Genomic DNA, 71,613 nt, shown 5'->3' with positions numbered 1-71,613 from the left:
GAATCCAAGGCCCAGGAGAACTTCTGCTTCAAAGAAAGTATACTATGGACTTATTACCTATAAATTATTTTATTGTACTTTAAATAATCACAGAAAAAGGACACAGAAATTTGTCTCCCTGTTCTTCAGAAACCTTTTCCAGCCATAAATCCATGGGGAGGAGTAAGCAATAGATAAAAACACTTTCTGGGAAAACATTATTAGGAAATTCCAGAAGGACAGGGAAGAAATCAGGAAGGACTGGACCAGGATTTTGCAACCTTGGTTCCATAGACTGAAAAATGACCTGCAGCCCCAACTGAACCGTCATCCATCCACAACTTCTAAAGGCAATCTCTCTCCTTAGACTGCCCACCAGCTGGCTTGAACCTAGTGGATGGAGCTCTCCCAGGATGACACCTTTGGCAGTTGAACTTCGCTGAAGATCATCTGGTCTTCCAATGGTGGTCCACACTCACTCTTGGATCAGGCAAACCGTAGGAGTGCCATGGGCGTATTCGGAGTGGCGAACACCCAGGCTGAAGCATGGGGCTCTGGGCTTGTGGAGGGTGACCTGTTCTACACCATAGTCCAGCGGGCCCGGTGTATGTTCCTTGCTGGATGGAATAAACCTTTGAGACATTGTATGGGATGGCTGATGTCGCAAGTAAATGTCTGGCTCTGGAATAGTGTAGGCGGCTGGGCCAGGCCCTGTTCTCAGCATATAATTTCGTCCAGGAGCGATGGAAGAGATTGACAGGCAGGGAGCTGCCCTTTTATTGGGCACCTTGGGGCCCAGGGTCGGAGGCAATGCGTATTTGTTGGGAGCTGGAGTTGGGTTGTTCAACCAATAGGGCGTTCGCGCACTGATGCTATACGCTGGAGCATTGGGTTCATCGATGGGGTGCAATTTCTCCACGTGATACTCATTCGGAGAAGGAGTGGTCACTATATCTAGGAAGCCAGAGAATATCATTACTAGCAATGAGTCTAACAAAATATCAGAGTTGGAAGGGACCTTGGAGGTCTTCTAGCCCAGCCCCCTACATAAGCTATGGAATGGAATGAAATGGGATGGGATGGAAGGGAATGGAATAGGAGAGAATAGAATAGAATAGAATAGGAGAGGAGAGGAGAGGAGAGGAGAGGAGAGGAGAGGAGAGGAGAGGAGAGGAGAGAAGAGAAGAGAAGAGAAGAGAAGAGAAGAGAAGAGAAGAGAAGAGAAGAGAAGAGAAGAGAAGAGAAGAGAAGAGAATTCTTTATTGGCCGAGTGTGATTGGACACACAAGGAATTTGTTTTGGTGCAAATACTCTCAGTGTACATAAAAGAAAAGATACATTCATCCAGAGTCAAGAAGCATCAGGTACAACACTTAATGATAGTCATAGGGTACAATTATAGAATAGAATAGAATAGAATAGAATAGAATAGAATAGAATAGAATAGAATAGAATAGAATAGAATAGAATAGAATAGAAATAAAGTTCTGTCATTTTAAATGTAGACTAATTGGCATGCATTAAAATGAAATTTCATTGCATTCAGCTCTCAAAAGATAACCATTATGCATAATTTTTCTTATATGTATCCATTTCATGTATTCATAACTATTTTTATACTTATACCTATTATCTTGTAAGCGACTGACAAATCAAATAAATAAATAACACCCACACACATACACAGCGCAGAGAAACATCACAGTCTAGTTCGAATGTATACATATACACGTCAGAGGAGAAAAAAAGAATCCTGCGAGTTTACAATGCAGAATTTACAATGCAGGATGTCTAGGGTCGAGGAGGGGGTTGGATTAGAAGACCTCCAAGGTTCCTCCCCACTCTGTTATTCTAAAATCCTGCAATCCCATTTAAAACAGCTAGCCTAGTCTAGTTTCCGTAAAACACTTTGCTGTTGGAGCTAATCAGGAGACACCATATCAAGGCCAAAGGAAGTGCATATGTGATTCTCCATCTTGAATATGGCTGGGCTGGGTGTTTCCAAGCTGTTTCAAAACTCTTGGTACCATATCAAGAATTTAAGTCCCTTTTCATCCCATTCATGGTTTCTATGATTGGCCACCAAAGCTGCTTCCCTTTGACTGGGAAAAGCTTCAGTTCATTCTCAGGAACCTTTTCATCCCCACAGCTCCACCCATCCGCCAATCATTCCAATGGAAGCACCTACAACGTGCCACTTACCTGCGCTCTTTCCTCGCTGTTGCATGACGAATGATACCGGCCTCCATATCCCTAAACGGGAAACGCTAGGATCCACGTAGTAACAAGGTCCAGGGCTTTCCAGAACCATGATTGCTTGCAAACGAAAGAAGAATGGTCTTATGAAACCAAGGCTGGCTTTCTGGATTACTTCAACGTGGTTCTAATGGCCCTCCATTTATCTAGCTACCAAAATGTTTGAGGTGGCAAGAAGGGCCACTTTCCAAACAATCTGGTCACCATCTTTCGGGGGGGTAATTAACTTCTCGCTGAGCTGCAGTCCTAACATTGCAGATTCAGGAAATGAATGAATCAAAATGGGCCTTTATGAATCATTCAGGAAAGGAAACCACTCAGTCCACTAAATTCCCAGCAGGTGGCCATCCAACCTTTTTATCAACTTCTGGAGAGGAGAATCGAGCATTTTTCCAGCCCTTTAAACAGTCTGCTGTAATAAACTCTCTGCTGGACTTTATTTTTGCAATGACTTTGGGAAAATAGCTGTTGCTAAGTCATCAAAAGATATGGAACACATCCATTCAATATTGTACTAGCTTAGTTTCTTACTCAGTTGCCAAGCCCAATTCAACATTTTGATAGAATGAATATGGACTGCCTTTCATATACGTGTATCTAAGTGAAGGATGAACCATCGTGTATATCAAGGGTCTTCAAACTTGGCAAGTTTAAGACTGGTGGGCTTCAACTCCCAGAATTCCTGAGCTAGGAGGAATTCTGAGAGTTGAAGTTCACCAGTCTTAAAGCTGTCATGTTTGAAGACCCCTGGTGCATATACATGATGGATCATCCTTCATTTAAGTCAGGGGTCTCCAAACCTGGCAACTTTAAGACTTGTGGACTTCAATTTCCAGAATTTCTCAGCCAGCTATGCTGGCTAAGGAATTCTGGAGTCGAAGTCTGGAAATCTTAATGTTGATTTAGATGAATTCAGAGGTTTTTCTCCAGGTTTTCAGCCAAACAAGACTTTCTTATGAATCTGGCCACTTCAATCATAACCTCATTATATTGAGAAGGTCTGAAGAAGCCCCTATAGAGTCCTCTACCATGTCCTTAAGACATTTTCTCTAAAATATTGAAAAGGGTCATTTAGAATGCTGAACTGTGTCATTGAGCTGATTTCGTTCAGGATTAGTTGAAGATTCTGTTGGAAATACATGTGATAGGAAGGTTTAACATTGTTTGTTTGCTTCTGGACTGGGTTTTTTAAACCCCCAAGGTCCTATTTTGATTTTTTTTTTCCTGTGAAGGTGAGAATAACAGAATTTAGTTGATGTCCTGGGTCGTTACTCCTGTTCAAATGGAGGCTTTTAAAAAAAGAAGCTTTAAGGGTCACAGATCTCCTGAGCTCTGTTTATTTTGGGCCTGAAAACATGGTAGGTCTCAGGAACACAAATTGCACAATACAGGTAAAGTTTGCTTGGTATGGTGATTAGAATACATGCATTCACAATTAGCATGAATCAATAAGAATCCTTTATAAGTTTCTTCAGGATCCAGAATCCTTTTCCCTGCTTACTTTTTGGGCTGGACTTTATACGCATGGTATAAGCTGGCTCAGCATACTTGGTGAAGTCGTGATTCTTAATACCAGTACAAGGATATCGGTTATACTTCCCAGGTCCTGGACCTAAAATGGGATCAAAACCATCAGCTGATAACGGGACTGACAAGCAGAGAACCAGAGAAAGCTTTCCTAGAAATGCAACAGGACAGGTGGAATCACACTCAAAGTCTTGGCAGAAAGCAACAGCACTTGATCTGGTCGTTCTCTTTTGGGAGCATCCGTCATCTAGTCATCCAAGTTATCTAGTGAACATCTCCCTTTTCTTGCAAACTCAATTTTAGCAAGATTAGTAGGCAACACATACCCCGTTGGGTCATCATTTCAGAGGTATTTCCTTATCTAAACAAAGAAACAGAATGACCAAAGGTGGGCAAAAAAAGCCAGTGACTTCCTGCTGGCTTCCCCATTGAGTGTCTTTGTGAGAATCTGACTAGGAGCATTGTAAATGCTTCCCTTCCCTTCCCCTTCCTTCCTTCCTTCCTTCCTCTCTATTTCTTTCCCTCTACCACTTCTCCCTTCCCTTCCAAGCAGGCAGGTAAGTGACGGCTGCTGGGTGGGGAAGGAAGTGAGCAATTGTATGACTGTTTGGGAAATTGTCCCAAAATGTTGAAAATGAAGATCGTGTGACCACAGCAGCAGCAGGCAGTGGCACTGAAACAGCTGCACCTTCCCCAAATTACATTTCATTAGGAGTCATGGGTCCCGGATTGTGGCTGCATTTTGTAAATTAGCCCATCTGAGGAACCATGGTTTTAAAAATTGTTGCCCTGGGATGCGCTGTTTTTCGATAAAGATGATAACTCCTTTCCTTTTCCTGTTCTAAGTTTTCAAGAAGTCTCACCCCATAATTCTGAGCTGGGCAGGTGAGGTGAATGGACTAGAATGGACTAGGATAGGATAGGATAGGATAGGATAGGATAGAATAGGATAGGATAGGATAGGATAGGATAGGATGAGAAATAATAGAATAGAGTAGAGTAGAGTAAAGTAGAGTAGAATAGAAAATGGAATGGAGTGGAATGGAGTGGAGTGGAATGGAAAGGAATAGAATAGAATAGAATAGAATAGAATAGAATAGAATAGAATAGAATAGAATAGAATAGAATAGAATAGAATAGAATAGAATAGAATAGAATAGAATAGAATAGAATAAGAAATAAAAGAAGAGAAGAGAATAAGAAAGAAGAGAAGAGAAGAGAAGAGAAGAGAAGAGAAGAGAAGAGAAGAGAAGAGAAGAGAAGACTTTATTGTCACTTTAAATGTACACTAATTGGCACACGTTAAAATGAAATTACATTGCATGCAGCTCTCAAAAGGTCTCCACATCTAATATAAACATCAATTTGACAAGAAGCTAAGACCCCTCTTTTCCTGATCATTGGGGACACTCTTGTATCTGGGCATCATTTCTTTTCCCCTGGCACCCAACTCACCTTTATATTTGGCACTGATTAAGCCATACGTTTTCTGACCCGCTGGTGCTCTGGCTGGATTTGGAGAGGCACCGGGCTTGATGAAGTAAGCAACTTTCTCGTCTGTTTTTTTCAATGCAGATGTTGCCATTGGAATAACCAGGCAACGCTCCCTGAGGAGGGAGGCAGTGAGTAAATGCACCTCTAATTTCCCTATGCATAAAATAAAATGGAAATGACTTGAGTACATGAAGATCTGGAACCCCAAGAGCTGAGATTAGGGCGGAAGGGGTCAACAAAGGCAAGATGGCACCCAGAATGGCCCTTGATTAAATCCTTGCCCAACCCAAAAGGGTAGGACTTCCCTAACCATCCTCTTGTCTCCCTCTCCCTCCGACTAATTGCTTTAGTTCATTACGAGATGCAAATCTTTCATTATAAACTACAGGCACAAGCTGGGCACCATGGTATCAGCTAGTAATTGTTTAGACTAGGCAAGTTCAAATGCACTGAAGATAAGTTCAGATAAATTGACGATAAATTTAGATAAGAAGGAAAAGGTTACATCGGTGTTGAATATAATTTCAAATATGCCACGAAACATAAGGCTGAAGGGAAGGGAAACGGGGAAGGGAAAGGGAAAAGGGAAGAAAGGGAAGGAAAGGAAAGGAAAGGGAAGAGAAGGAAAAATAAGGGGAGGGAGGGAGGGGGAGGGAGGGAGGGAGGGAGGGAGGGAGGGAGGAAGGAAGGAAGGAAGGAAGGAAGGAAGGAGGGAGGGAGGGAGGGAAGGAAGGAAGGAAGGAAGGAAAGTGAAAGGGAGTTTCAAAAAGTAGGTATTTGACTTCTCCCTTTTTTATTCTCCAACCAAACAGGAAGTGCAGATGACAACAACTTGTAAGAGATGAAGGAAGAAAAAGATGGAGGGGATCGAGGCGAAGCAAAAACATGACCAGATGAAAGCAGCCATCATGGCCATCCGAGAGACAGCTCTGACAGGAATCCAGAGGGATATTTCTCACTTGGGAACATCAAACATCCTCCTGCCTCGGGATCACAAGAGTCCAGAGAATTCAACAATGGGAATTGTTGCCGTCACATGAGTTGACAGATTCCCCAAACAGATGGATGCAAGCATTTTTTTTTAAAAAAACCCAGTCTTCTGGTTCTCTTTCTTTTCAGGAATGAGGGAGGGAGGGAGGGGAGGGAGGGAGAAAGGGATCGAGAGAAGAGGGAGAGGAGAAGGAAGGAAGGAAAGAAGGAAGAAAGGAAGGGAGAGAGGGAGAGGGAGAGGGAAGGAAGGATGGATGGATGGATGGAAGGAAGGAAGGAAGGAAGGAAGGAAGGAAGGAAGGAAGGAAGGAAGGAAGGAAGGAAGGAAGGAAGGAAGTAAGAGAGGGAGAGGGAGAGGGAGAGGGAGAGGGAGAGGGAGGGAAGGAAGGAAGGAAGGAAGGAAGGAAAGGAGAGAGGAAGAGGGAGAGGGAGAGGGAGAGGGGGGAAGGAAGGAAGGCAAGCAGGGAGGAAGGAAAGAAAGGAGAGGGAGAGGGAGAGGGGAAGGAAGGAAGGAAGGAAGAAAGGCAGGCAGGCAGGCAGGCAGGCAGGCAGGCAGGCAGGAAGGAAGGAAGGAAGGAAGGAAGGAAGGAAGGAAGGAAGGAAGGAAAGGAGAGAGGGAGAGGGAGAGGGAGAGGGAGGGAGAGGGGAAGGAAGGAAGGAAGGAAGGAAGGAAGGAAGGAAGGAAGGAAGGAAGGAAGGAAGGAAGGAAGGAAGGAAGGAAGGAAGGAAGGAAAAGAAAAGTCAGTGCCAAATATAAGAAGTGGACATTTCTTTTTATCTTAACAACTCAACAGAACCCCTTGCAAGCCATCTTGACCTACCCAACCTTGACAGATCTCCAAAAATCCAACCAGCTTGAAGCTGGCTAAGGCCGGGGAGGGAGATCCCTGGGAAACCCAACAGACCTTGAGGCTTAGGTTACAGAAGAAGCCAGATGGCTCTTGCCATAAATGGGGAATGAACCTGGGGTGGTTCTTAGGACAACCAATTAAAATCACCACTCTTTGCTTCAGTGGTGTACTCTGCCGCGGCAGCTTTTCGGCTTAGCTGGGAGGTGAAGCAGGCGATCGATTGAAAAGGAATCACTTCGAAAGCATCTTTCCAGCCCCTTCCCTGGGATCCACACACCCACCAGCTGCCTTGTGGAACATCAACAGTTCCTCCTCTCCCCATTGGCTGCCTGGTTGCTAAGGCAACAGTGATGCAGGCCAGAAGGCTAGCTTGTTTATTCTCATTTTGCTATGGTTCTGGCAGAATAAGGCCAAGACTGGCCAGCATCAGAGGCTCCTGGCTGGGCTTCCTCCTTGCAAGAACAGGAGCTCTGGAGACTTGGGGCAATCCTGGTTCTTGAATAACCCCAGTTATTATTTTAATTCCTTCCAAAAGAGGTTTTCCTCTCTCCTTAGTCTTCTTCTTGAAGTGCTTTAGATGTTCATCCAGATGTTGGGAGGTATGGCTTCTTCTGTTGAAATGAGAGAGGCGATGTTGAGCTCGGTTTCTACAATATTCCAAGAAGAACAGCCAGACAAGCAAGCCACACAAGAAAGTTTAAGGTCTCAGGTTCCAATCCAGGTCAGTCACCAAGGCCAGAGGTTTAATCTTCCAAGTTTTCAGGCTCTGAACTTCATCCTTGGAGATGTCTCTCAAACTGGACCCAGATTAGATCCTGCAACATTATCCTGGAACACATATATTTGTCTGCATTTGTGATGCTTAATACTGTTTACAGCAGATGGTGGAGATCACAAGGAATCAATCCTTGCCATGAGATATGTGACTATCAGGAATCTTGACTGGAGACTCTTATCGCACGTCCCATCAAAGCAAGAAATGGACATTCCAGCAAGCAAACATCCAACGGAAGCCCCAAGAATTTTTGCTTTGAAAGCATAGCAACCAGAAAACTGCACACCTTGAGAACATTTCCAACAGCGATGGTTTGGAGTGATGTAAACATCCACTGCAGCTTTGCAATGTTAGCTCTGCCTTACTGTAAAACAGGAAGGGCAAAGAAATTGAGAGAGAGAAAGAGAGAGGGAGGGTGGGAAAGAGAGAGACAGAGACAGAGAGAGGGGGAAGAGAGAAAGACAGACACGGAGAGAGAAAGACAGAGGGAGAGAGAGAGAGAGAGAGATAAAGAGAAAGACAGACAGAGAGAGAGGGAATGAGACGGAAAGAGAGAAAGAAATAAAGTTAGAAGAAGCCATTCTAGAAAAATGATGGTGTGGGGGCATGAAATTGTTTGTTTGTTTGTTCATCAAACCTATCTTGGTCTCTTCCTCACCCCCACTGAGCTACTATTCAACCATCCTGGATGCTGAAGCTCTACAGATGACCCACTGGGAGTATTTTTAAATGGCAGGTGTTCCATGCTGCCTTGTGGGACACTAGGGGCAAGATATAATTTGCTTATTGGCTCTTCAAAAGGCTCTTAAAACATAACATTCTGGGCAGAGTTTGCTTTAACCGGGGATGGCTTCAATTCATTTTTCATATTCATGGTTTTCACCTTGGTTTTATGGCCTTATCGTAAACTGCCTAGAAAAGTTGATAGCTGCGGTAGATAGGAAATTCATCTTTATCCCTGTCTCCAGAGGAGATTTGCAGAAGTGATCACGATTCTTCCCTTTTTTTATGACTTGGGTGGGCGATGCACCATCCAAAAATAACAACCATGACAGCCATCGCAGTTTGGTGGGAATTTTTGACATCTGACTCCTTTGCAAATTTACTCCTCGGGATTGAGACCGTTTCAGGGCCAAACCAATTCATTGATTCCTCCTTGATGATTAGTCTTTTGTGCAAAAGACATTATCCTGGCAATGATGTCATTTTAACCCACACAAGGAAAAAGGGTGGGTGGATGGACAACGTTTAATGGACAATAAATATTAAAATAATTTAATGGAGGATAAAGGATCAGGAGGATAAATCATAGGATGAACGGTTGAGAGAACTAGATATGCCTAGCCTATCGAAGAGGAGGATTAAGGGTAGCCATCTTCCAATACTTGAAGGTCAGTCAAAGGGAAGAGCGGGTCAACTTATTCTCCAAAGCACCTGAGGGCAGGACAAGAAGCATTCAGTGGAAGCTTGTTAAAGAGAGATTCAACCTAAAACTAAGGAGAAAACTTCCTGGTGGTGAAAACAGTCAGTCATTGGAGTAGCTTGCCTCCTGGAGTTTTGGGTGCTCTTATCACTGGAGGTTTTCAAGAAGAGACTGGACAACCATTTCACTGAGGATGGTATGAGGTTCCTACCATGAGCAGGAGGTTGGACTACAAGATGCCTGAGGTCCCATTCAGCCCTATGATTCTATGTTCTGTGTTTGGGGTGATTCTTCCAGAGTTCCTCTGCTACAAATCCAGGGAGCAGCTTTAGCTAAGTGCCTCCTACCTTCACCTCTTGAAGTAGGATTCAAAGGTCCTACCGTACAGACTCTGGTGGATATTTAATCTTCTGACCTTTTCTGAGTCAGTTTACTTGTGGGGATATTAGCTGCCCCGAACTCTTGGAGAAAAACAGAATCAAAACCTGTCAAAATAATAAGCTATGTAGTGTACATCTCTATCAGCTAAAAGCATGGTTTGCTAGCCTGTTTGGAAGTGCAGAAAAAATGGGGTGACTCACACCAGCATCTCCTTCGGGCACCAGGGTGTGGAGAAAGACACACAATCGATTCTGCATGGACTACATGGTTTTGGAGAGGAGGAGATCTTGGCAAGGGCTAATCAGTGGCCAAAGAAGTCCAGAGCAGTTGGCGACAAAGTTTCTTCCCTCCCAAACAGCGAGAAAAAAGATGATAGCATCTCTGAACTTCTCAAAGGAAGAATGCCAAAGAACTACAGTCTGTTGCAACCATAATAGGGATGTTTGGTTTATAGGCAGATGGCCAACATCCCATCCTTGGATGGAATACACTGAAGGATGTTGAAGGCATAGCTGTCTGCTGCACAGGAAGTCAAGCTCCCCTCGATGGCCTGGATCCCTCACGGTTGAATCTTCCCCCCACACATGGATCCAGATGTTGAGCTGGAAAGGAAGAAAACCAACAGCTGCAGAGAAACAAAATGTTTCTACAGAGAACGGTGTCAGCTGGATTTATTTACAGATGGCTGCAGCTCTCTTAGACCTTTCTGATATTGAAGGAACCAGAGGGAGGGAAGGGAACATTGTTATGATGTGAAGACCCCTATATAATTTATTAATTAAATCTGTTTGCTGCCCATCTCATCACGAGAGGACTCTGGTCCATCCCAATATTGTTGTTTTTACAGGAATCAGAAGTGGAGAGGAGAGGAGAGGAGAGGAGAGGAGAGGAGAGGAGAGGAGAGGAGAGGAGAGAAGAGAAGAGAAGAGAAGAGAAGAGAAGAGAAGAGAAGAGAAGAGAAGAGAAGAGAAGAGAAGAGAAGAGAAGAGAAGAGAAGAGAATTCTTTATTGGCCAACTGTGATTGGACAAGCAAGAAATTTGTCTTTGGTGCATACGCTCTCAGTGTACATTAAAAAAAAAAATACATTCATCAAGAATTAGAAGCAAATGTGAGTAGAAAGGCAACCCATATGTCAAAACCACCTGGAAAGAGGACTGCTTCACACAGGAGGCCCAGGATGGTCTGAGTATTCACAGAATACCATCATAAAATACATATTATTTTATTAATATGAATAGAAGAGGATCCTTTTAAGTTGGGGTTGAACTGTGGGGTCCTTGGTGCTCTCTGAGCTTGGCAGTTTTCTTGCAGATGTTTCAAAACCCAACTAGGTAACATCCTCAGTGCTAAAAGAGGCTTATGGAAAGGAGGGGGAGCCATTTTAGGAGGGTACCCGTGCATTAATGAGTGTTTAGGAGGAGTATGGAAAAAATGTCAAGTGGGCTGCCCTAACTGCCCAATCAAAGCCTTCCAAACTCAGCGTCCCCCACTCCAAACTTGCCAGCACCCCTGCCCCTCCCCCCCTTATTTTTCCACACTCCTATTTTGGCTCCTGTCCTGCTGTTGTCATGATGAAAATGACAACTGGTTCCACATATTCCCCCGGAGGCCTTTGAGAGCTTTCACCCTTGGCTTTCACAAAGAGACACTTCTTGTGTTTGACACAACCCCGGTCAAGTGTTTGGCCGATCATCTGATAGGAGGGATTAAATGGAAGTCCTCAAATGGAAACGGCTCAGGCAGGGTGTGATTGTGATGATATGATAGAGGGAGACGGGCTGCCCTTTATTGAAATGAGGTCTAGAAGATTATTGGTTGCAGCTCATTAAGGTCTCTTTACAAGGCGGGTGGAAACGGAGCAGATCTAAATGGTTGTTAGAATCAGGTTGTAGCTCAATAAGACAATATTGAAGATGTATTTTTGCTATTTGTATCCTTCCCTCCTTCCTCCCTCCATTTCTACCTCTCCTCTCCTCTCCTTTCCTTTCTTTCTCTCTCCTTGCCTTCCTTCCATCCTTCCTCCCTCCCTCCTTTGTTCCTTGCCCTTCTGCTCTTCCTCTCTCTCTTCCTTCCTCCCACCCTCCCTCGTTCCTTGCCCTTCTTCTCTTTCTCTCTCCCTTTCTTCCTTCCTTCCATCCTACCTCCCTTCTTCCCTTCCTCTTTCCCTCCTTCCTTGCCCTTTCTTCCTGACTCCCTCCCTCTCTCCAACTGTGGTAGAAGGAGCAACTATCCAGCCAAACTGGAAAGAATCATCCCAACAGACTTTGTTGGAAGTTAACTCCTGGTGCTGAACTGGGCAAAGGTTTCTCCACCAAGACTCACTTCCAACCGAACCCTGGGAAGATGCTACAATAGTCGGAGCATCGTGAGTTATGCCTGCTTTTCATTGTTCCCTGGTGCAGGGTTACAATCAGTAACACCAATAAATAAGGCTTGGAAATCTCACCTTTGTACAGGGCTGGAGATTATATATCCAACCTCTCGGAAATGCTGCTGTCTACAAGCATGAGCATTCCTGGGAAAGGGAAGGAAAAGGAATGGTGTAAGCAGAGTTAGCAGGAGCAATGATCTATATACATTGCATTGTTATGGTGTGTTGCCCGTCGCCGGCCTATAAATAGGACTGGCAGAGTGGGCAGGCCCCATATGAAGGAAATGTTTGTCCAGGCACTTGGCAGTGGGGTGAAAAGAGACCCTTTGGGTCTAGAGCATGAAATAGTTGTGTGGGAGAAGAGACGGTCCATTAATAAACTTTATTGACTTGGTCCTACTGCAGTTGCTTTACTCATTGGTTCCATTTTCTGTTGGCCATAATTGCTTTCGCCATAATTCATTGAATAAACCCTAGTTAGTGAGCTGCCACACAATGCAAAGCCATAAACCATGGCTTACAAACTGGCTGGGTTTACACAACACAGCAAGCCAATGCCAAGCAACCATTGCGTGATTTAGGACAATAGACCAATCCATTTGTTTAGACCGGTTCTCATAATGTTGCACACGTCATGGTGTCCTTACTCGCTTGTTGCCTCCATCACTGATATCTCCCAGAGGGGCCTTCATTTGTCAAAAACCCTACCCCATCTTCCTAGCTAAGATGTGAGGATGACCCCCCCCCCAACAGCCGTTTCCAGGCATGGGTGGACTCCAAAACCCATCATTTCTGACTATTGTCATATTTAGACTAGCGGCAGCTCAAGGCCAGGTGGAGTTTGGAGTTTGAATGTTACAAAGCCCATAAGTTCCTCATCCAACATAAAAGGATTTTATATTGTCCATTTCAAATTTAGTGGCTTTCGATCCATGCTGGAGATCTAAACTCCATACGGCGAGTAGATCTGTCATCTCCCATGTTCTAACTTCCTCACCACTGACAAGAAGAAATCTTCTAAGCCAGACAGTCCATGGAAGAGAAGAAACTATTGGTCAGCGCCAGGATATATAATTTGCACACAGAAATCTACCAACATAACTTCCTTATGGAAATCTCCACTTATTGGCAATTATGGAAAGGTTTCCATCTGATTCCAGAGATCCACTCTCAGAGATCTACTGACATTCCTGGCCTTTCTGGACCAATAACTTGCCTCCAGAAGTTGTGAATGCTCCAACATTGGAAGTTTTCAAGAAGAGATTGGACAACCATTGGTCTGACATGCTATAGAGTTTCCTGCCTGAGCAAGGGGTTGGACTAGAAGACCTCCAAGGTCCCTTCCAACTCTGTTATTCTATATTCTAAATATCTGTTAAGGTATTTAATTTAGTAGCTGGAGCAGTGGGTTGTGCGGTGAACCAAAACACACAGTGATACAGGTAGTCCTCGCCATACGACCACAATTGAGTCCAAGATTTCTGTCGTTAAGTGAGACACTTGTGAAGTGAGTGTTTTATGACTTTTCTTGCCACAGTTGTTAAGCAAGTCACTGCAGTCAACCAGTCAGCAATCTGGTTGTTAAGTGAATCTGGCTTCCCCACTGACTGCTAGTCAGAAGCTCACCAAAGGTGGATCACACCACCCCGGGACTCTGCGACCGTCATAAATATGAGTCAATTACCAAGCACCTGATCACGTGACGATGGAGATGCTGCAAAAGTGGTACCTATGGAAAACGGTCATTTTTCAGGGCCGTTATAACTTTGAACGATCACTAAACAAACCATAGTAAATTGCAGGCTACCTGTGGTTGATTGGTTGGAGAGGTTCTGGCTCCTGCCTGAGGTAATCTAGGCTGTGATTGGTTGCCGGGGGTAAAAGGGAGCATTACCTTGTTTCCCGCCTTTTTTTTCTCCGGTGTGCTCCATGATTTACCTCAGGAATGATGCTCCTGTGTTGATTTACCTTACGACGCTCCAGTTCGCCTGACTCTCTTGCGTACTGCAAATATGTTTATTTATGTACAACCGCAAGTTTGTATCAGCGTCTGTGGGTTAAAATTTGGACAATTTGCACAATTCCCTGACAGAGTCATATGTCTTCGTGCCACTAGCCTGCACAAGTTAGATACTTGGCCTCCTGCCTCCATTAAAGCTTATCAAGATAGGAGAAACATCTTATCAGTCCCGATTGGTGTATTGGGCAGATTAATGTATATAAGGATGGATACCGAAAAGATCTGGGATGTATCATATTTGTTTGAATATTTAACAAATTAGAGTTGGAGTTGGAAGGGACCTTGTAGGTCATCAAGTCCAACCCCACCCTGCACCATTTCTGACAGATGGCAGTCCAGGCTCTTCTTGAAAGCCTCCAGTGATGAAGCTCCCACAACTTCTGAAGGCAACTTCTGTTCCGTGGGTTGATTGTTCTCCCTGTCAGAAAATTTCTCCTTATTTCCAGGTTGAATCTCTCCTTGTTCAGTTTCCATCCATTATTCCTTGTCTGGCCTTCGGGTGCTTTGGAGAATAGCTTGACCCCCTTCCTCCTCTCTGGGGCAGCCCCTCAGATATTGGAAGACTGCTCTCCTGTCTCCCCTGGTCCTTCTCTTCCCTAGACCCAGTTCCTGCAACTGTTCATTGTATGTTTTCGCCTCCAGTCCCCTAATCATCTTTATTGCTCTTCTCTACACTTTTTATAGTGTGGTGACCAAAACTGGATGCAGTACTCTAGGTGCAGTCTTACTAAGGCTTTATAGAGTTGTATTAGTACCTCCCTCGATCTTGATTGTATCCCTCTGTTGATGCAGCTTAGGGTTGCAATGGAGGTGAAATTTGTCACCTTCTTCGCAATCATGAAATGCAGGGGAAAGGATGGAAACATCTGGCCTGCCATGCGGAGCTATGACAGGGAAATAGAAAGGAATCTGCTGGAAAATCCAATCAGGCCAAATCACTCAAGCTTGGCCAAAAACGATATTCCAGAATCTTAATTCAATTAAGCAATGAATTGACTAAAACCCAGAGGGAGAGGCTCATAAAAGTCTTCCAGAGCCAAGCAAGCGCTACATTTACGTAAGATCTTTATTAATGATCTAGGAAACAAGTATAAACAACCCATTAATTCCATTTCATAGTTCTTGCCCAAACAGGAGCCACCACAGTTGTTGATGCAAAAGAGAGAGAAAGAGAGAGAGAGAGAGATCAGGCTTTTAAGTAGGAGTGAGCCAATCTCCAAGCAGGTCCCCAGGCTGGATCAAAGGCCCTGATTGCCTGTTGTGAATTGTGGGTATTTGTGAAAGAAGCAATCCTTGTGAAAAGTGGGGCTCCAGCAGAAACCTTGCTAGATTGAAGGAAAGCCAGCTGTAGAAGCAGCCATTGTACAAGGCAAACCCACCCAGAAGTTTCACTCCGAGGCATGAAACCCAAAGCCAGGGGTGGGCAATTAATTTTCCTAAGTTTTCCATGCAAAACTGGAACTGTTGGGGTGGGTGGGAAGCCATCTATCTATCTATCTATCTATCTATCTATCTATCTATCTATCTATCTATCTATCTATCAGTGGTGAGATTCAATTTTTTTTACTACCGGTTCTGTGGGCGTGGCTTGGTGGGCGTGGCAGGGGAAGGATACTGTAAAATCTCCAGTCAGAGGTGGTATTTGCCAGTTTTCGAACTACTCCAAATTTCCGCTACTGGTTCTCCAGAACTGGTCAGAACCGTGCAGTTGCATGGCATGCATTTATTAGATTTGATTTCTAATTTCCAATTGACCTCATGCGGGCCAGACAAGGAACAGCCAATGGGCTGGATATGGCCTAAGAGCCCTAAAATGCCCAGTTCTTGTCAAGGTGGATTTAACAGAAAGATCTGATGATCAGCCACATACATCTGTGTTACAAATAGCCTTTGGAAATGAAGATTGCCATTTATGTGATGGGTGCTCCCCTACTAGAAGTTTTCTAGAAGAGACCGCACTGCTTATCAATGGGTAGAAGGAAGATATCTACCATATCTATCTCTTCCACAGGCTGAAGAGATATTCCCACACTCCCAAAGCGATGAAAGAGGAACTGGACAAACACACAACACAACTGGTCCGTGATTTTTCAAGAGCAAATCCACCAGATCCACATTACAAGTTGGCCTTCAGGTTTTTAAGTCCGGTTCTTCTCCTCCGCATCGTGAAACATCTTCCTGTCCCCCGTGAAAGCTGGAACGAGGTCAACCCGCTCCCTTGGAGGCCCAAAATGATCTGGGGAGAGAAAGAAAAGAGAAAGAAAGTATTATGTGCCTTTGAGGAGAAAAATGGGGAGGAATTGACGTTCCCTTTAAGAGGGGAAACTCGTCTGTAATATGAGAGGTGCCTGCTTTAGCCCAGCCTGCTTGTGACTGCTGAAGAAATTCAGATTGTCCCTCCCTGTCCCAGCAGCGAGTTTATTAAATATAGTAGTAGCTGAAAACTCAATTGAAAACAGACAGCCTCTGTTTCTAACGCCTGACTCACCCACTTCGTCCTTCCCAGGGTGAGAGGAATGATCTGAAGCCACTGGCCACCGTTGCAGGCAATATCATGGCATCTAGACTTCCTCCAGGGACCTGGGCTTGCTGGCCAATCTTCCAACTTCTGCTACATCTTCTTCCTATCTACGCCGATCCAGCATTGGGAGGTAAGTCATCCTTCCTCCTTACCTGATCGTTTCTTCTTCTGGGATGGTGTTCTTGCTTTTCAGGGGGACGGAAAAGCAATGAGGATGGAGCTCCAGCCAAAGAAAAGCACGAGCAGAATTCAACATGTCAAGCCAAGTCAGTACATTGGGAGGGTAGAAGGTTTGCATCCTTAAGGGACAGAGTGAGGCTGACACTTGTCTGGCAGCCTCACAAGGAAAAGGATGGGGGAAAGGAATGATCCAGAAATTTGAAGAGATATACAGATTTTGGGGTTGTTGTTTTTTTTAATCCTTCCAGCTATAACTTTTGGAATGTTCAAGCACGATGTTTGGTGATCTTTAGAAAAAGCATCTTCCAGATTGTACTTCAATTCCAATTTTCAAGTAGCAGAAAGAGCAGCCTTCTTCAAGGCAGTCTCTGTTGAGTAGATAAAATCAGAGATCGGCTGAAGCTGAGGGCTGCAAGAGCACCAGTCTGAGGTGGACATCTCAGCTACGTGAGATAACGGACTCAGATACCTTCGAGGCCCCAGTTGACAACAATGATAACTTGGGGGCATGCTAAGCTATGAAATGACTCTCATTGGTGGAAAGGTGAGAGGACTTGGCCTCACTTTCTTTTTATGGGAGATTAGAAATGAACATGGTCTGAAGGTCAAGGTTCTACCTGGCAAGTTATGGGATTTGAGATACCATCATTATCTTCTTCAGATCTTCTTACAGAGGGCACAGCAAAGTCCTCAGCCCCTTCTCCCTTCCTGAGATTGCTGTGAAGACATCGCTTCTTCAAGGGTAAAAGCCATGGAGATGTTGAGTGCCAATTACTGAATGCAAACAGTGTAGAATCTGAGCACACCATCTGCCTAGTTGCTTGAATCTAGCTGACTATTAGGTGATGAATAATGTTTCTTGATGTACAATGAATCCTAGGTCTAAAAATCTGAACTGCTGATTGTTCTACCGTGCAGAGTAGCTGCTTTTCCACCATGGAGCTAGTCAGCAGTTACTTGAAAAGAAGCATGACCTTAGATTTCATTATTATCAAGAGGAAACTGAAAATGTTATAGATCCAATAAAAGCCGTGAAGTTAAAAGGAAGCTGTATGTTAACAACAGACCTCGTGAAGCACCGATTCATCACTGCTGCCCATTTACAACACCATGTGCTTCTTGCCCTTATATAGCAGAAGTATTTTGTCCTTATTTTATTTATCTTTCCAATTGGAATATGCTAGGAGAAATAAATGCATCTATTTTTATTTCGCTGGGTTGGCCTAGGTTCCAAAAAACGACATGCCATACATGCATCCTTTATTTGTTCATGAGAAGGAAGCTTCTGGTGCCCTTTGCCGTCACAAACTCTTTGGTTGCCTAGAAGACAAATTAGCTTTAGCTGAACTCCTGTGTCGCAAAGGAAAGTCATCAAGTTGGCTAGAATGAAAGAAATGTTGATTTACATGATAGGTTGAGGTTTGTGGCACCTCAAAGTCTTGTTTTGGCATTAACCAACTAGTATCATGTACTAGTATCGACCAGAGTCAACAGGAAAGAAAGCGGGAGGCTGAAGTTGTGGGAAAGGGGTTGAACTTTTAGGAAGAGTAGGTTCCTTTTAGGAAAACCCTAAACATTTAGGAAAATCTGATTTAGGAGAATCAGACATTTGAATCAAAAAGGCTTAATCAGAGAGAAAAAAAATCTCATGGTTCTTAAAATTAGGAAGGGGTGATTGAATGAATGAAGAAGGAAACAAAGATGGATGTTGGTCAAAGGTGAACCACTAAAGGTCACTCTTTTAGGGTCCAAGACTGAGAAGAGGATTTGGTTTAATTACCGAAACCACAACTCACAATTCCAAAATTATGTAGCTAGAACTATGGTGTTTGCTTTAAAAAAAACCTTTTTATCAGATGTCTGCTAGTGATGAAAATGTCCACCTGATCCCCAACCTCCAGCCTCCCTCATCACTGACCACGTAGACTACATGGAAATCTCAATAGTGTAACATCTAGAAGTCTTTAAGTTCTCCATCCCTTGGCATAACCTTAGAAATAATTCCTCAATGGGTTTACTTTGTGCCTACTGTGCATGTTCCACCATTGATGGTCTCAGGGGTCTTCCATGACACTTAAATCAGGAGGCCACGAAAGATCGTGGTGGTTTAGAGTGAGAGAGGTTGAAGTCAAATACATTGGGGGAAGGCTACTTTACCCATTTTTCCAAAAATATCTTGTGTATGACTGCAGACTTTGGGCTCCCTGGAGCCTACTGAAATATTCCCCCGTTTATGGAGTGGTGCCACTTTGGCTGGAGCAACCAGGGAGTGCCCAGCCCACATCCTAGAAATAGAGAAAAATCCTGCCAATGAATCCGTCTTTTTTGAATCTGCCTGTTTTTTTAAAAAAAAAAGTGAAGTCAGGTGGTGCCATTTAGGTGGGGAACCGATCCTGAAGAATGAACAGTTACATTCATTCTGCAGGATAAACAAGCATGCAGAATGCCAACCAATTTCCAGAGGGTGTTGACCATAATTTATCCACTGGGTGGTTTCTATAACTTGGCCCTATAAATCTTTGGCAGTTCTTCCTCGTTTGCTCCACTGCCTTTTCTATTTCATCCTTATCCTTGCTGGATCAGCCTGCTAAATCATTAAGGAGAGAGACTTATCCTTTGGATCCAATGTAAGGCTGGATTCTTCTCATCATCCTAGAGGTCCCTCAGCTTCCCGCTGACTCTTGCTTGAATATTTTGTTGCAGTAGAATACAGAATAACAGAGTTGGAAAGGACCTTGGAGGTGTCCATGTCCAACCCACTACTCGGGCAGGAAACTCTACACCATTTCAGACAAGTGTTGTCCAATTTCTTCTTAAAAAGCTCCAGTGATGGAGCAACCATTAACTTTTGGAGGCAAGCCATTCCTCTGATTATTTGTTCTCACTGATTTCTCCCCAATTCTAGGTTGGAATTCTTAATTCTAGGTTGGACTCCTAGGTTAGAATTCTCCTTACTTCATATCTCCCACTTTGTTCCTTTATTTCCTCTTCCCCGTATATGAAGGAAGATCAGATCTACAAGATAGAGAACTCTTCAACCAGCCTTGGATTTGCTGAAAGCCAGATTATATTTTTCCCAACATCACACCCCTACAGTGGAAATTACTGAGTTTCTTTTGTCAGTACCTGTCATGAATATTTTTTTCCATTATTGTTCATGCTTGTTCTGGCATCATCCATTGATCATGCTTTCTGTAAAACGCACTGATTTGATTTTTTTTTTTTTAAATGATGGTGGTGAGATGGTATTTCAGTTTATAGCCACATGTTGAACTGCGCTTTGTAGCTAAGAGATGGAAAAAATTACTCCGAGACAGCAGAATTAGTTGGGTGTTTTTTTTCTGTGCCCTAGGAAAATTGATTTGATGACTATCAAGAATGGCTGCCTTATGAATTAATAGTCAATATTTGAGTCAGGTACTGCTGAGATATATTGGATTGGATAGATAAGCTAATCTTCAGTTCTTAGAGAAACATAGTGGGCCATAAATATTGCACTTAAATATTTGTATATTTAATGCCTTGAAAGATTTTGTCACTGGCTAATTGCTTAATTGATTGAGCTATTGAATTTGGTATTTTCTGGCATTTAAAAGAATAGAATTAAATTACATATACATGGATTCAGATAGCTTGTTTGCTCATCAGTTTAATGAGCCTGATTAACGGTAATTTATTTTCTCTTGAAAGCTAATGTGGAATTAATAGATTCATTATCGTGGAGAGATCATCAGAAGAACAAAAGAACTGTTTATGTATTTATTATCAGAAAATCAGTAGATCATTAATGTGAGAAACATTTTCAAGGTAATAACTGTATGATGATAAATATAATTCATTATATTACTTCAGATTAATCAGCCAAATAGCATTATGGAATATTTTACATTACTCTCTAATGTGTGCATTTCTGTACAATTCTTTGACCAATTGGGTTAGTCATTAATTCTACAGTCTTGCATATCTGTTCTGACACCATATTTCTTATACCATCTGCTGCCAAACCTTTGCATTGATACAACCCATCGCTGGTTCGGTTCCAAAGCTATACTAAAGGTGTGCAATTTCTCAATTTTTTCTTCTTCTTTTTCTGCAATCATCTCACCTTGGTCATATCACCCAAATTCTCTTCTCCTCAAAAGAAATCTTGAAAGCTGCTTCTTCATCCACCAAAGTGATTTTTTTCTCTCTCCACCAGCTAAGACTCATTTTCTTTTCCAGGTTTTTTTGGACCTAATCAACTTGAACCAGACATAACCCTTGATTATTTCATTGGCTTGATTGTAGCTCTGGCTGTGGAGTTTCATACAAGCACATGGTTCCCTTTCCCCACCACCCCACCACCCCAAAAAAACCTGGATCACCAGACTTGGGTCCAGCAAAACACCGGGGACATTGAGTCAATGTTCTTCCTGGCTTTTGAGAAGAAGACAGGGAGAGCTTCCAGCTGTCTCAAAGAAAGCATTCTTCTCAGGCCTTGCCGTTGCACACTATTAGCACATGGAATTGGATGTTCGGGTGTGACTAAAGCTGAAAGGAATGGTAAAATGTAATTATTTTTCTTTGATGCTGTTGTTTGCCATTCTTGACATTAGTTTGGATTTCCTGCTGCAGCCCATGAGTTTAGACAGACTTCATAGTACAATATCCGAATTCTCAAGATTCCTGATATTTTCTTGGTTCTTGGACCAGCAAGGAACTGATTGGCCCTTGCTGTCACTTGCCAATCTGAATTCCCCCAGATTAATTCCTCTTCATTCTACTAATTCAGTATCCACTGGCCAGTCCCACCCCAGGGAATCAGCTCCAAAAAAGGCTAAAACGTTGACCAGGATTTGTCTGAGAAATTAGCCAAATTATTATTATTTTTCCTGATGGAGGTCTTCTAGTCCAAACCTTTGCCCAATGCAGGAGACCTTACAAAAGTTTGGTTGTCCAAACTTTTTGTGAAAACATCCAGTGATGGAATACCCACAACTCCAGTAGGCAAGCTGTTCCACTGACTAATCATTGTCACTGTCTGGAAATTATTCCTTATTCCCAGATTGGGTCTCCTTTTGATGAACTTCCACCCCATCGCTTCTTCTCCTGCCCTCAAGTACTTTGGAAAGCAAATTGACCCACTCTTCCCTGTGACAGCTCTTCAAGGATTGGAAGATGCCGTCATGTTTCTCTTAATCTTTCTCTTCTTTAGACTAGACATACTTAGTTCTCTCAACCATTCATCTTTGTTGCTCTTCTCTGCATTTTTTTTTTTTAAAATTCTTCGTTGTCTAAACCTGTCCAGCTGATCTCAAAGACATTGTCGATCACTGATGGTGAAGGCTTTGAGATTTTGACCATTTAGCAAATGGGCATTTCTAGAGGGACTTTACAAACTTGCTTTCCTATTTCTGCAGGCTTCTTGACCTCAAAAGTCAGGACAGCCCCTTGCAAAACCCTTGGCAGGGCATCCAGCTGAATTTTCTGTGCTACTTGGAACTATCTAAGTAATTTACTTGTTCTCTCCCTATCCTGTCTGCCCCCACTCTTCACCGCCTCACTTATTTTAAGGCTGCTGTTCTAAAACAGATGGGAAAAGGAACTTCCAGCTGATGGGAACCAGGGGATAAAAAAGAATTGAGTCAGAAGAGGAAAAAACCACCAATATCGTGGGAATCTAAGAGGGATATGTTGACCTCACTCTCATTTTTAGCAACCCAGCGTAAATTCACAAGGCCATGTTCCCCACCAAGGTTAAAATGGGTTTAATCCAGGGACTGGAATCTGTTTTATTTGTATAGCCTGATTTAAAGTCAGCAGGAAATGCGGTTTCATTAGCAGATAAGGAACGATGATGTAGATTCTCCAGGAGCCTCTGTCCTTTTTCCCAAAGCTGGATGAATTTTATTCTTCCAAGGGGTCAGAAAATGAGTACAAAGTTTATTTTCTTTCTTCCCGCCACCTCCCCTCACTGGAAAACAAAGAGCAATGGCAAAATTGTTCATTTTGTTTCAGGATGCTTCGGGTTTGTGAGCTCTTGCCTGCACAAGTTCTCTCCTTCCTGGAAGGCAGTTGAGTAACACATAAGCTTTAGAAGGAGAGAGGAAGGCAAAGAACCAGAGAATACACAATGTGAAACTCAGAGTGAATTACGAGCTGAGCTCTAACATTTCCAAAGTTGGGCACAGTTTGGAAACAGTGCAGCCGTGTTTGTATCCCAGCTTTGTAGCTGCCTGCCTTCCTTGCACCAACTGATGCAAGAAAATCTTATTTATAGATTTTAAATGTAAAGGTATTGCAGTGTTACATTGATTTGTAGGGTGGGGAAGGGTCTTGTTAGGATATCTATCTATCTATCTATCCATCCACCCACCCACTCATTTCTTTGTCTGTCTGTCTGTCTGTCTGTCTGTCTCTCTCTCTCTCTCTCTGTCTCTCTCTCCATCTCTCTGTCTCTCTCTTTGTCTGTCTACCTATCTACCTACTTACCCACTCACCCCATCTGTCTGTCTATCTACCTGTCCACCTGTCTACCTACTCATCCATCCATCTATCATCCATCCATCATCTATCTACATCTATTTACCTATCTATATCTACCAGTATTTACCAGTTTATTTGCATCCAACCATGCCTTTCAACAGGCTACACTATTTCACACCTCTCAGCTTTCTCCTTCCCCTACAATAGAATTTGGAAAAATGGAAGAAAACATCTAAAAAGCCATTGTTTCACTATTACTCAAAGCCTATGAAGGCAATGGATCACCTGAGAATTTGATTCACTTTTAATGGCAAAGCAAACTCTTTAGAACTAAATCAGATCTGAGCCTCCATAGGAGAATTACAAACAAGCTTAAAACCAATTATTCTCAAGTCCTGGCAATATTGTTAGAAGTTATATAGCTACGTTTTTGCTATAAATTGGCTGAACAAACACACATTGCAGTAAACCATTATATGGTTTCCTTGCTTCTGGTTTAGCTTACAGTATAAATCTAGCTATTTGAATTATAACTATGGTTTATACCTTCACCTTATCTGGGAGCCTAACCAGCTGTGTTTTATTCAACACCATTGCTTAAGCAATTAATAGCTTGGTACGATATAGGGATTTAATTTCAGACCGTTTTAAAATGATCTGCTTTGATTTATATATTTATCTGTGGTTTGACTGAATTAGTAAGCATAGAATAACAGAGGGTCTTCAGAATAACCTGTCCCAAAGATGTTACTTAGCTGATTTGATCCAGGTTACAAGGCCTGGTTCTTAAATTGCCACACACATTATGTGTAAGCTGAAAACTCACCAAGGCCTGAAGTCCGAATGGGACTGGACTCTTGCAAGCCCAAGGAAATTAGGTCCTTGATAGATCCAAGTTCCACATTTTGCAGATAAAGATAATTTGTCCAAGCCAAACAAGGGAAAACGCAGACTTACATCTTAGCTCTAAATGTATTGGGGAAATACCAGGACGCAAGCACAGAATGAAGATTTTAATTTCTATTAATCCCTTTTTAATAGAACTTCACAGACATAATCGTGATTTAGGGATGAGCATTTATCCCATATATGAATATGTACGTATTTCTGTTTAGTCCAGTCGGACACAAGCTGTATTGCCTCAAGCCAAGTTTAAGCAGAAGTGTGCCCAGTGAGTTCTAGTATCAGTATGGTGCCTCTTAACTGGTACAGCCCTTAAAACCATTTTAATGATCAGTATACCATACCTGCAATATTCAAAAGAAAGAAGGGAAAGTTTAATAGAGGAGAAAAAGTATCTTTAAGCATTCATCCTTTCACCATTAACTCTCAATAGAGATATTAACCTATTCTTCTGTCTTCAGCTCTCCGAAAACCCAGATCTTCAAGTCTTTTATTCTCAAGAAATGCCATCCAACTCAAAGGGAATTTTTTTTTTTAATATATGGAAAATGTATGTGTGGCAGTTTTAATATGCCCATACATCTATGTTTCCTCAGGGTTTGGGTTTAACCTTAGTTAATTGTGGGGTTTATTTAGAGCAGACTCTTGAATTTGTGATAAAAGATGATGAGGAACATCACCCTTATATAAAATCTAACAGATTAACAGAGTGGGAAGGGACCTTGTAAGTCATCTAGTCCAACCCTCCCTGCCCAAGCAGGAGATACTACACCATTTCTGACAGAGGACAGTCCAGTTTCTTCTTGAAAGCCTCCAGGGATGAAGCTCCCACAACTTCTGAAGGCAACTTCTGTTCTTTGGGTTGATTGTTCTCACTCTCAGAAAGTTTCTCCTTATTTCTACTGAATTTCTAGTGAATTGGTCAAATGATAGCGATTCATGACACCAACCAGTTTGAAAACTCCCGTTTTATTGGTGTTGCTTTGAACTGATGGAGCTACTTGTGTGGATTTCAACTTTCCAGAATTACCCAGCCGAACATAAGGTAGTCCTCGACTTACAACAGTTCATTTAGGGACCATACAAAGTTATAACATCACTGTAAAACGGTGACCTGTGGCCGTTTTTCACACTCACGACTGCTGCGGCCTCCCCATGATCTCATGATCAAAATTCAGGTGTTTGACTGGCTCATATTTATGACAGGGATGGACACATGATCCCCTTTTGTGACCTTCTGACAAGCAAAGATGATGGGGAAGCTAGATTCACTTAGTGACCGTGTGACCAACTTAACAACTGCAGAGATTCCCTTAACAACCATGGCTAGAAAAGTCATAATATGAGGCAAAATTCGCTTAACAAATGCCTCACTTAGCGACAGAAATGTTGGGCTCAACTGTGGTCATAAATTGAGGGCTACCTGTATCTCCTTGCTAGATGCAGAACACCTGCCAGAAATGCCCCATTTAACATTCTAGGTTTCCATAAAGAGCTAATCCTAGAATGTAGCCCAACAAGCCAGAATTGGTGAATTCGCTTTCTAAGCCAGGTATCTTTCCACCAGTGGTGGGAATCGAATATTTTTACTACCAGTTCTGTGGGCATGGCTTGGTGGGCGTGGCTTGGTGGGCGTGGCAGGGGAAGGATACTGCAAAATCCCCATTCCCTCCCCCACCCCCCCCCAAACCTGCTTTACAGCTCCGTTCTCCTGTGCAGGGCAACCAAAGAAGACCCAGCCAATCAGCTGGGACTCGATGGGAGGCAGGTCCAGTCAGAGGTGGGATTGGCCGGTTCTCCAAACTACTCAAAATTTCCGCTACCGGTTCTATAGAACCAGTGAGAACCGGCTGAATACCACCTCTACTTTCCACCTTGGCAAGCTTTAAGTGTGGTGGCTGGGGAATTCTGGGAGTTGAAGTTGAGGCGTCTTAAAATTACCAAGATTTGAAAATACAACTCTTAAGTGTCTCCCAAATTGTGTCATTTCTATCATTGGAACAATGCCCCCCTCATCACGTGAACAATGTCGCTGTGGCTTCTGATGGATGCCCAAGACAGTTTCCCAGTTCTGCCTCTTAAAATTTAAGCCATTGTGTGAATCCAGTTTGCAAACCAGGGTTTGGGACTATTAATGTGTCGTCCACAGGGATGCCTGAAAGATATGGTCCAAAAAAAAGAGGTCAAAATGTTGCCAGTGGACCCCACCAGATTTTTTTCTAGACAACCCAGATGTTTCCATTCAATTCCACCACTTCAGCTGTCATCTTGACTTTTGTATAACTGTACCCTGAAGGACCCCCACCACTCCTGCAAGTGTGGTTTATTCTACAGATACAGATAATAAACCAATATATCTCGGCATGATGGAGGAACCTCACCTACGTCAAACCCCAATAAATCACGTGCAGGTTTGGCACCGAGGGCTGTAATTTGATCGCTGCAGCCTTGAAGAGGAGATTGTGGGGGGGATATACAGGCATAGGGATGGAGTGCTTTGTATTCCTGCAAGAACAGCCAGCAAACAAGAGCCAAGGGAGATCTACGTTTTTTAGGTTTTAGGGCACCCTGGAGATTTCCTCCAGTCCTCACAAACATGAAATGAATCAGTGTCATCCTCTGTTTCTCCTCTCTTTGCCTTCTTCTTTTTTCCCCCATTCCTTTCCGACTAAGGGAAAGGGTGAATATTTATTTTCAGCTGATGAATACATATTTTCCACTCCTCCTCCCTTCTAAGGCATGATCCGCTGGTTGTAATATATATAATTTTTCAGGACAGCTTGTGCAGTACGGCTGGAAACCACCCCCAAGATATTACAGCACCATTGGCTGCCGGGCAGCATTGGCAAAAGCTGAGAAACAACAGGCCAAAAAGAGAGAGAGAAAGAGAAATTTTTTTCTCTCTCTCTGAGTGGCTGCAGACAAGGAAAACTGCACCTAAGTTGGAGAAAGGGGTAGGGTGAGGTGGGCTGGGCTGGGCTGGGCATGTGTGCCCAAAGAATAGGGAGATGCTTTAAAGGAGGGGGGGCAGTGAAGACACCCAAGGAACGATTGTTGAGTCAGCTTTTCAGAAATGCACTTGCCTGGATTGTGTGGAGGGATTAAATCCTTGTGATTGCAAAGAAGAGCAACTAAGATTATTAAGGGACTGGAGGTTAACATATATGATGAACGGTTACAGGAATTGAGGATGTCCACTCTAACAAAGAGAAGGACTAGATATGACTTGATGGCAGTTTTCCAATATCTGAGGGGCTGTCATAGAGGAGAGGGGGGTCATAGCACTTGAGGCCAGGACAAGAAGCAATGGATGGGAACTTATCAAGGAGAGAAGCAATCTAGAACTTAAGAGAAATTTCCTGACCGTTCGAACAATTAATCAGTGGTACAGCTCACCTCCAGAAGTTGTGGGTGCTTCATCACTGGAGGTTTTTAAGAAGAGGCAGGACAGCCATTTGTCAAGAATGGTATAGGGTCTGCTATTTGAGTAGGGGGTTGGATTAGGAGACCACCAAGGTCCCTCCCAACTGTGTTATTCTGTGAGTGTTTGTGTTATTTCATATTGTACCTGAATTGAATTGAGTTTCATTTGTGGTGCAATCCAGAAGACTACGTGGAAGGAGCCTTAAAAAAAAACTAACCACAAACTTACAAAGGGACTATTCTCATTCTTGGTCAACCACAACTCGATCTAACACCTCACTGGGGGGACAAGTACACACAGGTTATTTCACAATTGACATTTAAATCTGTTTCCTTCACAATCAGAAACAAAAGGGTCATTAGACAGGAGGCCAGCAATTCAAAGAAGTTCTTCAATTGGGACACCTGTTGGTTTTTTGGGGGGACCATGGTTGCTTTTCTGCAGACATCTCATGACCAGTTTAGGAAACATCATCAGGGCATCTTTGAGGCCAGTGAGATGTTTCTTCAAAACTTACAAGATCCTGTTAAGATGGATTAAGAATGAGAATCCCTTTAATCTTGTTGCATCAGGGTTAAGAGCCCAATAAAATATATCCATTGTCTTCTCATTTTTAATTCCCAAGTTCAAAGAAGACCTTCAAAGAGACTCCAATCGGGTCTTGAACTAAATGAGGACAGGAAGATGGCAAATGACATATCAGACTTGCAGCTTCTTGTAACCAAAAAGCCAAGTTCCAAAGGTGTGTTTTTTCAAAAGGTAACTGGACTTCCTTTTCCTTGAAGATGTTTCGCTTGTCATCCAAGAAGCTTCTTCAGTTCTTCAGAAGGGAAATGTCTTCAAGGAAAGCCAAGAAGTTTTTGAAAAAGCACCTTTGGGACAACCAGGACCTGGATGATTGAGAATCTCCAAAGACAAAAATCCATCAAGACTATGCTTTCTCAATTCTAGCTGACCAAATTTGTGAGAATTAACTACACAACATGAACTCTGTTCAGGATTCCCTTATCCAGCCACCCACTCCCCCTAAATAATAGCCCCCCATTGCCTCATTTCTTTTAAATTATTATTTGGCCCTGCACAACAAATACAGAATGTGGGGAGGCTTTCGAGGGAGAGATTGAAGATGATGTGTGCTACATCAGCAAAAGGAAGCCGGCTGCCAAGAAACGGAGTGTATTAATTAAAAACAGATCTTTCCTTGCCAACAGGCTAAACCTAGGAATGAGATAGTCTCTCTCTCTCTGCCTTTGGGAGTAAGGAAGCTCCCCAAGGAACGTGCCCCTTCTCTTCTCTGCTTGCTTTTCTAAAAACAAGGATGTCGGTGGTCTTTTTTTATGCATCCTGTCCCACAGACTTTCAGGGAGGCTGGTGTCATTTCCTCTGAGAACCCAGGCGGGGGCTGGTTGAGAAGAAGTCCATATTGGCCAAGAGAGAGGAAGGTGGGCCGGCAGAATGGACGAAGGCAAGGCTCTGATTCTGCTTTTGTTTCCGCAACCTTCACCGCTTCTAAAACTATCTGGGGCTTAGGTTGAGGAGAGCCGTCCTTTACGCCTCCTGTACCTTGTTCTCAAATGGAAAAGAAAGCTGGGTCGTGTATTTCGGTCCCGAAAAACTTGGCAAGTGCCTCCCCTGTACAAAACCACAGGAGGAAGGAAGCTCTCGGGTTTTTCAGGTGGGGTGGAAGAAAAGGAAAACCTCTGTCGGCCTCTTTTCGGAAGATTGTTTTGGTGGTCTAAATGTGTTGTATTCTAAAGTAGAGCAATTGTTTTAAACAAAATGAGCATTTATGTTCGCCCTAGGGGAAAAAGGGGTGTGTGCAGATGTTTTCCCTGTGGTTGTTCCCATGGTCTGCAGCCCTCCAGCTTCCCAAACCCATTGGATCTCAAGGAAACATATTAAAGGGAGATTTATTGAGGGGTGGGGGATAGCAGCAATGCTTTTGTCAGGGTTCAGGAGGAATCCAGCCCTTGAGATGTTTCACAACCCAACTAGGTAACATCATCAGTGCTAGAAGGGTATGGAGAAAAGAGAAGAGGAGGGGGGAGGAGGAGGAGGACTGGGGGTCCTTGCGGCTCTCTGAACTTGGTTGTTTTCTTGCAGATGTTTCATGATCCAACTAGGTAATATCATCAGTGATAGAAGGAAATGGGGTTTTCTTCTCTTTTTATATACAAGTAACTTGTCCTGTCAGTGTTGGTGGGGGTGTTCTTGGTGGTTCCTTGATTAGTCTGTTGTCTACTATTCACTTGTTTGTCTGAGCAGACAGTTCCTTGATTGGGATATTGTTTAATGCTTGATTGTTGGTCTAGTAGTGTTAATCTTACACCTAGCACTGGGTGTAAATGAAAAGTCTGCAAGAAAACAACCAAGCAAGGAAAGCACCAAAGACCCTACATATTATAGTAATGGGAAGTGGCAAAGAAAGAGACATTTTCCTCTTGTGTCCTGAAGGAATGCCTCTTGAGATAGTATCCTTTCCACAGCATCTCGGTGCACCAGTTTACAAAAAATATGAAAGAGGCACACTTGCTTTTTAAGGCTATCAAAACCATGTGCAGATGTATGCTGATTTCATTCATAGATTCACCAAGTAGAAAGCACTCATCTCGGAAGATAATTGAGCTAAACCTTTTTCACTGGGCTGAAACCTACTCTAAAGGTTATCCAAGAGGATTTAACTTCACATAAGGACCTGTGGGATTTCATCACTTTAGGAAAAACAGTTTAATGTTTCAGCTGTCCCACAATTCCATGGAGTCTGGGCTTTTCAGTAGTAATTTGCAGCCATTTCTTTCCTCATTTGTGATTAGAGTGGTGTATCTCCCACAATTAACAAGAAGGGGCTGCATCTTCACGGCATGCCAGAGAATTTATAGGCCGAAGGCTCCTATTTCATTGTTTCTAGAGATCTATGATATAGATCTGGAATGGCAGTTCTGGTTACCATATTGGAAGTGGACTCAGCAATCAAAACCCAACCAATTATCTTTCTTATGTGTAGATGCAGAAGAAGGGGGGAAGGGGAGGAAGAAGAGGAGGAGAAGATGAGGAGGGGAGGAGGAAGAGGAGGAGGAGGAGGAGAAGAGGAGAAGGAGAAGGAGAAGGAGAAGGAGAAGAGGAGGAGGAGGAGGATCTGTGGAATTCTTTGTCATAAGATGTGGTGCTCTCACTAACCCAGATTGTATTAATGTGAAATTGAATAAATTCATGGAGAATGGGGAATCAGAGCTATTTGTCCCCTCAAGCTGATGGGGACAGACCTACAAATTCCAAGCCATGGATGGAACAATTACAAGAAAGGAACTTCTCCAACTTCTGCTTGTGAGCCCCCACCACCACCACCCAAAAAAATTTGCTGCTAAGAAACAAAATGCTAGACTAACATCGCCCTTGGCCTGATCCTGCTGGTCTCTCCTTATGTTCTAGACATCGCCAAATAGGGCCATTGTTAGCATCTTCAAATAGATCTGGCAACCAAGCCTGATCTCCATTGACTGAGTCAGCTCGAGGGGACCAAAACAGCTTCCTGTGTTCCTAATTTAAAGCAGCTCTGTGTTCAGAACATTAAGGACTGCAGTCCTACATTATTTTTAGGGCTAGACCATAATGAGTTCGTGGTAAGGGTGGGCGCCAGCTTTGCCCACAGAAGTTCTATCCTGGGCAATTCCAAAAAGAGATGGCCAAGATGGGAACTGATGAACATAATAAACAGAGTGCTGAAACTTTGGCTCAGAAAAGTTCTCAGTAGTCCTACTACGTAAACTTCCTGGGCTCCTTTATTATACTAAGACATGACTTAATCTTGGCTTATTGAACAAACCAGAGGTGGCTGAGTTGGCACATTACAATACCCTAAGCTGTGGCTTACAGGGCAGAATCGTTGGGTTCGTAGAGTATGTTACATCAATACCAAAAGTCACAGTATGACGTGGGGTAGAACTACAAGCATTGACATAGCAGGCATAAGGCAGATGGATGAACAGCTAAAGGAACTGGCAATGTCTAGTCTAATGAAGAGAAGGACTAGGGGTGACTTGATAGCAGCCTTCCAATATTTGAAGGGCGGTCGCAGAGAAGGAGGGATAATTTATTCTCCAAAGCCCCAAGGGCAGGCGAGAAGCATTGGGTGGCAACTCATCAGATGGAGACCCAGTCTGGAACTAAGGAGGACATTTCTTAACAGCAGAGAACAATTTGTTAATGGAACAACTTGCCTCCCAGTGTTGTGGTTCTCCATTGTTAGAGGTTGTCAAGAAAATATTGAACAACCAATTATGCAGGTATATATAACGTATGAACTAGATAGAAGGCCTCCAGATCTTCCAACCCTATAAGTCTATGAATTTTTGATGCTGCAACTTGCAAGGACAGAAAATGTTATTTAATAGTCTTAAGGCACTTTCTGGAACTATAACCCTCTACGAAAAAGTTGGAAGGACACTCAAGGAGCTGTACAGTACATCCCTTCAAAATTTACTCCACAATTGACCATTGTTGCCTTGACCACCTCATGGCCTTCTGTGGCTTACAGAGATAGCTGCCAAAATTGGGTAGGGGGGCATGAAGAATCCCTGGCCCAACAGCACAGCACACCCACCAGAGACCAGCCTCAAGTATAATACATAATGTCTTTCTAGATGACATTACAAGATGAGAAATTCCACCAGAAATAAGAAGGTATGACATGGGAAGGAAGAAGTAATGGCGCTGGACACACCTCAAGTGCAAATTTTACAATGGGGAGACCAGCTGAGTTCTGGATTGCACAGTAGAGACTTAATAATAAATTGGCTTTCCACACCTACCAACGTTTCACTATTAACAGCTGTGAGTCATGCTTTTCCTTTCTTTATTTTGCTTTTTTTTCCCCCTTCCATGCCAAATGGAGTTTACTGGTCCTCTATCAGAGGCCCTTCTGGTCTTCCCACAGTTGCCTCAAGGCCAAGAGATCCCCCAGGAACCTTCCAGGGGGGAGGTTCAAAAAGCAAGTTGGTGGCCTGCCAGCAGCTGCAGTGGATGAAGAGAGAAGGAGCGGATTCCTGGGAGAAATTCAGCAACGGGATCTGCAAGCAATTGATTTTTCAGCCCACGCAATCTGTCCTTTGGGTTCATGAGCAATGCAGCTCTGGTCTCAGCAAAGGTGGTGATTTCCTGAGGTCCAAAGGGCTGTAGAAGACCTACAGGATTAGAGCTTTGCTTCAGTGGTGGCTTTTAGGTCTACCAAATCAAGAAGAAAAGGTGCTTGGACTAGAAGGAATTCCAACTTCATACTGGGACATTAACCCTTCTGGTTTTGAAAGCATTCCATCAGAAATATTGTTTGCCATTGGCCGTGGAGATGATGGGACCTGGAGTGGAAGACCTCTGGGAGAAGAAGCTGTACCTTCTCTTTCAGACATCTGCTTGGATTGGACCAATCAGTGGAAATGGCCACAAAGCCAACACTTGTTCAATGTGTGGACAAATTTTCTAATGAAGATTATTTACAGTTTTCACTGTAGATAAGGCTGCATCCTGGAATTCGCTTAAGAAGGTAAAGATGCTGTAATTGTGATTCAGATCCAGCTGTGGATCGAAGTTTAATATAATTACCTAGAGCACTTCCTACTAACCTCTGGTGGTTCTATGAAAGTAGATGAGAAATCACTGAATGCTGTTGAACATAGAATCTTAGGGCTGGAGAGACAACCAAGGAACATGTGAAAGCAACATCATGAAGACATGGCAGAAAAGAAGAGGTAAATGGAACCTGTTGGTGCCGTGGCATGAGGGACAAATGGAGAAAGTCATGATTCACAACATATCTTGGCGTGGGTTGGTGAAGTTGCAACTGAGATCACCTTTCCTCAACCAGTTACAACACCTCAGGGAACTTCCAGAAGTTGGATGGGCTCCAGCACAAGTCCAGAAGCTTCGAAGACTAAACCTCTGGACCCTGTGACCTACCCAGATTGGATCTTGCAACATTATCCTAGGACACATATATTTTGCTTCCTTTGTGAGTTACAATACCATCTCCCTTAGCGATGGTTGACCCATCCATAGTGTGCCCAGAGACTTAGATGCTTTGTTCCTTCTCTTTTTCCTAATATTTACAAGTTTCCCCTTTTTTTTTCTGGGCAGCTGTTTGACAGTATCTGCTCTGTAGACTTTTCCCTGGGGGAAAAACAATGTATGAGTCAGCCTCAGAGAAGCATTCTTCAAAGCTGATGCCTTTGGACCTCTTCTGGCTCCTTTTGAGCATCATTCCTCCAGAACAGGAAGTTTCATATTTCCAGAAGAGACTTTTCACCCTCATGCTTCCTTTTTGTGTGGCCTTCCATGGCCCAAATCTTCACTGCTGAGATGACCATTTGGGGTCAACATCTTGCCAGGAGCGGGGGGGAAAGCTGTTACTCTTTCTCTGTATTCATGCACATTAATAATGTGCTGTTTCCAAGCTACCATTTGACTAGTGTCAACCTCTCAAGTAGACCAGACTGGAAACATGATACGATGAACTACTCTTACTCTATTGTAGGGCTACTGTGCTGTCCAGCCAGTTTATAGTTAATGGGAAGTGGGATAGTTAGTCAGGAATTGGGAGCTGTCCCCTTAAGGGAATGCATCATGATAAATGTAGTCAAGGCATCCTGGGAAATGTAGTCCATGTCATGTGGCCACATCTGTAATCCTGATTGGTCACTGAATTGACCCTTGGTGGGTTGGGGGAGGTTTCTCCACTCTTGCCTGGAACTCAGCAACATGTTGCTGTCTCAACCCCTTGCTCCTTCATTTTGGGGGTGAAAGATTACCATCCTTTTACACCAGAAAGTCAGCTATGCAAAGAACATTGAGATGAATCTCGACGTAACTGTAAGTTATATAGAGGATGCCTGATGAACCAATAAAAAGACTTTGTATGGATGCTTTGTGGAGTTATCTATCTGCCTTTATACATTCAGCCAGTAATTATAGAGGACAAAATAGCTACATTGACAGAATCTTGCAGGTCTGAAAGTATAGATCTCCCACCATCTTTGTTTTATTCCCCGATGAGTCGGGACAGCTCCTTTCTAAGTTATTTTTTCCACTTCTTGTTATTCAGCTGTGGGATCCCCAGCATTTTATCAGATCATTCACTGAGTAGCATCTCTCCCTTTTGTTTCTTAAAGTCATTCCCACATATCACTGCATTTTGTATGAAGGAAGAGATGGGCAAAGACCCCCAACCCCAAGTGGAGCCCTTGACCAAACTGTTCCTTTTCTAGAGTCTGCATTAAGTTTCTGCTTCCTCAATGCAGGAGGAGGGAGGGGAAGGAGTCAAAAAAGGCAAGATGGCAGTGGCATGCAACCCAAGCCCTAGCTCTTCTTCTCACATTGTAGGTGTGACCCATATCTTTGATGGCACCATCTTGACATTTGGGCACCCACATTCACGAGATCCCTACCAGGTGTGTTTCATTGACACGTGAAAATCCCATCCCTGCATGGACAACTACTTGTTCTAGAGCTCAGCTAAAAATTATTGAACATTCTGGCCAACGTTTGGACATACCAGGCAGCACAAAAGCAATCTAATTTTTAAGCTTTCATTTATTCACCCATCCTCTCTCTCTCTCTCTTCTACTAATTAGCAGCTTTCCTTGAGAGTCGAGCATAATAAGATTTGTCACCCTTTCAGATACAGCGAGTCTTGGCTGTTCTTCGTAAGGAAAGATAATACAGCCACCTCTCCAGAAATTAAGTACCAATGGTTGTACTTGGAGTATTAATGTTCATTGATTGAATATTATAAGAGTAGACAACAGTCCCAAGTACATCAACTTCTTATTGATGTCTGCATTTCTTTATTGATTGCTTTCTTTCCAATTGAATCTGGTGCCATTGAATCTGTTGGAGAGCAGTCATCCCAGTCAGGAGCAGGGATCAAGTGAGGAATTAGTTTGGACTCCTTACATAAACACAGCAAGTGAAAGCTGCCAATCTGGAGAGATTCCTGTATTATAGGCAGAGAACAATAAAGTAGCCAGTTAGAACTAGTCTCGATCTAGTTGTCTGCACCTGACAGAATAATTCTTTTCCCCATCTTTCCATGAAAGGGGGCAGACCAATTCATCAAATGAAAGCCCACCAACCTTGGTTGGTCCCTCTCCAAATTGGTTTAGACCAGAGTGACTGTAGACCTTCACAATTCCTCATCTGCTATCCAGGTTGGAGATGCCTTTTTGCAGAAGCTTCTCCGCAAGATAGAAAAATCTGGGAGTCAGGGTGGAGTCCGGATGTCCACACCATAAAATAGAAAGAAGGAGAGAGGGGAGGAGGGAAAAGGAGCAGTGGGTGAGGTTTCAAACCACATCCTGTGGGGCCGTGATGATTTTTCCAAGCCAAATTCGCTCTGGCAGGCCTTAGACCATGAACGCAGCTGAGTCACACTACAAAGGCTTCATTTAGACTAAGAAAAACGCCGTATTTTCCCCTCTCTGGCTTCACTTCCCTCTCCTTGTGCTGCTCCAGCCTTCGTTTCCAACTGTTTGGGGAGAGGTTTCCAAGGCAGGACGTTGAAGGGACGTAACTTATCCTCGTTTGTTCCACTCCGAGAGCATGCTAAAGATCCGTTCCTGGCTCAAATGTGGTCTGCTCTTGACAGACATGGGGCCAAGCTAGGATCTGCCTTTCAACTGCACACAAGTCTTCTTCTGTCACTAAAACAGAGCTTGTTGGCTGAAGTCTCAAACTTCTGCAGAGATTCCCCCCCCCCTTATTTCTCTGGACAAGATTTTGGAGCTGACTTCGTTTGGGACGATGGAAGATGCAACTTGTTTTCTCAGCCACATCATTCCATTTCTCCCCAAAAGGCCCAGATATGGGGCTCCCTTTCGAGGGTCTTCTTCAGGATGGAATAACCATGTAGGAAACCAAGGCAGGCTGTAGACCTTTTCAGGACAACCTCACCAACCTCTTCAGGGGCACCCCTTGGAAGTGTCAACATCTTCAGTAAATAGTCATGCCATTGCATGCATGCTGGCTGGAGAATTCTGGGAGTTGAAGTCCCACCCCTCTTGAAGTTGTGAGATTGCCGAAATACATTTTTACATATACATACCCCATTCCTTCTCCTCCTCCTCCTCCTCCTCCTCCTCCTCCTCCTCCTCCTCCTCCTCCTCCTCTCTTGAAAACATGCTTCAATGTTCCCCATCACTAAGCAAACGCCATCCTGAGTTACTGAACCTTCTTAACTTTCCTTTATCCCAAAATTTTCCATTATGTTTTTGCAGTCGTTCAAGTTCCATTCGGGACCTCTGATCTCATCATCCAATTCATCTGAGTCCCCCCCAAAATAAGTCCCTATTGGAAAGAAAGAATCATTTGCACGGTATTAGCTGGTCTGCTGCCACGAAGTCTCTTCCCAACGCGCGTTTCGCACAAGCTCAGCTTCAGAGCCCACCCGCCTTGGGTGGGGGGAGGAGGAGGTCTTGACTTTTCCAATCAAGCCTCTTGAGGTCTCTTTTTCCATAATGGGGGTCTTTGTCTCTCTTAGCCAAGCTGCCAAATCAAAATTTTGCTCCGGGCAGGGTGGGAGGTTGTGGGGTAAACCCTGTGATTGTTAGTCAGAAACACACACGGAGTGAAACTTGTTATAATTATTGTTGCAACTTTTTATTTGCAGACTGGGCGAAAGAAGGAAATTGTTCACCCTGTGACAGAAGGGAAGAAAGGCCAAGTTGGGGTGGGTGGTCTGGCTGGCCCCTTCCTGCTGTTAGGAAGGGGGTGTGGTGGTTGTTTTCTCAGAGCAAATCAGGTGCGCCGTCTGTGCAGGGAGACAGGTTGGTTGGCCAAGGTTGACCAAACTTTTGGTGGGCAAGACTCCATCCGGTGATTTCCTGCAGGGCCTGCCATGGCGTCCCACCCTTCTTCAATAAACTTCTTCATAATTCTGAATGCCAGCCTTGTTATCTGACAGGATGGATTTGAAATACTGTGTGGGAGTGGTTGTGTGTAAATGTAGTGCATAGGGTATATCTATCTCTCTAGATATATCTATAGCGGTATCCTAAACTATATATCCAAATCTGTCTCATCTAAATCTATCAATCGATCAATCTATCTATTTATCTACCTACCTATCTATTTATAGATTTATCTAAATCTATCTATCTATACATCTAGCTATCATCTAGCTAGCTAGCTAGCAAAACGAAGAAAAATATTTAAAAGGCATAATGGATGGAGATTTTTGATCCAACCTTTCTCTTCCAGAGGTTTGAAAAACTCTTGTTGAAGCCTGCAAACATTCCACTTTGAAAGACAGGCCCAGTAAAAGCTGTTTATACTAGTCGGCGGTTGCCAGGTAAAACCCCTGAATATTGCACATTTTAAACAAGCTTCTCCTTTCTTAAGTTTGTAGTTTTCTGTGGCAGAGTAAATGAAAGCTAAAAGCAGGGAATGAAAAGACCCCTTTTTAAAACGTTGCAGCTGCGGGAACCTCAGAGTGGTCTCTGGTGGGTTTATATATAATCGAGTCTTTTTGCGTGTGTAGAAAGTGGGAGGGGAATGTGTTCCTCTAAAGAAGATGTGTTTGTACTAAGGCAGAACCGGAGATCTGGAAAAATGTAACTTAAAGGAGGGGCTCAGAGCCTCTTCTGCCTTCACCGAAAGTGGGTACCACCAACCTTTCCGGTCTCTATTTCAGCTTGCCCACAAATGGTCTTTCAGAATTCTCCACCCAGATTTGTGGGCAAAACAACCAGACAGATGAATCTCTGAAGGTCTCCAGATCCAGGAGAAATCCTTCAACCATCACTGATGGGTGATAATCCCCAGGAATATCTCACTTGAATAAAGATTCTGGGAAGAGATCCTTCAAGGTGGTCTTGCTTAGATTGGAAGACTCAGAAGCCAAGAAGGCTGCAGATCCTTGGAGAAAAAGGTTGAATGAAGATTTTTTCCCAATCTCTTTGATGAATGGTTGACCCACTTCTGAAATGCATCTGATGGATGGGGCGGATCTTGGAGAGAAAAACACGAGATAATTTGTCTGCATTAACCCACTTCTTCTCCTTCTCTGCTCTTCTCTGCTCTCCCACTGCTGTAAAAAAAATGGGAAGGATTGGGGGCCCTTCCATCCATCTGGGCCTGCCTTTCAGAAAAAATTGACCCCGTGCACACCTGGCTTGGAGTACACCAAGTTTTTCCCTGTCTTTTAAGGTCCTCCTTCTATCCCAAACTCTACTTCCACTCATGCATGGAATAGGGTGGGTAGGAGGGATGGGAATTGCTAGCTTTGTCTTAAAAGGACAACCACAAAACAAGGGTGGTTGGGGGTCCAATCCTTGATCGCCCGTCTTCCCTGGAAATGCAAAGCACCCCATATCACAGGACTTATGAAAACCAAGAATAATTTGTTGGGTTTCTTCCAACATATTTCTGCTCCTTTTTTAACTTTTCTCCTCCTGTTAAGAATAGTACAAATAATCATACAAATACAAGTCACAGAAATCATGGACTCAGTCAAGCCAGATGTGCTCAGGAATGCAGCTTATTCCTCTTCTTTCCTCCATCCAGTTTTCCTTTGAGAATTCCAGCTTGGCTTTCCTAAAAGAAAACATTGAGATCCACAATTTCAGGTTGCTTCTTTGTCTGCGTATAATGGAGGCATTTTTTCTTCCCCAAAGGAAAAAGGGGGGAAATGGGAAGAAAGCTTGAGTCACCTGCTCTGAAATGGCTCCTATTCTTGCTGCCATCCTTTTTTTCCTAGTGCAACTGGAAAGGGGACTTAGAAGCCCGCTTGGATGGATCTTCTTGAAGGACAGCCCTTCTCCACACAGAAAGACCTGGGGAGAAAGGGGGCACACAGGTTGGATTCCGGTTTGGGGGTTTGGGGGTTGAGGACAAAGAAGGTGCAGGGATGGCCTGACTCAAGAATGTGGGGACCTCTTGGATCCTTGCGGCTTTGTGGGAATGAGCACATCTTGCTTGCTTTTTTATTCTATGAGATGAGAGAGGGAAAGGAGGGAGGGAGAGGGGAGGGGAGGGGAGGGGAGAGGAGAGGAGAGGAGAGGAGAGGAGAGAAGAGAAGAGAAGAGAAGAGAAGAGAAGAGAAGAGAAGAGAAGAGAAGAGAAGGGAAGGGAAGGGAAGGGAAGGGAAGGGAAGGGAATGTATATTAATTAGAATAGAATAGAATAGAATAGAATAGAATAGAATAGAATAGAATAGAATAGAATAGAATAGGTTAGAATAGAATTAGAATTAGAATAGAATAGGTTGGAATAGAATAGAATAGAATAGAATAGAATAGAATAGAATAGAATAGAATAGAATAGAATAGAATAGAATAGAATAGAATAGGTTGGAATAGAATAGAATAGAATAGAATAGAATAGAATTAGAACTAGAATATAATAGGTTGGAATAGAATAGAATAGAATAGAATAGAATAGAATAGAGAAGAGAAGGAAGGGAAGGGAAGGGAAGGGAAGGGAAGGAAGGAAGGGAATGTATATTAATTAGAATAGAATAGAATAGAATAGAATAGAATAGAATAGAATAGAATAGAATAGAATAGAATAGAATAGAATAGAATTAGAACTAGAATATAATAGGTTGGAATAGAATAGAATAGAATAGAATAGAATAGGGAATAGAATAGAATAGAATAGAATAGAATAGAATAGAATAGAATAGAATAGAATTAGAACTAGAATATAATAGGTTGGAATAGAATAGAATAGAATAGAATAGAATAGAATAGAATAGAATAGAATAGAATAGAATAGAATAGAATAGAATAGAGAAGAGAAGAGAAGAGAAGAGAAGAGAAGAGAAGAGAAGAGAAGCTGTCTCTCTCATTAGCCATGGTGGGATGCCCTCTTCTCTGAAAGCAGCTTTCAGTTTTGCCTTCAGCCTCAGGAAATCGTGTGGTGGCTTAGCTCCCAACACGTTCCACAAACACAAGCAGACAAGGCCCCGGCTGTTCGGCTCAGCAAGGAGGTCCATTCCCCGATGTGTTTTTCTGCCTTAAGAAAACGGTGCGGCTACAGCCAGAAACGGACGGGAACAGATGCTCCCTTTCAGGATGAGAAATACTCCGTGTGTGCTCATAGGCAATTAAAGAATTATTTCAATAAAATCTTGCACACGCCACTGATTTCCTCTGGCACACCTGCCATCTTTGTTTTCTCTCTCACACACATGCACCCAAACTCCTGCTGGTCTTTTCATCAAAAGCTTGGTCATTCTTCTTCTTATCAACTGGAACCTCCCTGTGAAAACACACCCTTTGCCTTTCTCCAGAAAAGCTCTTTTCCCATGGATGGACCAACCCGTCAAACTGAGTTGAAGATTATGGCTCTATCCGAGATCCCTGCAAAATTCCACCAACTCTTCAAGCGGATTCAAAGATCCCGACTGGATTCCGTATCTCGGCCCCAATTGCTTCAGCAACATGGTCCAGATGGCTATCTTAACTTCTCTTATGGTGTGGCTCTCCATCCTTTTATATATCTGTTGGGATAGCAGAAATAATAATGATGCAGCCAGTCTTAAGGGTGGCTATGTTTGTTTTGGAAACAGCGACAAGAGATTCTTTTTTAATTATTTCATATTATTCTTTTTTTTTAATTAAATTTTGGAATTTTAGCCCAAAGCAGCTCGATAATACCACCTCACCAACCTTACACTGCAGGAAACAATGACTAAGATTTAGAGTAGGAAATGACTAGATCTGCAATGGACCGTTAGGCAATTAATGTATAATTCATTAATCAAATTAATTTACAATTAATGGCATAAAAGTAAGCCAACACATCCTCCCTGTTGACCCCCACCCCCTGCCTCAGTTTCCTCTCTGCTGTCCTGATCTGCATTTGCTGTGGGAGGAAGCCATTGATTTTAGCGGGGTGGCTTAAAATCTATTTCAAAGGATGTAATTTCTTTGTTCCTAGACTCAGGGGTTCCTCTTTGCTCTCTCTGTCTTTTTTGGATGAGCTACTTCTAACAGTACAAATGAAGTTCATGCTGGCACTGACTGTTCATTGTTTGGAGACAAAACAACACACAATGGCAATCAAATATACAAGAACCCTGGCTGGGTCTCTCGGTCTCTTGCGAGATTCTTTCCCTTCATTCACCTCTCCATCTATCTTGGGATTTGAGATGCAAATCTTTGTTCTTCAAATACAGCAGAGTGAAGTTTTGAAAAGCAAAGAAGGGCTGATGTTGAAGGGTCATAGACCATATTTATCTATGGGGTGGCATTGTTTACCTATTTGCATGTCAAGAGATGCTGCAGAAAATGAGTTTATGTAATAGGGGGAAATAGAATTCCTAAACTATTTATAAAATGAGATGGCCTGGGGGCCAAAGAGGAGGGTGAGTCCTGCCTTGAATGCTTCTTTGGAGAAATGACAACCTGAGTTTTGTGTATTGGGAGGACAAGCTACAACAAAATATACATTGGAATTCATTTTTGGATTTCCAACCAATCATGATGTGGAGAATAAATTCTAGGACAGTGTTCCTCAACCTTGGACTTCAACTTCTCCGGCCAGCTCAGGTTGAGGAATATTATTACAGGAGGCTGAAGGACACCATTATAGGAGAAGGATTGCGGGGGAAAGCTACGGCATTGTCACTATTGTTTGTGCAAATTGGGAGTTTGGAAAACATTGCACGGTTTCTTCTGTCTGATTGCCCTGCCAATACTCATCATATGCTCTGATGAAGCGGAAAGCTCTAACAGAGGTTTGAAGCAGGGAATAAGAACTAGTTGTAACTTGGGGAGCTAGTAATTTGGGGACAGGGGAAAAAGAACCACACAATAGCCCTAAAAACACTAGTTATCACTCCCTGCAATCACCGTTGAGGCTCGTTTTCAGGAAAAAGTGGTCTAGGATCCAAATACTAGTATCTCCAAGGTTGGACAATTTTCTGGAAATATGGAAGACGAGTGCAAACAATGTGAGATCTGATTGGGTATATGAGACACAGAACAGCTGATTTCAAAGGCATAACAAGAAAATGGATCAGGTCATGAAATATCTAACAAGACATGCCAACCTTAGTTAGGTTTGTTGTTGTTCAGTTGCAAAGTCATGTCCGATTCTTTGCGACCCCATGGACCAAAGCACACCAGCTCCCTCTGTCCTCCATGTCTCCCAGAGTTTGCTCAAACTCATGTTCATTGTGTAATGACACTATCTAACCATCTCATCCTCTGTTGTCCCCTCCTCCTTTTGCCTTCCATCTTTCCCAACATCAAGGTCTTTTCTCTTCTCATTTGGTGGCCAAAATATTTTCGCTTCAGCTTCAGTATCTGTCCTTCCAAAGGAGTGTCAGGGTTGATATCCTTTAGGATTAGCTAGCTTTAATCTTGGGTAATTGGTAGGGAAAGGAAACAAAGTGTAATTTAGCGCATCATGTAAACCAACTGATTTAGTTAGGTGATTCCATGTGTTGTACAAATAAGTTAATTCCCTTTATTTGATTGTGCTGATAGGGGGCGTGCATAAGCGCACCAACGTGCCTACCGTCCCTGTCCTATTGTTTCTCTTATTCTTTTATTTTTCTTATATGTACCCATTTCATGTATTCACAACTATGTATACACTTATACTTATTATCTTGTAAACAATTGGCATATCAAATCAAATAAAAATAAAAATAAATAAACCCATCCAGAAAGAACATTTATTTATTTATTTGATTTGTCAATCGCTTACAAGATAATAGATATAAATATAAACATGAGTAAGAATACAGGAAATAGGTACGAATAAATGGGGACAATAAGACAGGGACAGTAGGCACAATTATGCATGCCCCTTACAGACCTCTTAGGAATGGGGTGAGGTCCATAGTGGATAGTTTGAGGTTAAAGGAGTGGGGGGTTTGAGGATGTAACAACAGAGTCAGGTAGTTCATTCCAGGCCTTGACCACTCTGTTGCTGAAGTCGTACTTTCTGCAATCAAGTTTGGAGTGCTTTACATTGAGTTTGTATCTGTTGTGTGCTCTTGTATTGTTGCGGTTGAAGATGAAGTAGTCATTGGCTTGTAGGACATTGTAGCAGATAATTTTGTGTACTACGCTTAAGTCCAACTGTTGGCGGTGTAGTTCAAGGTTGTCCAAGCCCAAAATTTCAAGTCTGGTGATGTAGGGTTTTCTGTTGCATAGAAGGAAAAACCCACTAGAACATGTCCTACTCCATGTTTTACTTTCACTTGTCAAGCAATGCCCCAAAGGTGCTTTTTCAAAAGACAACTGGGCTTCCTTTATTTTTGCTTGAAGATGTTTCTCTTTTCATCCAAGAAACTTCTGAAGCAAAAATATGCCTTCAAGTTTTCAACATCTTCAAGCAAAAACCAAGGAAGTCCAGTTGCCTTTTGAAAAAGCATCTTTGGGACAACCATGATCTGGATTAATGTGAATCTCTATAGATACTTGTTAAGCCATCTTTGAAAAGGGTTGATATGAAAAAGGCCATGGAGACATTCTGGCAAGGCCCCGCCTCAGTCTATGGTCAGGGTTAGGGTGATTACTATTATGGTGACTATGTCTATGAAGATGAATGAAAAAAATGGATCTTGGCTCGCCAGCCAACTTGAAAAAATGTGAACTGCAAATGACTCTCCTTGGCTGGGTTTCTAGTGAGCTATAATATTTATCGGGTGTTTGATATATGCAGTTTGTATTCGATCTGATATGAAGTCAGTACAAATAGATATAATGGTTTCAAATTTCCCTGCATCCATTTCATACCGTTTGTAGTGCTTCCTCTAATACATGCTGGAAATCAATAAATGATCTTGTCAGCTTTATACCAGAGTGGGGAATGTAGACAATGAGCATTTATTAAAGGAGAAATCATTTGCTTTCACTGTCTCTTATATGTTTTAAAAATGGCTTTTTAAACGTAATGTTCTTCTCAAATTCTACTTGTTCCTGGGATTCTGGATGTGGTATTCTATTTTCCTAAAATGAAAGATGCAATTCTCAGAAATGAAGATATGTCTTAATTAAAACCTGGAATGAGAACCGAAATGTCAAAATACTCATAGAAATAATTACAGGAGGGCCAATAGAATTGTTTTCAGAAATCAGCAACTCCGGAAATTATTAAACATAGAAAACCAAAATGTAACACTAAGTATAATTTTCCTGTTAACATGCTGGAGGACACTTCTTTTCCAGATTAATACAAAATGATAAGCATGGTCTTGCTGAATTTTTAAAACACGGTGTTCTAATTCTTTTTTTTTTAAGATGTAATGCTAAGAACAAGCAATGTGCTCCTTGTTTTAGGTGGGTTCTACTTCTTTGAGATATGTAATTTCTTCTGGGTCTAATAAGGTAGCCGCTGCCTTTTCACCAAAGGGAAGCAGAAGGTTCATAACTGAAGGTTGACCTTCAACGTCCTCTGCAGATAAAAAGGGAAGCTAATCTCTCCGTTTTGCAAAGGGCTGGGTAGGTTTGGGACTCCAGACGCCAAGCCCAAGCGTCAATCTTCAGGCTGAGCAAGGAGTCTCGTGGCCTGGTGACATCCCAGTCCTTAGAGGATTTGAAAATGAGGACAAGGTTCCATCAGATCTTAAAGTCTCCCTGCTTTCTAAGATTAAAAGATTGCACAAAGCAATGGGAAGCAGAGAGAGTTGCGTGGAATTCTGAGGACATCATAATCGGAAGGGAGGAGGAGGAGAGAGGGAAGGGGAAGGAGGAGGAGGGAAGAGGAAGGAGAGAGGAGGAGGTGGAGGAGGAGGAAGGTTGTTTTGTCCAAGTGCATAGCTTTGAATTGTCTGAACAGGCCAAAGGTGGATAGAATCTAGGCCAGTCTTTCCTCAGTCTTGGCAGCTTTAAGATAAATAGACTCCAACTCCCAGAATTCCCCAGTCATGAAAAATCTGCACATGCTTTAATATTGGGCAATTAGAGTACACAGTTGAGAAAAGTGCAGCTTGCAAAAGCTAATTGCGTTTCATGTCACAATATTGGCACTAAAATGCACGTTTGAGTAAATCTGCAGCATCAGACGTAAATAGAATTAATTTCTTCTGCGATCCTTAAATAGAAAGAACAGGGGTTTTTTTTTTTAGAAAATTGGTCATTTGTCCTCCTTCTGCCTGGAATCTGACCAAGAAGCTGTATAGTTAACACACCCACTCTTGAAATGAATTGCTGTCTTTGCAGTTCATCCCTTCTCCCTGCGAATCTCGCCCTCGAAATCTTGCAGAGAGAAGAAACGCATAAAGCTGTTCTCTTCTTCAGAGAAAGTAGTTGGGCATTAGTGGAGAGGGAGTAGTTAATTGGGGAGGGGGCTAGAAGACCTTTTCTCAGAGTGGTGTGGGTGACAACATGTGCCTCCTGCTGCTGTGGAGATTCCATGGCCTGAGGTTTTTAATCAAAGGTTGGATAGTCAATTGTCTGGGACAATGTTTCTCAACGTTAGCAACTTTAAGATGTGTGGACTTCAACTCCCAGCAAGCTGGCTGGAGAATTCTGGGACCTGAAGTCCACCCATGTTAAAGCTGCTAACGTTGAGAAACACTGGTCTGGGACAATCTGGGGATTCCTGATCTGGTCAGGATTTGGACTAATAGACCTCCAAGATTCCTACCAACTTTGGGGTTCTGTGATTTGTCAGAAGAAAAGATGGACCCACCTCTCCCACAGTCCGATGCTGGTCTTTTGAGATTCAGGGACAAGTTCTCCTGAAACTTGTCAAATATATATTTGGTCTATCTCGCAGACTGTTTTTAATCCAAGTAATATGGCCCTCAGACAAAAGCATTCTCCACCCCTGCCCAAATGCACGATCTCTGGTTAGTGTTACTCAACTTGCAATGTCTTCCTTGGGTGATGTTGCATCTATTCTTTATTTTCAGATCTTGAAAAACTCTGTCACAAATTAAGCAAGAGCTGGGCTTTGTAAAGGTTTAGATCCAATCCACTGATAAATAGGTTTCCGTCAATAGCTAACCTATGGAGTTGAGATGGTCAAGTGTTCAAGAAACTGGTCTTCAAAGATGCTATGGAGTTGCCTCCCCATCTAATGTCTGTGACTGGTACTGCAAGGTTTACCTCTTGAAGGTTTTCTTGGTTTTCCTCCAGCCAACCAAAAAAAAAAAAATCAGTTCTCCCGTTGCATTTGCAGGAAATATTCTCAAGTGCCTCACTGAACTTACCCCCAAAATTAATTGTCTAATCCATCTGGTTGTTTTTTTTTTGCAAGAAATGGTTGGGGGTGAGGAACATCTCTCTAAACATTGCTTCTTTTTCAGTGTCTTTTTTTGGAGACGACCATGTGGAGATCCCCTTGGTTCACGCCTACAGTACCATCCATCTTCATGTGCAGTTCCTCACCAGCTATCACAGCGCTCTTCTCTTCTTGGCTGCCGGGCAGAAGGACTACCTTCTCCTAGAGCTCCGTGCTGGGGTCCTGCAGGTCAGCAAAATATTTCCCTGGCTCGGAGGGAGGAGGTAAACGGAATATTTAGAAGGCAGAACACAGAATAATAGGTTGGGAGGGACCTTGGATGTCTTCTAGTCCAACCTTCTGCTTAAGGCGGAAGACCCGATACTTATTCTATTGCTATTCCATTGCTTGGAGCTAAAAAGGAAGGGGAAGGGAGGGAATAGAAGCCTTTGGGAACAAGCTTGCAATTACGGACTGCAGAAAAGCCTGTGATTAATTAAGAATTAAGCTGGAGGAACAAGAGAGCTTTACGTCCCGGTGGGGAGGGGGGTCTACATTTTGAATGTCAGAAGGAGAACATTGTTTTTCCTTGTTTGTTTGGAAAGGAATGGTGTACATTTGACGCAGAAAGGAGTTTGAAAAAAGACTATTTCCTTCTTGGTTTGTGCCATCTGCAAAAGTGAAGTCCTCTTGTCCCCATCAAGGCAGCTAGCAAAGTTCTCCCCATCCTCCAGAAGATGGAATCTGGCTGCCCAGTGTGTTTCTGATGCCGTTTTGTGTTCTCTTTGTGCAGGCCGGGATGGACCTGGGCTCAGGAGAACTGTCTGTCAGGTCTCCAGCAGAAGTACAACTCAACAACCTTGTGACTCATGATGTTGATCTTCTGGTGACGGATGGCAAGATGATCTTGATTGTGGATGGGCTCTTTAATGCCTCCACAGAAATTCCAGAGCCTCTTCAAGAATTGGACATTGATTACGGGCTCTACGTGGCAGGTACAGGAAGCCTGGCATTGCCATACCTCACTGGAGTGACTTTGTCGTTCCGGGGCTGTCTCCGTACTCTGACATTTAATGATCAAGATGTCCTATCTGCACTGGCAACTGGCACTGGTGTCAAAGCAACCCCTGGCATCCGTGAGGGATGCAGTGAAGAATTCTCTGCTGGCCCTGAGGTTCCTTTGGGATTCCTAGGATCAAACTCTTACATCACATTTCCTGGTTGGAATGCAAGGAACGAAGGAACCATAGAGTTTGTAATCACCACAAGTGTCAAACAGGCCCCTCTGCTTTACCAATCGGGGCTGGAAAAGGATTTCTTCTACCTGGAAATCTTTGATGGACACTTAAGAGGTCTGGTGGAGAAAGGGAATGGCCTGGTACTGCTTCACAACAACATCTACCTCAGCAACGAGCAGGATCACTACGTCAAGATCTACATGGACAATCGAAAATTTGAGGTCCTGGTTGATTACTACGTCTCACAGACCTCTAGCAAGGGGATCCACAGCTACTTTGATCTTCAAGGACCTCTTTTTCTCGGCGGCCTGAATGAGAAGGCTGCCAGCAGAATGAGAGACCGCGGACTGGGCTTCACAACCGCAAACAGCTTCTTCAATAACTCCTTTGTGGGTTGTATAGAGGACTTGAGGATTAATGAGGAGAAGATGAGCCTACGAGAAGCTCTTGTGACTAAAGACATAAGTGCTGGCTGTGGAAAGTCAGATCAGTACTCAGACTATGACAATGTTTATGAACAGGATGAGGCCACCACAAGCTCTCCTCTAGACAGTTGGCAGGGCTCTGTTATGGAGCCCTGTCGTCCAGATTCTAGCTTGTCCCCAGTCTTTACTAATTTCACCAAACTATTGCACATCAGTCCCCTGATAGTTGCTGAAGGAGGCACGGCTTTTTTGGAGTGGTGGCACACTCAGCCGACCATTGACCTCAACCGTGCCAACATCAGACAGTCTCAAGTTCTCTTCAGCGTCACTACAGACCCAAGGCATGGGCAGCTGGAATTAAACCTCTCCAAAGTCAGGAGCAGAGGCAAGTTCACTCTCTTGGACATTGTGAATCGGAAGGTCAAGTATGTTCATGATGGTTCCGAGGGCCCCATGGACCAGCTGCTCTTGGAGGTCACCGTGACTGCCAGAGGAGATATTCCAGAGTGCTTGTGGCAAGGCCAGATATATTTGCTCCCCATTAAGATCAACCCCGTCAATGATGTTCCTGAAGTGGTTTTTCCACATGGAGATTCCATGGTCATCCTGGAACACACACGCAAGCATCTCAACCCAGCCATCTTTCAAGCCCATGATGACGATACCCCATGTGACAGCTTGCGATTCCAAGTCCTTGGTGGGAAGAGAATGGAAGAAGGATATCTGGAGTACGACTTCCAACCTGGAGTCCCAATTGAGGAGTTTTCCTGTAGAGATCTGGAAGCAGGCCAGGTGGTCTATGTCCATCAAGATGGGCCTGTATCTGCCCTTACCGTCCAAGTGAATGATGGCATGGCGATGAGTCCAGTGGCCACCTTGAGGATAGATGCAGTGGAGCCAGATATCCAGGTCCACAACAACACGGGACTCTTTATCCTACAAGGGGACAACGCTTCAATAACCAAAGCCAACCTTTCTGTGGATCTTAATGCAGTCCAGCAAAAAGTGCCTGTGTTGTATCACTTGGCCTCCCCTCTCCAGTATGGTGAGATCCAGAAGCAAGGAGGGATGAGTGGAGAGTGGAAGAAAACAGAATCTTTTTACCAGCAGGATATTGACCAAGGACGCATCCAGTACGCTAGCACAGATGACGAACATCGAGTAGAAGACGTGATTGAGAAGCTGCTGTTTACCATCCAGGTGGGCCAGAAGATCCTGAAAAACAACACCTTCCCCATCAGAGTTAAAAGGGCTGCCATCAGGATGAAAACTATGGTCCCCCTCCAGATGAAAAACAAGAAAGAGAAAAATATCACATCTGCTGAACTGCAGGCAGCTTTGGGAGAACCAGATTCTGAGCAAGTGACTTTCCACTATGTGATCCTTCAGCCACCCAAAAAAGGAAATCTTGAACTTCAGGGCACCAGGCTGGCTGAGGGCTTGAATTTTACCCAGGAGGATTTACAGAGGGGACAACTGAGTTACATTGCAACTGTTAGAGACTCCAAAGAAACAGAAGATGTTTTCCAGTTCCGGGTCATGGCTAAACCCTATTATTCCCCTGTATATTCTTACAAAATAGAAATAGGGGGAGATCCAGATACTCCTGTCTTGACCAATGTCCTTTTGTCCATTTTAGAAGGAGGACAGGCCATCATTACTAAGGACTACTTGTTTGTCAAGAGTGCCAACAGCATCAACTACATGTATGAGGTGATAGATGGTCCCACACATGGGAAGCTCATCTGGAGGACTTCTGAGCCTGGGTCGACCAGGAAGGAGACAATCACAGCATTTACAAATGAAGACATCCTACAAGGTCGCCTTGTCTACCAGCATGATGATTCTGAGACTCTAGAAGATGACATCCCATTTGTAGCCATGAAGCAGGAGGAAGGAAGCTTTGACTCAGAGGCTGAGGAAGTGAGAGGTGTCTTCAGGGTCTCCATTCAGCCCGTCAATGACCACCCCCCAGTTCAGGTGGTTAACAAGGTCTTCAACGTGGTGCGTAAAGGTCAGCGCCTGATGACCACAGAAGACATAGCCTTTATCGATGAAGATTCAGGCTTCTCAGATGCCCAGCTGGTGTTGGTAAGAAAAGATATTCTTTTTGGTAACATCATTGCTGCAGATGATAGAAATAGCCAGCTCTATCGCTTCACTCAAGATGACTTGAGGAAGAAAAAAATCCTCTTTGTCCACTCAGGAGCTGACCGAGGCTGGATTCAGTTCCAGGTTTCTGATGGTCTACACCAGATCACAACACTTCTGGAAGTGCAAGCTTCAGATCCTTACCTCAAGGTCAACCATACTGGCTTGGTTATTCACCAAGGTAGCCAAGAGGCCATTGACTCCTCTGTCCTCAGGTTGGAAACCAACATGGACATCAGGAATGACCAAGACATTCTCTTCCGTATCCTGGCCCCACCCACGTCAGGAATGTTGCTACGAGGTGGCCAGGAAGTATCATCTTTTACAAAAAAGGACCTTCTGGACGGAGATATTAATTACCATCACAACGGGAGCAGGAAGTCCCAGGATGCTATTCATTTTTCTGTTGAAACAAATCAGGTGTCTGTGGAAGAGACGCTGAAGATTACCATATTAGCAGATTCCCATCCTGACCCACTAAATCTTGTCCACAACGAGAAGATACATGTCCTCCAAGGAGAAGCAATGGCAATTAAAGATGACTACTTGCTGGTAAGCTATATTTGGCCTATTTTTGTTGTTTCTAGATTTATTTTTCCTTCCCTCAAGACTAAAAAAAAGTCTCTATGAAGATTCTCAGTCACCCAGGTCATCTCAAAAGTGCTTTTTCAAAAGACAACTGGACTTTGGGGTTGTTGTTGTTGTTGTTGTTTTTTGCTTGAGGAAAAATATGTTTTGCTTCTATCCGAGAAGCTTCATCAGTTCTGATTCCAGCTTTCAATCCTCCCTACCGTCCAATCGGAACTGATGAAGCTTCTTGGATGAGAAGCGAAACAGTTTCTTCCTCAAAAAAAAAAAAACATAATCCAGTTGCCTTTTCAGAAAAGAATTTTTGAGATTAGAAAATAAGAAGAAAGCAAGAAGAATGGGAATATTCTGTGAATTTACAAATTAAGAGGTCTTTAAGGAAATTTAGATAGCAATCTTGTAATCTGTAGAGTCATAGAAGTGCTAGAAGTTTTTGTAGGCTACCTAAGCTCAACAGAGTTTATTACATCAAGAGATGCAGTTGTTTACTATAAAGCTTATCATGAAAGCAATTGGTTCCATTCATGAATCTCCCTTATTATCAAGAAAGTAAACCACCATCAAATGTGATCAGGGTGAAACAAAGAGATTTCAAACTTTTTTCTTCTCCATCCAATTTGCAGGTTGAGCATGATGAAATTGAACCCCAAAACATCATCTATACAATCATCAACTCTCCCAATTCGGGGTTTCTGATGGCTTTGTCTCCAAACCATGCTTCTGATGAACCTCGAAGCCTGGATCCTATCCAGGCCTTCACCCAGGAAGATGTAAATGAAGGCAAAGTTATCTTTCTCCATTCCAGTCCTGAGATTCAGAGGGATCATTTCACAGTTGATGTTAATGCGGATGGAGTAGATGCTCTGACAGGGGTAGTGGTAGACCTGGAGATCCTTCCGATTTCAGTTCCTCTGGTGGTTCATAACTTCACAGTGACTGAAGGCCATAGCCAAGTGCTTTCCATGGACATTCTGAATATTCCCAGCACTTACTCTTCATCTTTTGATGTAGAATTTGTGGTTGTTGAGATACCAGAGCATGGCACCTTCCAGAATATGGAAAGACCTGAAGAGGGCAGTTTGAATGTTTTCTCCTGGTATGAGGTAGGAAGCAACACAATCTCTTTTAATTTGAAATAAATAAATGTATGTGTTCATTCATTCTAGGCCTCTTGAAATATCTCTGCTGGCTTAGAAATAATGCAGGATTTACTATCACCTTTGAAAAGCTCAAGTTGAATGGGATGAAAACTAATTCTTTAGGTCTTTACGACCATCATGGTTTACGTCTATAATGGGCGGGCTCCACTGAGGTCGAAAATCAAGGAATACCCATAGTTCTCCAATCTGCAGGTGGTGTACTTCTATATTTGTATGCAAAAGAAAACTACCTCCACCAGGAAAATAAAAGGGCATTTTTCTTTTAATGTAAAATGTGGCTGTTGTTTGTTGTTGATAGTCGTCCATTATATGGAATTCATTATATGAGCATGCACCTTTGATGGATGCAGTCTTGGTATATAAAAAGTTGCCTTACATTGGCTCACTTTGTGATATCCTCGCTCTAGATTATTTGGGATCATGTCTAATCTCTTTAGGCTTAACTGGCTGGGTCAACTGATCCCGTTTTCCTCTTGACTCAACACAATATGTTAAGCAGGTTACGCAAACAGAACTACCAAATTAAACATATGTCCATTGGTTCAAAGACTACGCCTCCAATATTGTCCATCTAATAGGCCACATCTCTGGGTTTCTAGATTTCCCAGTGGCACTGACTGAACTTTCTAGACCTGTGTATCCTGTGACATTTAGGCATCAAGGAATATTTGTTTGCCCAAACATCTTGGTTGACCCAACTTTTAGAATTAAACCACCCAAGTTTAATTGAAATTTAATTTCTCCATAGTGCTTTTGAAATAAACGTGAAATGGGTAGAACCCTAACCCTTATCATAATGTCCTCTTTGCGTTTAGGTAGAGAATCAGCTCATCAAATATGTACATGATGGAAGTGAGTCCTTGACGGACAGATTCACAGTCATTGCCAATGTTTCTGAAGTTAATCAACAGAGTCAACCCAAGACCATCTCCATTAGCATCTCTCCAGTCAATGATGAGGCACCGGTGCTAACGGTCAACACAGAACTGCAGGTATTTACTTCCAGTGTGATGGATGCAATTTTGAGGTCACCCCAATGGGTGGTCTTCAGAAATGTTATTCTAATTATAGCTATTAGGTGGAAGCTTCAGATGGTCATGGAAACACCTACAGCTCTTGGTGTAATCAATGGAAGTAACTTAAAATATATATTTCTTGTGGCTGTTTTTCACTTGTTGAATTACCTCCAACTCTTGGTGACCCAACGGGTATTCTTTTGCTGAGGCTGAATTTCTTTCAGCCTTGTAAGGTCCTCCTTACAGGTAGTCCTCAATGTGCAACCATAGTTGGAACCAGAATATCCACTGCTAACCAGAGCAGTTGTTAAGTGAATCAACATCCCCTGTAAGGGAGTGCCCAAAAAAACATTTTATTCTTTTTGCCATCTTTTGCCTAGCAGTGTAAGAAGTTGGTCGCAAGGTGGCAGTAGAAATCTATGCAACAATTTCCAACTTGCAAGACAAGTTATGGGCAAGATGATTTTTGTTTAATGTGCAAGAGGAAAAAGGAAAACATTCACTCAAAGGCAGGCCGTTTTGAATCACTGGAGCTTTGTTTCTTGATCAGGGGTTCTGGGAATTATTATTTATTATGAGATCTGACCCCCAAAAGTTGGAAAACCCTGCTCTACTGGTAGGAATATCTGTGACAGAGGACTATCCAAGGTCTCTCATTCATGTGTTGCAGCCCGTTCAATCCTACCCTTGGGAATTTCTTCCCTTCCCTTCCTTTCTTCTGGGATTAATAAAGAACTGACTGCCTAGTGTTGGGATGACTTAGCAAGGACCTTTGCATTAATCCAAACAAAGAATAATGATTGAAACCAAAGGCTGGCCAGCAGAGTCCCTAGATATTTATGAGCGCCAAGTCCCTTCACTCAGTTCGGCTCTAAACGGATTCCAAAATTAATCCCCCAAAGAATTTTAAAAATACCAAATCTGGGCCGCAAAATTCCAGAGAACCATTGCCAGGAAAGATGGCATTCTGCTTCTCCTTCTCCAGCAGATCGGGATAAGTGGTGTCAAAGGCCAACTCCTGAAAGACATGTCCGTTGGGTCAGCACAAAAGATGGAGCTGGACCTTATGCCAGAAGGAGGACAATTTCCACATGGAGGGATTTTTTGTTGTTGTTGTTTAGTTTTATTTTGAGAGATAGGATGTTGTGGAGAACAAAATTGAGGGGGAACATGTTGTTAAGAAAGACTAAATCCAAAATGACCGAAGGCGATGTCCTCATTCTGTATGATCTCATTCTTGAACAGATGCTCAACAAGATCATTCAGGGGCCAGAATTTTTCTGGGATTCTTTTTTTTTTTTTAAATTGTTTTGCTTTCAAGGACTTGTAGCAACTCAGGATTTATCCCTGCTTCGATTCTTGCTTAATGCCAGCAACCAAAACAAATTGAAACAAACAAACGCTAAATGAGTTTTCAGGGTCAGAGGTGGAGGTTTCTGAGTTCTCCTCAACCGAAGCATTTTTAATCTCGCCCATATCATATTCAGGCTCAGAGTTGGGTTGGTGACTGACTCCAGTGTTTTCTTCATCTTTCCTGCCAGGTTGAAGAAGGGGGCACTGCCGAGATCACCCCTGAGATGCTCCAAAGTGAAGATGAAGACACCCCTCTAGAAGAAGTCACCTATTCCATCAGGACTCCAGTCAATGGGAAGGTGGTGTTGAAATCAACACCTGACAGTCCCATCCAGCGGTTCACCCAGGCCCAGATAAATAGCCATCTTGTTCAGTTCATCCATGAAGGTCTGTACCAGAATGGAGGAGAGCAGGAGGTTTGGGTGCTGAGATGGCAAAGTAGACAACTCTGCCAAGTCAGATTGTTGGATTAAGTAGTTCAGTTTTGTCAGATCTTCAAAGTTTCAGATATGGGTCTCCTCAGTCTTCCCCCCAAAATGCCAAGATTGTACTTGAGACCTTTCTCCAGACTAAGACATGAGATGAAAAAAATATTTCTCAACTCCCTATGATTTGAATTCACGAAAGATATCTAAAAGCAGAGAGCCTACAACATCAAATCACTTCTGAATTCAGTTGAGTTCCTAGGAATTTCAAAGAGCAATCAGGACATTGTTGAACTCTCTTTGCCTTCTCCTAGAAGATCTTCAAATTTCCAATCTAGACTATGGTTAATCTCCCATCTCAGTCCTACCCAAGGTCAACCCTGCTTAGTTTCCAAGCCTACACAAGATTAGCCAGGTCTTTCCACCTACTGAGGCATACTTTTAAATCCTTAATTTGCAGCCCAGCCCAAGGCCACCATTTGAATAAATCTATTCAAGGGAAGCTTGCAATCCAGAATATGCATTATGCTTACTTTCGCAGTAAATTCAAGCAGGGAGTGCCACTTTTTACATGGTCAAGACAAGATATGAAATCCTAACTTTTGCAAGACAGAACAATCAGTTTAAACAAAAATACAAGTACAGATTAAACAGCAGAATGTTTTAGTGAACAGATAGCCATGAAAAAGTGGTTGGTGAACATTGAATGAAAAAGAAAAGTAAGCAACACATTGGAGTATCCCAATAGAAAGGCATAAGCAGACTTAGTTCTACCAGAAGTAAAAACGCACATCAACGTTTTTCTACAGGTCCCACCTGCAGTATCCGATATCCAAAAGTAGCAGAGGTCAGGAAGTTAGGGTGTGAATGACCCCACCACGTGTCCTGGTGTTCAAAGCTTCTTTTTGGTTGTTCATCTCTAGGACCTCTGGAGGGAGGGTTTTCCTTTGATCTATCCGATGGTGAGACCATGTCCCCAGGACACTTTTTCTTGGTGAAAGCCCAAAAGAAACTTGTTATCACTCTGGAAAATAAACAAGATCTGATGGTGTGCCCAGGTAAGATATCTCCTGTCGTCTTCTGTTTCAGAGGCCACATTATACTTTGTGAAAGACGAGGCTAGTCCAAGTTCTTCTGACTGATGATGTCACCAGCTTCGCTGTGAAATCCTTCCTGGAGCACCTGTCTCCATTATGTCCCCTCCATTATGTCCCCAGTTCTACCATTCAACTAAATTTCCTCTCCTCTGCATTAAAGTCACTTGTACTTTCACAAGTTGTCAATGCATGTAAGCACCATGAGATGGACGTGATATTGTATATGGAATGCATCAAGCATTTAGGACTTGGAGAAACCATTTCCAATGGTTTCATAAATGGGCAACCTTTTCATTGTGTGACATTCTAAGGGGCGGTTCTTCCTATCTTTCATTTTTCAAGGTTCTTCTGAGCTGATCAGAAGTCAAAACCTGAAAGCAGTGACCAATCAAGAAGAAGCTGAAAAGTCTTTATTTTACATCATACGACAACCTCCAAAGCTTGGCAAGCTGTTGAACAGCCAGAAGAACAATGGAGAAGAGCTGAGAAATTTCACCCAAGCTGAGGTTAATATATTTGTGGCTTTTTTGTGTGATGTAGGCCACTAATAAAATATCTTAATAATGTGCATTGGTCATCAACTCTAGCGGGAGAGTCAAAGTGATCATCTTTTGGGTGGGAGAAACCATGTTCATCTCTTCCTGGTTTGAGTGATGACAGATGTGGTATGAAGCTCTTTTCTTTTAACCCTGTGGAAACTGGATCCTACAATATTCTTCCTGGGACATTTTTTTTTTGAACAAGGGGCCAAAACATGGGAGAAGAAAGGGAACACAAAATTCATACACTTTTTCAGGGGGGGTAAAGTCAGTTTACTATAACCTGAGTGCATCAAAATTAAGTTGTGGAGGACAAACATCATAACAGGGGTCTGATGTCCTCTCTCCCCATGGAAAAACAATACCAGTGGAACGTGAAAGAGCTTAACTGGTGGCTGTGGAACACCACCAGCATTTCCATCAGGAAAATAGAATGAGAAAGGATACGAGGAGAAGAGAATTTGGAAGGAGTGAAATAGGTTATCTATATATCAACTTTCTCCCACAAGATGTTCTCATGAACTTCGTCTCCCATCAGCCCCCAGCCAGAAAGACCCCCTTTCATGCTGGCTTGGTTTTATAGGAGTCAATGTCCATCTTATCTAGAGAAACCTAACTGGAGAAGGTTCCTTTTGTTTGGACATAAGTAGACATACCTGGAACCCAAAGGGCTAGAGAATAAGAGATTCCAACCAAACTAATGTTCTTGTTTCTTTTCTCTTTAATGAATGTTTTGTCCTTCTTGTCTTTTGCAAACAGGTGAATGCTGGGATGATTGCATACCACCATGATATGCCACCAGAACCTTTCTGGATCCGTGAGGATAAATTCCACTTCCAAATTTCTTCTCCGTCAGGGACCACAGATCTATTTGTTTTTGGCGTGATCATATCATTTGAGGCCAACTGTCCTCAGGGCTCCTCTCAGCTGTGGAGAAATAAAGGTAAGAAGCAGAGACGTGGAGACATGCTCAGAAAGCAGATCTGTGGCTGCTAGGAGACTGGGAGATTTTTAAGGGAGTGGAGCTATTTTGCAATGGTTGGGCTGATCCATGAATCAAAGCACAGTTATCCAACCAACTGTGTACTTCTTTTTTTTGTTGTTGTTGTTGTTTTTGTAACAGAGATCTCCACTTCTGGGTGGGTACAAAAATGAAGTGGGAAAGGCATGCATACAAAATTCAGAGTTTAGGATAATGTGGGTGTAATCATAAACATCGGAGGAGAAAGATGTTCGAGGCTCACATGCAAATATTCCTACCTTTAAAAATGTAGAAACAGGGAAGAGGAGGTCGTGAAAAAGGCATGGACCAGAATCCAGAATAACAAGAATAAAGAAATAGATTGATCCATTTCTAGCAGTGCTTCTTCTGAGAAATGAGAGCAGGTGGCAGGAACAGAAGCACTGGAGAAAGGGAAAGGAATCTTCTGTTGTTATTTGAAAAAAAAAAATATGGGTTATAGAAGTCCTCGACTTATGACAGTAATGGAGGTCATGCCAAGTCGCATGACTTCAGGAGGGACCAGCCATAGGAACTTTGGAACAGGTCAGTCATGTGCCCCCAGGGAGAGCTGTCAAAATGTAGGATGGAAGAGAACAGAGCTGGAAGGGAACTTTAAGATCTTCTAGTCCAACCTCCTGCTCAAACAGGAGAACCTATACTATTTCAGATAAGTTGAAGACAACCTGTAGTATTTTCTCATGGCCAGGTATGAAGAAAGGCAGATTAAGTCCAGCTCAAGAAAGTAGTTTCAGAAGGCGGGCATCTGGAACCTTCTGATGCTACTTTCTTGAACTGTACTTAATCTGCTTTTCTTCACTCTCTTCCCTTTTTCTATTTCTCCTTCCCTTGTCCATTTTCTCTTTCTTCTGTAGCAGCTTCTACGTAGCTTCCTTGTTTTGAACCAAGATGACCACTCCTTGTTTCTCCTTTTCTTCTCCCTTTCAGGCCTCACTGTCCCAGAAGCTCAAAGTGCAGCCATCAACATCTCATTACTTGATGCTTCCAACCTTCTTACCAAGGAACCAATGAGAACCTCCTATGACGTGGTCTTTCTGGTAACCAAATTGCCCATGTACGGGGCCCTTTCTCTTCCAGATGGTCGAGTTAATAAGAGACACCCCTATTTTCTGCAATCTGACCTTGCTGCAGGTGGATTGGAATATTCTCACAATGGTCCTGGATTGCTGGATGATTATTTCAGATTTGATGCTTGGCTCCGGCATAACTCGGAGAAATCTATTCAGCCCCCACAAAATGAAGTCATTATTTCTGGGTGGTTCAACATCACAGTGAAAGACAGTAATGAGATGCCACCAAAACTAATCAGCCAAGGAAAAGTCTTGCAAGTTCTCCAAGGTTCCTCCATGGTGATCTCCCAAGAACATTTGAATGTCATAGATCCAGACAGTTTCCCTGAAGAAATCCAATTCAACGTTAGTTCTGAATCTTCAACTGGATTTGTAGCTAAGGCCCATAATACATCCATCGTTATAACCCAGTTCACACAAGCAGACATCAATGCAGGACACCTGATATTTGTTGCCAATAGAACAAGTTCTACTGGAACTTTGAAGCTTGTCGCATCAGATGGACTCAACGAGCCAATTTCCATTTCTCTGGAAATCATGGTTCTTCCAGCAACCACTTGGGCAACCAATCAGACCATCTTGGAAATACCCCAGGACTTGAACATGGCTTCAATGTCTCACAAACATCTTCTAGGGTCTTTAGACCAAGGAGAGCAAAATACCCTCTATGAACTCATCAGGGACCCAGAGTATGGGCAGGTAGAAGTCCACCAAAAGCCCGTGAGAAGTTTTTCACAACGACAGGTGGACAATGGAGAAGTGACCTTTACTTTCACAGATTTGGCCTCCTCCAAAGATGAATTTCAATTCCTTGCCATCTCAGGAGCCACCAATATTTCAGGGGTTGTGAATGTAACAGTCAAGGCCTTGGTGAAAACCCAGCAGGAGATTCTTTGGCCAAGAGGAACTACCGTCCTGCTTAACACCAATGTCCTGGATGCACACGATCTGGCCAACAGGACAAACAGCATCCCTGAGTTCAGAATTCTCCAGGCTCCTCAAGGGAGCAACTTGGTGAAAGTCTCCAGAGACAACCTGGACCGGCCTGTCTCCATCGATGCTTTCACCCAAGATGACCTTGAGAAAGGATTGATTGGGTTAGAAATCTGGGAGACAGAAGATCCAGGGCCAAATCTCCAAGAGGACCGCTTTCAATTTGAACTGATTGCAAAAGGTGTGCCCCCTGCCTTGGGCTGGGTGAGGTACATTACTGAGGCCTTCAACTCCTCAACTCCCTATAGGGCCACCTTGGTCAATATACCTGGTCCACAGGAAAGCAGCCATAGCTCTACCCCACAGAGCATAACCTCCCCTTTGCAGACTTTCACAACCAAGCCTTATGAATCCAAAATGCCCCCTTCTAATTCCAACAAGTCCCACATCCTTCCAACAACCATATCAGGCCAAGGGCCAAAAACTCAGACAGAAAGGACTTCTATCCTGGGTTTCATTGAAGCCAACATGTTCAGTATCATCCTCCCCATTTGTCTCATTCTCCTGCTTCTGGCTTTGATCCTACCTCTGCTCTTCTATTTGCACAAACGGAACAAGACTGGCAAGCACCATGTCCAGGGGACACCCCCCAAATACAAGAACGGAACGGTAGTAGACCAAGAAACCTTCCGTAAGACTGATCCTAATCAAAGCATACCTCTGACCACCATCAATACCTTGGAGACCAAAGAACCAGGACCCGGGCCAGGAAGACAACAGGATCCAGAATTGCTCCAGTACTGTAGGACATCTAACCCAGCTTTGAAAAACAGCCAATATTGGGTTTAAGTACTGGAACCAAAGACTAAACAGCCCATCAGTCTTTCTGCAGGCTGACACCATTTTTTTTGAAGTTTTCTTTCACCTCATCCTTCCATCCTTTCTCTTCTATCTGCAGATATGTAGAAGAGATCACAATCTTCTAAGAGTATCAAGCTTTGGTGCCTTCAAAGATATTTATTCAGTGGGAATGATGCCTTTGGAGCAGGGGTGGGCAGCTATGGCCCCTTTACAACCTGTGGATTTCAACTCTGAGAATTCCTGAACCAGGAATTCTGGGAGTTGAAGACCTGAATCAACCATGATTAACTCGGGAATTCTGGGAGTTTGCCCACAGGGTGTAAAGGAGCCATGGTTGCCCGTCCCTGCTTTGGAGAGTATTACAAACTACTGAAACTCTTTAGGAGAACTAAAGCTTTTTGAAATGTCTGTCCTTATGTTCTTATGGATGCAATGGAGTCCTCAGGGGTCTGCAGATGAAATGTGAGAGCCCAGAAACTGGTGGGAGAGGTTTGTGGCAAGATTCGTTGACTAGCAAAGGCCATCGTGAACCTATGGGAAAGTGGAATCACCACAAAATAAAAGATGCAAGATGGAAAAGGGAGCGAACACCGCTAAAAGCACCCTTTACCCTTGTGCAAAATTCCAGCTTTTGGAAGATCATGGAAGTGAAATGGGTTTTATGCAGAATTTTCAGTCTTCTTTATTCGATGTCTGTCATCCTGAATCTTAGGAATTAATTTCTTCCTAAAAGAGAGTTAAAACATGCAGATGGCTTAAAACTTCCCAAAAGACTGTTAGGATATTTTTTTTCTTTTCTTTTTGAGATATTAATGTTTTCGGCATTTAGGTGATTAAATGTCAGTTGATCCCACAAGAGAATAAGTACATTTGAGTGTCTTGTTCCAACAAGGCAAACATGGCATGGTTCTAGGTTACATTTTGTGTCATCCTGAATCACTTGCTCCGTCTCTTGACAGGAATTTCCCACATGGAAAGTTTTTGAAAAGTTGTTTGTAGAAGTTAGTGAGAAGCTTAAGCAGCTTCTAACGCTGGTTTCAAAGAGAAAAATAGATTTCTCTAGCAGATCTAAGGAAAAGCCATGGTTGAAATCTGGAATTAGAAATAAGAATCCCCAAATAAGAAAATAAAAAAACAAGGGGAAGGGAGGGAAGGAGGAAAAAAAGGAAAAAAGAGTATTTTTTTGAAATTTTCAAGCTACAATAAAAGGGTCCTATCAAAATTCCAGCCACCTATACAACAAACTTCCTTCTGTCTTTCTGTGAATCAACAGCTGTGGATAACTAAGTACCCAGCCCTTATTTTGAAGGAGATGTGTATTTAATGCAGTTTCATACTTTTGCAAATATTATGTCTGTGTTTATTTATAAATTGGTTATTCTACGGTGATTCACAGCTCTGTTGTGATTTCCCCCAAGCCTAAAAAGAAGAGGGGGGGAATCCAGATTTTTTTTTTCGTCTTCTGATCTGTCCTGAAAGAGCAACTTTCAGACAAGACTCTAACGGGAGCAATAAATTACGATACCCAGCTTTGGAGAGGTCAGCTTTGTTTTAGATAGTCTGAGTTTTAAAAAAAAGTACATTTCACATGCAGAAGACCCAGTAGGGGAGCCAACATCCATGAAGGTCATCTGTACACCTGAAGAGCTGTCCTACAACAGGTGAAGCAGAGATCTTCTCTATAAAGCGTAAGACTTGAATCAAAGGTTGAAAAAAAAAATCAGAGAAAGAGAGGTTGCATCCACACAGCATAGTTAACATGGACCCTTGAAGAGCAAATGGCTTCAAACATAATACATTTGCTTTGTTTAAACCATCACTGTATGATTTGGGTAGTTGAGTCTTTTATGTAAACCCAACCGGTTGATGGGTACCCTGGTTTCTGTCAATCCAGAACATGGGTTACCTTAACTGGATGAAGCATGCAAAGAAAGATAATGAGGAATAATGAGAAACAAGGTGAATGTTCTCCTACTGTAGACCAATCCACCTTGAGAAAGTAGTTTATTTGACAGTAAGGATTTAAGCAACATCTGGATAACCTTTGCCTACCAGTTATAGCTGGATTGGTGAGTGTTTGGATCATGCTGTAACTAAGGTGGACCCACTGGATTTTCTCTCTGTGGTCCACTCTTCAGCTCGAAGCATCCATCTCTCATCCTACAAACTTGGGACCAATCCCTTCAACCTTTTCTCCACTCCCAAGAAATCCTCCAGAACATGACATCTTCTGCTTTGGCCCTCCATAAATCCTCAAGGAATGCTAGTGATATTTCAGGAGCACCAGGAGACTAACAAGGTCACCCCCCAAAGTCATGAGAAGCACAGACCTCTATGGGTTGGTTAAGGAAATCCCCGAATATTTGGAAAAAAAACAGCTCCATTCCCATGTTGCTTCATGCTAATTGAGCAAATTGGCCAACTTTGTAAAGGATAAATAAAGCAGGTTATTTTTAAAAATTGTGGGTATGTGGAAAATTCTTGGGGGGGGGGGAGATGCCTTTTAAACCCAAGCAAAGATATTTATCTGACCTTCACATTTTACAACTGGAAACATCTGGAATCTGTCTTTGAATGCATGGATACAGCTTTGAACCCATAGTATTTATTTCCATCGTGGTATTTCTCAGCCTTGGCTGCTTGAAGCTGGGTGGACTTCAACTCTGAATTCCCATGCTGGTTAGGGAATTCTGGGAATTGAAGTCTCCCCAGCTTCAAATTGTCAAGGTTGAGAAAGCCTGATTTTAGCTTATTTCTATCGGACAAAGGAATACATAGGCTGGTTTATAATGTCTTTGAGTGGCTCCTGGATCCCCACAGGAAATATGCTAGATAACTCGAATAACTCTTGGATCAGCATATGCCTTTTCTTGGCATCAGTCCAAAAGGTGACTTCTGACACAGCAGCGAGACTGAAATATGGACCAGAGACAGACTGTATGGCTATATAGTTTCCACCGGTAGAATGTCAAACGATTGATTACTTTGGTCCTAGGTGGCCTTCTCCTTCTTCACCTCCCAATGTGGTTGGGCTACACTAACCACCCAACCGGAGAAGAAGACCATGTGGAATGAAGTGGGGAAAAAGGACTTTGGTTTTCATGTGGCCCAAGCCGAATGGGAGAACTTCCATTTCCTAGTGAACCTTCACCGGACGTAGAACATCCTGTTTTTCATCTCAAATTTTCTGGAACAAGTTCCAGGAAGAATCATTTTTTTTCTCTTTCTGTTTTGTTTTCGTCCGATATGTAGAAATCCTGTTTTTTCCACCCTGCTCCACACACGGGGAGGCGGAGAGTAAAACAACCCCATAAATAATGTCAAATGCTCACCTAAGTAAATGTCAAATGGTCATCAACAAACAGCTGCAGTCCCCCAACCCCCACTGGCCCTTTATGAGATTTCTACAGCAAAACCACATTCCTGATGCCGTTGTGAGCCAAGAACTGGGCTTTGTGAGCCCAGCTTCAACCGCACATGCATATCATCCAGTTTTTACAGCCAAGTGTTGAAATTCCCCAGGAGAGTGAAAAAAAAAATTATTTTGTAATAGGCAATCTCCAGACTTAACGACCCAACTCTCTGAAGCGACGTGATTGTTGCATGAGTCTCATCCAGTCTTAAGACCCTTTTTTGTCACAGTTGTTAAATGAATCACTGCAGTTGTTAAATGAGTAACGTGACTCTTAAATGAATCTGGCTTCTCCATGGACTCTGCTTTTTGGGATCACATGATCCCAGGATACCGCAACAGTCATAAATACGAGTCAGTTGCCAAATGTCTGGATTTTATTTTCAGCATGGCGATGCTGCAGTGGTCATAAGTGTGAAAAATAAGTCACTTTTTCAATGACATTGTAACTTTGAACGGTCACTAAACAAACTGTGGTAAGTCAAAGACTACCCACAGTTTTGAAGAGACAGACAGTTTCTAGGTCCTCCTGCCCTATTTATTCCCCCAAAGTCTTGTCTTCTAGTTGTGCGATTTTAGACACAAAAATAATGTTTGCCGTTCCAGTTCAGAATGTACTCTGGTGAACTCTGCTTCAAATTAAATTCAGTCTCTTTTCTCTGACTGGGATAAAGGGAATGTAAATACATGTAACAAAAGGAGACAGACAAGCCCAGCCAGATTATCAATATTTTCAAAATCTTTCAGTTGGTAGAATTCAGCGCCAAGCGTACCAATTGTGAAACGGCTGCAGAAACGAGCTTTTTCATTGTTTCCCAGCACTCACTGCCTTTACAGCCAGGGGGGGGGGAAATAAGGTTGGGCCCACTTTACAGATGCAGTGGCTGCAAATTCAACATGCTACTGAATGCACAGCTAACAAGATCCGAAGGCTCAGGTTTTGGCAAGCCTACTTGAGCTACACATCAGTTTGCAAGAAGTGAATGTCGTTCTGTTTGATTTTAGATTCTGGGAGCTGAAGTCCATGGCTGGCTGGGAGATTCGGGGAGATGAAGTCCAGACCCCTTTAAATGGCTGAGGTTGACAACCACAGTTCTAGGGAAGCAAGTTGTCCAGACGAGACCGCTTCCGCTAAGCAAAGGTTATATAAAATGGTGCTTGTTGGAGAGCGGATATCTCCTGGTTATCTCTTGGTTGTCCCAGAAATTACACAACCCTTCCTTTTGTCAACTTTTGAGATAACCAGGCCTAGAAATAGATTGTAGGAAGTCCAGGAATGGTCTTTATTTGACAGATTTTTGAAACTCTATCCATGTTTGTCTCCATCTCTTAGAACAGGGGCCTCCAACCTTGGCAACTTTAAGACTTGTGGACTTCAACTCCCAGAGTTCCTCTGCCAGCAAAGCTGGAGATGATGTTCACAAGTCTTAAAGTTGCCAAGGTTGGAGACCCCAGTCTTAGAACATAGAACCATGTTAGAAAGGATCTTGGAGGTCTTCTAGTCTGATCCCCTGCCCAAGTAGGAGACCCTATATCCATATCAGACAAAGGTTGTCCAGTTTCTTCTTAAAAGCCTTCAGTGATGAAGCATCCACAAGTCCTAAAAGAAAGCCATTCCACTGATTCATTGTTCTCAGTTAGGGAATTTCTCCTTAGTTGTAGGCTGAATCTCTCCTTGGTTAGTTTCTATCCATTTCTTCTTTTCTTATACTGAATAAAACCTTATTCCAAACAAAATCAAGGGGGATTATTTTGAGTTTCCTTCTCACCGTTTCTTTTATCTCTAGATGGTGTGATCTCTTCTCCAAGTCCCCCCTTAACATCTGGCTCCTTCCTTGAGCCTCTGTCATTATCTTCTCCAAGGTCAGACTGAAATTTCTTTACAGCTTGGAATCCTTGGAGGCTACCTAATGAATGAGGTCCTTCATCCATCCAATCTGCTAACGTTAATAGAATGCAGAATAACAGATTGGATAGGACCTCAGAGGTCTTCTAGTCCAACCCTCTGCTCCGGCAGGACATCCTATACCATTTCAGAAAGATGGCTGTCCAGTGTCTACTTAATAGAGACTCTGTCTCCTCCCAGAAGTTTGAGAGCTACATAATTTTGGCGTGAGATAAGAAATATCTTGAGGCTTTGACAAATAGACTATAAAAGCACGGCCCAAAGACTGGATGGGAACCACACAAAGATTTGGAGGAGACAACCAGGGAGTCAAACGATATTTGATGCTGAGCATGAGAAGTACAGCTGCAGGTTACAATGACTCTCCAGGTCTTTAATCATCTCCCCTATTGGCTGCGCTGAACAATTTATGTTTTGGTGGAACCTGCTGGGTCAGGTGGCTGCTGGGGCCCGAGACCGTGTGGCCTTGTGGTGTTTGTGCAAGTCCCAGTTTTGGCAAGACGTTCAGAAAAGTTGAAGTCTTACAAAGTGCAAAAGAGGATGTTGCCTTACCGGAACATCTATCCCCAGAAGAATAACGCCCTCTTTGTCCTTAAAGCTCTACAAACCTCACCTGATCCCCACACAATGACAGGTAGGAGAAGAAACAGGAAGAATCGAAGGCACCAGGTGGTGCCTTTTGTGTTCCACAATAGGGGGTTATGTAAACTTGAGTTGGAACAGCGACTTAAATAACTGGGAATTTCATTCTCTCCATTGTCTCCTGGGCAAGAAATGTCACCTGCTGGTACCTAGGACAGGAAACAGTATCAAGTGTTAAGGTGCAGACCATTCTCAGGAATAGAACAAGCAATTGCCAACTTTTACCATTCAGTTTAACATTTCGAAGGTAGTTCACTTCCTGCTTTTGCAAACTGATGATATCATAAGCCTGGGCTATGTTTAGCTGCTTATCTGCCACCGCGTTAACCTTAGATATATCACTTTTGGACTCTGGGATTTAAAGGATGCACCATTGGCAATGATCAAAGAGTAATCTTGAGCAAACTATCAGCTCTGTAGAGATAAGCAATAGCTCAGCTGGGTAACTGGAGACCCTGGAAATGTTTGAAGGGACAACTGAAATTTGTGATGCTATTAATCCTCATCATCCTTTGCTCCAAAGTTTTGGTGGAGAACTTTCAAGAAAGTTTCTATTGTCATTGACTGTTCAACATGCAAAGTCTTGGGCAATTATTAACATTAGAGCATGCAAAACACGTACACACTCCTACAATATCCTAGTTGAGGTTCTCCAGAACATACGCATGTCATCGCTCACGCTAATTTGCAAAGAGGATAGAAGCTGCATCTGTATTATTTTGCATCAGTTAGCCAGAGCAACTGCTTTTTCTTCCAACCTGGTGCCCTTCAAAGATGTTTGATTTCCCATAGTCCCCAACCAACAGGTCGGGAGGATAATGGGTTTTAAAGTTCAACATCATAAGATGGCACCAAACAAAGCTAAAGAGAAACTATAAAATACAAGTCCTATTTTGTACTTGTGTCTTTTTGTGTGAGAATTTAAGAGTTTCTTTCTATTGTCTAGAAGCTAAAGAACTAAGTGAGACCATACTTAAGTTTTCTACTATGGACGGGGAAAAAAATGGATTTTTGCTTCCAGGAGACAAATGACCTCTGTTCAGACAAGTAGCTGTTAAAAAAGAGATATTTTTAACTGTTATATGAAATGGAACTCAAGTAAAAAAAATAACATTGAAGATGAAATGGAAGATTGGAGAGAGAAGAAACAAGCTGCATAGTTCTGTAAATCCAGGTTTTATATTTTTTTTAAAAAAAGTGCACAGTTTCTTGTTTTTCTGTCTGGTTTTGTCTTCATTTCCACTGTTAAGCATGTGGATTTTATTTTTGTAAAAATTCATCTGGGAGGGAGTGAAGCCACATTCCTCAGATTCCAGAGAAGCAGAAGAAGAAGAAGAAGAAAACCTGACATTTTGTGTTTAAGCCATTCTATGCCGGAGTCCAAAATTGCTGAAGGGGGTTTACTGTGTATAAGCTGGAGGAGGAAAGAGTTACTGCTTTGGTCACCCTGGGAGCAATGGACAAGCATGATGGGGAATGGAGTTCCTTTCTGAAACTTCTACCCATGGAAGACTGAAGAAATAAAGTGATATCTCCATGAGATGGTGCCAACCTGTAGAAGATCCAACTGGCTAGAGGGGGTTGAGTCACTTTTCAAACTGAATGCAAACACACCCACCCTCACACCCTCCACACATTTGTTGACTTCTACCCAAGAGCCAGAAACTTCAGACCGTGTTCAGCCTTTCTCTAATTCAGTTTCAAATCAAAGTTGGTCAAGAACATCACTTAACCGATCTAGAGGGACGGAATCTTCTGCAGGCTTTAGTATTATTAGATGTGCTTCGCAATCTAGAGTTTTGTAGTGTTTTGTTCTCTTCCATTGCTCCATTTCTCTCTTCCATCGTCACTTTCCTCTGGTGCTTTGGTGGATAGATGGATGGATTTTGGAGCTGGTGGGGACAAATGACTTCTAATTGCCCCTGCATTAGACTTTCTGCTCTTTTTCAATGGAGAAGTGGGCTTCCAGTTCCACCTCTGATCACCCTTAAGAATGGGGTAGTCGCAACTACTGAAGGCAAGCCGTTCCACTGATTTATTGTTCTCAGGAAATTCCTCCTTAGATCTAGGTTGGTTCTCTCCTTGATCAGTTTCCATCCCTCGCTTCTTGTTCTGCCTTCAGGTTTGTGTGTGTGAAAGTATTTAAACTATGAACATATAAATCTTTCCAACATGATATTGTTTTCTTCTTTCTATTGGTTACTTTCAAGAGCCAGGATTCTTTTGCCCTGGAAAAAAACAACTGCCCCATCTGTTTATGTCCCTCTTATAATAAACTTTGCGCCTTGCAGCTTCGGGGACTCAGCCAGAGTAAGGGTTGAGGTCTGGAGCCAAACTAGCAAAATTCTGGACCCCTTTTGAAACTTGGCAGGCAGTCGAGCCCTTGATACCCAGGAAAAGAAAATGAAAAGACATGTCAGCAAGTGTTTTAGTGATTATGCATTTTCCACTTGCGGTTCCTGGCATGGCCTCGTTTCAGATTCCAGGTTGCTTTGAGAATCGGAATCTTCTGGCGTCTCTTCCCCAGAACAGCCTGAAGCTTCCCTTTTGCACAAAGGGGAATAATAACTGACATTACATTTCAAGAGAAGTCAGGGCATTTTAAAATCAGCGCAAAATACCCTGTTTCGTGCACGTCTCAAAGCAATCCTGGAAGCAATTGACATTTCTTTAATATACACGGAAGCGCTCTGAATCTGCAAAACAGATGTTTTCCAAAAGTGTCCTCTTACACAAATTGCAAAAAAGAAAGAAAAAAACAAAAAAAAAATTGTTTTTGGTATTAAGGGATGGATTGAGATAGGGATCTGTTACCATTTTTAAAAGACTTCATCTTTTAAAAATGAGAAGCCTTGTTTCTAGGTTTCCTGACAATTTTAAGGATGGATTTAATCCCATATTGAGCAAATGGATATTCTCTGGACTTTTTCAATTAGTTTTTTTCCCCCTTCGGTTATTTTAGTTTAAAGTTTCATTTATTGGCTGACTTATACAAGTTCTTGCTGGGTAAGGCTCTTATAAACCTCAGTTGAATTTCTGTCTCAATGTTCACTCTTAAAGGTAAACACGAGGAAAAATGAATGATCAGAAGCAAAGCCCGCTTGAGGAAAAGAGGGTGGTTTTCTCTTTTTCCAAAAATAGAGAGCAAACAAAATGTTCAGGTTCTGAATTTTGCAAACGGGAAGACATTGATTCATCTCCATTAATGAGGCATTTGAACAAGGGAGGATCCATTCACAGACATCAGAAGACTTCCAAACACATGGGGAACTCATCTGCAGTTTTAGCTCACAAGCAGAGAGAGAGAGAGAGAGAGAGAGAGAGAGAGAGAGAGAGAGACCCATCTGCCTTGACTGAAGGAAAACCAGAAACACACTGGACAATTCTGTGGCTACCCGCGTTATTTTGCTTTTACCAAACCGCAGGTGGGGGAAAAAAAAGAGAGAGGCTGGATCGAAAACAGCATTGGAAACCACGAAAATATTTATTTTTAAAAATGGCCTTCCTGCATTAAATTAGCTCAATGTTTTTCCGTTACAGCCTGGCATGACAACGTGGACATTAGAAGAATGGAAAGAGAAGGAAAACACTTCTGGTGAAGAGCAGCTAGAGAGATGGTGATTCAGAAGAAAGGCAGAACCAGATACCAATCCTTCTTGCCTGGAGCAGACAGTGGATGTTAGGAACTTGGGACTACTTTTACCCTGGAGAGCATCTTGTGAAGTTAGCCATCTGCTGCTGTAGAGGGTGTTGAAGTTCTGATTTGGGGTCTGTTGGATGGAAAGCCCTGGAAGATGCTGTAACTCTCCAAGGTGGAATTGGTTGCAGAATGAAGGATTTGGAAGCATTCAGAAAACAGAAAGTTTATAAAAGACAAGGATGGATGTAGACATTATGGACATTCCTTCCTATTATCTTTGGATGGTGGGTGGATACCAAGCATTGGATTAGGATTGGAGACACCCAGCTTCAAACGTATCTTCAGCCATGAAGTTCATAGGTTGCCTTTATGGAAGTCTTTTCCAGCCTAACCTACCCCATGTGGAGATCTTCATGTAAGACACCTTGGAACTCCTGAAGGAAAAGTAGGATATAAAACTAAGCAGCAGGCATATAAAATCTCTAACCTGCCATGAAGTTCTCTTGGTAACATAGAGCTATCCAATAACCTGCTTGATATCACCCACCACTCTGGGTTCCTTTTCTAACGTTGTATTAAACTATGAGTGGTTGGGCCACATCACAGTGCCATCAAGTCACTTTCAACTTCTAGTGACCACATACATAGACCTTCTGCAGGAAGATCTGCTCCCAATTGGTCCTTCATATCTTCCAAGGTTGCCTTCATCACCACCATGACTGAATCCAACCCCCTGGCTGTTGGTTGTTCTTCTCTTCCCTTCCACTTTTCCCAACTTAGAGCTTTCTCCAGGGAGTGAGCTCTTGGCATAGTTAGACTTTGGCACCCAACGTGCTGAGCTGTGAATGCCAACCTATAAGCCACAGTAGCGGTCTTTGCACTATGCATTAAATTAAACCAAGGAAACCATGCTACCGATTGGCATGTTATAGTAACTCACTCCTTTAGAATCTTTATGGCTAGGGCTACAATTGTTGAATCATGGTTTGTTGAATAGCCCCTTTTTTGGCTGGGTTTGTGCATCAAACACTCCTCGTTCCATTTGTTCTCAAGATCTGTGACCACCTGACGGAACAACGCAACCAGAACCTGTCTAGAAATCTTCATGGGTCGTACAAGGATTTTTATCACCAATATGAAAAATGCAACACGACAACAAACGGAATTGTCTGCTTCTTTGCAATTCTGGAAATGGGCCCATCTCAAGATCATTTTTCTTTCCTTCAAGGGTCTCGCTTTAGGGTGTTGAAAGAAACCATCATCCCTACATTTCATCTTCTGTATCAGTTAAGTTGAAATGCTCCTCACCACCTGGTATACATTAAAAGTACCACAGAGGCATCATCTTAAACACCAGCTGCAGCTCCTGCTGATGGTTTCTGGCATGGATCCTATTTAGAGAAC

General features: G+C 42.8%; 2 protein-coding genes across 2 annotated transcripts; one reads left to right on the top strand and one right to left on the bottom strand.

The window, feature by feature from the left end:
• Positions 1 to 239: 239 nt before the first annotated feature.
• Positions 240 to 5,405, bottom strand: CIMAP1C (ciliary microtubule associated protein 1C). The gene is made up of 4 exons (XM_026685126.2): positions 5,218 to 5,405; positions 3,737 to 3,847; positions 2,182 to 2,295; positions 240 to 933 (listed from the first exon to the last, which is right to left on the bottom strand). Exons 1-4 carry the CDS (start codon positions 5,345 to 5,347, stop codon positions 455 to 457), a joined length of 834 nt encoding a protein of 277 aa, XP_026540911.2. The 5' UTR covers positions 5,348 to 5,405; the 3' UTR covers positions 240 to 454.
• Positions 5,406 to 16,457: 11,052 nt separating this feature from the next.
• Positions 16,458 to 60,732, top strand: CSPG4 (chondroitin sulfate proteoglycan 4). The gene is made up of 10 exons (XM_026685127.2): positions 16,458 to 16,720; positions 46,818 to 46,981; positions 47,526 to 51,098; positions 51,758 to 52,237; positions 53,110 to 53,286; positions 54,852 to 55,050; positions 56,012 to 56,146; positions 56,528 to 56,691; positions 57,484 to 57,667; positions 58,673 to 60,732. Exons 1-10 carry the CDS (start codon positions 16,624 to 16,626, stop codon positions 60,595 to 60,597), a joined length of 7,098 nt encoding a protein of 2,365 aa, XP_026540912.2. The 5' UTR covers positions 16,458 to 16,623; the 3' UTR covers positions 60,598 to 60,732.
• Positions 60,733 to 71,613: the final 10,881 nt, after the last annotated feature.

The sequence above is a fragment of the Notechis scutatus genome, chromosome 11 (assembly GCF_049901735.1).
Source record: "Notechis scutatus isolate UNSWTSFEM ecotype Mainland chromosome 11, rNotScu1.2, whole genome shotgun sequence".
Classification (NCBI taxonomy): domain Eukaryota; kingdom Metazoa; phylum Chordata; class Lepidosauria; order Squamata; family Elapidae; genus Notechis; species Notechis scutatus.
This window is presented reverse-complemented; position numbering and strand designations above follow the sequence as displayed.

Coding starts and splice junctions, on each gene's coding strand:
- CIMAP1C (XM_026685126.2), bottom strand. CDS start 5,347: ATGGCAACATCTGCATTGAAAAAAACAGACGAGAAAGTTGCTTACTTC. Junction 2,296..3,736: donor TATAAAGTCCAGCCCAAAAA/GTAAGCAGGGAA, acceptor TTCGTTTGCAAG/CAATCATGGTTCTGGAAAGC. Junction 934..2,181: donor ACAGCGAGGAAAGAGCGCAG/GTAAGTGGCACG, acceptor CTGGCTTCCTAG/ATATAGTGACCACTCCTTCT.
- CSPG4 (XM_026685127.2), top strand. CDS start 16,624: ATGGCATCTAGACTTCCTCCAGGGACCTGGGCTTGCTGGCCAATCTTC. Junction 56,147..56,527: donor AGATCTGATGGTGTGCCCAG/GTAAGATATCTC, acceptor TCATTTTTCAAG/GTTCTTCTGAGCTGATCAGA. Junction 56,692..57,483: donor GAAATTTCACCCAAGCTGAG/GTTAATATATTT, acceptor TTTTGCAAACAG/GTGAATGCTGGGATGATTGC.